The 70,964-nt window shown below is 38.5% G+C and overlaps 6 protein-coding genes across 10 annotated transcripts; all 6 read left to right on the forward strand.

The window, feature by feature from the left end:
* Window positions 1-6,512: 6,512 nt before the first annotated feature.
* On the forward strand, window positions 6,513-13,626 carry LOC120320113 (lebercilin-like protein). 4 transcript variants are annotated; one of them, XM_039369597.1, is made up of 4 exons: window positions 6,929-6,971; window positions 10,939-11,093; window positions 11,300-11,422; window positions 12,299-13,626. In XM_039369597.1, exons 1-4 carry the CDS (start codon window positions 6,965-6,967, stop codon window positions 12,347-12,349), a joined length of 336 nt encoding a protein of 111 aa, XP_039225531.1. In that variant the 5' UTR covers window positions 6,929-6,964; the 3' UTR covers window positions 12,350-13,626. The 4 variants fall into 4 exon arrangements, with proteins under 4 accessions (XP_039225504.1, XP_039225531.1, XP_039225523.1 ...); XM_039369589.1 differs by lacking the exon at window positions 6,929-6,971 and adding an exon at window positions 9,675-10,012; XM_039369570.1 differs by lacking the exon at window positions 10,939-11,093 and having other exon boundaries at window positions 6,513-6,971.
* An 870-nt stretch (window positions 13,627-14,496) lies between these two features.
* Window positions 14,497-23,982, forward strand: LOC120320025 (lebercilin-like protein). Its single transcript, XM_039369451.1, has 9 exons — window positions 14,497-14,925; window positions 17,000-17,154; window positions 17,369-17,491; window positions 18,361-18,845; window positions 19,720-19,857; window positions 20,704-20,797; window positions 21,103-21,199; window positions 22,589-22,676; window positions 22,976-23,982. The coding sequence occupies exons 1-7, from the start codon at window positions 14,861-14,863 to the stop codon at window positions 21,141-21,143; spliced, it is 1,101 nt and encodes a 366-aa protein (XP_039225385.1). The 5' UTR covers window positions 14,497-14,860; the 3' UTR covers window positions 21,144-21,199; window positions 22,589-22,676; window positions 22,976-23,982.
* An 11,244-nt stretch (window positions 23,983-35,226) lies between these two features.
* Window positions 35,227-37,459, forward strand: LOC120319313 (lebercilin-like protein). The gene is made up of 3 exons (XM_039368064.1): window positions 35,227-35,278; window positions 35,934-36,334; window positions 37,235-37,459. The coding sequence occupies exons 1-3, from the start codon at window positions 35,227-35,229 to the stop codon at window positions 37,457-37,459; spliced, it is 678 nt and encodes a 225-aa protein (XP_039223998.1).
* Window positions 37,460-40,794: 3,335 nt separating this feature from the next.
* Window positions 40,795-42,702, forward strand: LOC120320072. Its single transcript, XM_039369507.1, has 2 exons — window positions 40,795-41,127; window positions 41,416-42,702. Exons 1-2 carry the CDS (start codon window positions 40,983-40,985, stop codon window positions 41,892-41,894), a joined length of 624 nt encoding a protein of 207 aa, XP_039225441.1. The 5' UTR covers window positions 40,795-40,982; the 3' UTR covers window positions 41,895-42,702.
* Window positions 42,703-51,268: 8,566 nt separating this feature from the next.
* On the forward strand, window positions 51,269-63,718 carry LOC120319991 (lebercilin-like protein). 2 transcript variants are annotated; one of them, XM_039369412.1, is made up of 9 exons: window positions 51,269-51,390; window positions 55,367-55,506; window positions 55,713-55,835; window positions 57,061-57,545; window positions 59,176-59,313; window positions 59,946-60,039; window positions 60,830-60,927; window positions 62,265-62,352; window positions 62,652-63,718. In XM_039369412.1, the coding sequence occupies exons 2-9, from the start codon at window positions 55,410-55,412 to the stop codon at window positions 63,245-63,247; spliced, it is 1,719 nt and encodes a 572-aa protein (XP_039225346.1). In that variant the 5' UTR covers window positions 51,269-51,390; window positions 55,367-55,409; the 3' UTR covers window positions 63,248-63,718. The 2 variants fall into 2 exon arrangements, with proteins under 2 accessions (XP_039225346.1, XP_039225353.1); XM_039369419.1 differs by lacking the exon at window positions 51,269-51,390 and adding an exon at window positions 53,185-53,693.
* Window positions 51,280-53,045, forward strand: LOC120320153 (lebercilin-like protein). The gene is given in 3 exon segments (XM_039369671.1): window positions 51,280-51,390; window positions 52,245-52,436; window positions 52,439-53,045. Coding segments are annotated over 2 exon segments (354 nt in total). The 5' UTR covers window positions 51,280-51,390; window positions 52,245-52,291; the 3' UTR covers window positions 52,648-53,045.
* Window positions 63,719-70,964: the final 7,246 nt, after the last annotated feature.

Here is a 70,964-nt window from a genome sequence, read left to right on the forward strand (position 1 = left end):
GTCGTGACCCCATTTGGGATTGAACGACCATGGCAGTCCGCCATTTTTTTCCCCTTTTCCTTAGCTGTGCTACTCCCTTTCATTCTATTGGCTTTTGAAAGCCAATAGAATAGACTTTCTTGAATAGAGTCTAATTCTATTGGCTTTCAAAAGCCAATAGGAATTGTCCAGGCTGTCTCTGCCCTGCTGAGCCCATCAAAAGTCCCATTCTGCAAATGGTGCTGCAAGATGTCTGCAGCGAAGGCGAGCTGTCTGGAAGTTTCCACCCCTCCCTGCTGAGCAACTACTAAAAATGTAAGTAAAATAGGGCCAGGGGTAGGAGGTGGGAGGCCGGTGGGCGCAGGGAGGGTTGCTCGCGAACGTGGGGCCCGGCGGGTGCCTTACCTCCCTTGGACTGGGCCAGCTGGTGGCCCAGCCGGTGGTCGGTCTGCTCTGTCTCTGCCGCTTGCCAGCTACGCCTCAGCCGGCACAGGGGGCGACACCATGCATGCACGGTGCTCCTGGGCAGGGAAAGTCCTCGACTTACGACTGGTTGGGTAGTCCTCGACTTACGACCTGTTTAATTCTCAATTTACCACCGGTTGAGTAGTCCTCGACTTACGACCGGTTGGAGGTCGCGGCATTAAAAAGGTTGAGAACCACTGGTTTAGATAGATACTTTATTAGACAGAGTAAAATGAAACGAAGGATGAGGACTATAGATAAGTCTGCAATTGATGTGGAAGGGAGATGTAATGACACTTTATCACTTACACAGATAAAAGGTAACATGCATTTATAGATATATGCTTTTTTCTGTGACCTTTCAGGAATTGAAAGCCAACGCAGATGTGGAAGCATTATACATTATCGGTAAAAAAATTGAGCCTCAAACAGGAGTTCATCTCCCTGAAATATCACCAGCGCACATTTCAAACAGGACATTCATGGGTAAAAAACATAGTTCACTATAAATATTGAACTGTAAAGATAATAGAACATAACTTTTCCTTAAGGATTCAAACAGAGTGGCATAATGCTTTGTTTTAAACTGCTCTGTGTTACTGTGAATAATGTCTATTCTTCAGAAGAAATCCAGAATTTGGCATTTTTCCTGGAGAAATTATTTAAACTGAAAGCGCCAATTTAAATAATTTGTGATACTTGATAAAATATTGTGCTTTTGTTACTGTTGTTTGTCTAACTGATAATGCATATGCCTAAATAGTTATTGTTGAAATAACGTTTTTTGCAGGATTACAAAGTGAAGAGAATGGCTCAAGGGTAGAAAAAAACATCCAGGATGAAAACAGAGAAAGGCAGAAGACCAGGAGAGAAAGGCAAGGGTTGGACTTATTCAAAGAAGAGTTTAATGAATTAAAGGCTGGACCATCATTTTTTTCTGTAAATCATGTTATGCCCCAAGTAAACAATCATGTTATGCCCCAAGGAAACAAAGAAGATAAGGAAGCAAAAGAAGAAAATTTGCATCAGGGATATCCCTCAACTGATCCCTTAGTCAGCCCAAGGATCCCATTCAGTGCAAGGCAACATGGTGAATTAACCCACTTTTTAGGAGATTATGAGCCCTCATTTACCAAATTTCAAAATGAGAGACCAAAAAACAACCCTTCACCTCCTGTTGAAGAAAACAGGCCGAAGATACCACCAGAAAAGAAAAAGCTTCTGTTGGAAAAACTATTTGGTCCAAACCGCATATTAAATAACAAATGATGGCTGTGATTCCAGTCAAGCGGATAGATATTAGATAATAATCAGAGAATATTAGAACTACGACATATTAGAGTGTACATAGCAGATAGTATTAGAACTAGGATATATTAGATAGTAGATATTAGATAGTATTGAACTAAGTGATATTAGCTAGTAGATATTAGTATTAGAACTAGGATGGATAGTGGATATTAGTATTAGAATATATTAGATAGTAGATATTAGATAGTGTTAGAACTAACCAACATTAGGTATTACATACTAGTGTTAGAATGAAGCTATATTAGATAGTAGATAATATTAGAATTAAGTGATATTAGCTAGTAGATATTAGTATTAGAACTAGGATATATTACATAGTGGATATTAGTATTAGAATATATTATAGATAGTAGTTATTAGATAATATGAAGACTAGGAGATATTAAAAGTTTCTATAGTTACTATTGCAATAAGCATCACAAAAAACTTTTGTTAATTTTTTGCACATTTTTATAAAACATATATTAAAGGAATTTTGAAAAAGATGTTTTATGACTTATGCTTATCAATCAAATCTTATCAAATAAGAATTTCTTGAACCATCTTTTTTCCTACTTGAAATGAATAAAGGAGAATATTTCTTTGCAGCTTATAGTCAGTGATGCTGTTTCACCACACGAGGGAGCCAAAGACTGTAATCTAATTATATTTACTAGACCAATTGGATTTAATGTTATAAACTTTTACTTTTTGGTTATGTTTTGGGGCAATGGCTTCACGTAAGAGAACTGAAAGAAATGAAATAAGATTATCAGGAGAAGCTGAATTTTCAAGTGCTTTTTTGGATTAATGTACAGCAAAAACAAATGAAGTAATTCAGGCAATGGGAACAAAGCTTGAACTGCATTCTAACCAATGAGCCATGGTGACAGCGGTTAGAATCCAGTATCACAGGCTAACTCTGCCCACAGCCAGGAGTTCAATCCTAACGGGGCTCAAGGTTGACTCAGCCTTCCATCCTTCCGAAGTCGGTAAAAGGAGGACCCAGATTGTTGGGGGAAACATGCTAACTCTGTAAACCATCTAGAGGGGGCTGTAAAAAACGATGAAGCAATATATAGGTCTAAGTGCTATTGCTAGACCTTACACACTTTTAAAAGAACTCGATGAGGAAATACAACTCTTAGCTGGAGATATTAAACAGAGAAAGGATAGAGTGTAAGAAATTAAAGTTTAGAAAATAAATATTGGGAGCATCTTCAGCCCAGAGTTTTGTGCCTTCACCTAGAAAATAAAGAAATAGATAAACTGGGTGGTACAGAGCCATCCAGATAGGCAGCAAAATTTAACCTCGCTGATTTACACACTGAATCACAATCACTATGGCATTGATTTTACATTCCCTATGATTTATTTATGAAAATTTCTATGGCTGCTGAACTTACTCTAAGCTGCCTGGAAGTTGCCTATTGAGTCAAAGGATTGTCAACTTCTATGTAACAACTGTCCTATTGAAAGAAAACTAAGAGGAAAAGGAAGCAGGTGAATAAGGTAGTGGTTTCCTTGGCAATGAAATCAGTTATGTGTGAATGCAACATGTTTGCTAAGACGTGCCACTGGGAGTAATTATGTAGCCAGGATATTAAGATAGGACTGCTTGGAGAATTTCAAAGTGGGTGTGGAGGGGCTAGAGAGAGAGTGATTTGGGGACACATCTTTAGTAAAAGTCTCTGAACACGGAGCAGCATCACTTTCCTTTCTTAAAGAGCAATCACTCAAGTAGCTTCCAAAGACTTCTGTGCACAAAAAAGCAGAGGTTTAGTGGCCCTGTAGCAGCTTGGCAAGCAGAGAGAATCCCCAGGGCATCTCCACTTCTCCAAGTTCAGCTGGTCCCTCCTCCTTTCCCCCACCTCAGTTAATTGGCTCTCGGGTATTTCCAGAACTGAAGAACCAAGAGATGATTGGTTTGTGAGAGTATTTGTTGAGAGGGACTTCACCTGCTTGTCACTTTAGATTGACGGGTTGGGAGCCCTTAAAAGGCCAAGTGCTAGCAAAGCATCATTCATTGCAAGTTGGTGGAGTGGGTGTGGTGGGAGAAAGAGGCATCCAAGAGCAGGAGGAGCAAGAAGGGAATCTGTTTCTTGAAAGATTGGTAATGGTCTTGACAGTTTTTTCTTAATTCAGTTAGGGCATTCAAGGAAAATTCTACATTGCCTTACAAAATGAAAAAAGGAAAATATGATTTGAAAGCTGACTTGCTTCAGCAGGGACCATTTTCTATAGACACCATCCTCGAGTCAGCAAGATTCGTTTGATATTGCAATTAACAGAAAACATCCTCAAGCAGGAACACCAATTTTGCATGTACAAAATTAAGAAACAATAACCACTTCTTTAAAGTTCCATTTTACAAGGAAATCCATTTATGTTCAGTAATTATCCAGTAATTAGAAACATAGATGTGCTGCATTTTGTTTCCCACTTCAGTTCTTTGGGAGTTTGTTATTTACTGGAATAGATAATAATTTCAAACCTCTAGGTTCAATTTCCTGATGCAATCTAGCTTGTGAAGCTGGTAGCTGTATGACTTTTTACCAATGCCTTCTTCCTTCAGCTCAGCTCTAGGAAAACAGATACAGCAGGATCTTTTGGATAATGCCAGCTTTTTACAAACCTTGTATCAGTCCTGAAAGACAAAGAGAAGCGGCACAACTATGTAATAGGGCAGTTTTTAGGGAAAAGTTTTCTTATCAATCAATAAAATCAAAATCTCTCTATATATTACAAAAATGTAGATACAGATTATTTTGTATAATTTTTTTTCACACGGTGGGCCAATTCCCATTTCAAAAATGTGAGCATTATAACCGAGATGGAGGATTTTTATCTTTTTGTAAACATTTTGCTAAACTTTAAGTTGCCTTCTTCAGATTTCTAATGCAATATTTGTACGATTGTAAATGTTCAATAATCTTTTTGATGGTTTATTTATAAGATGTTTATGATCTAGAAAAGCAGCTTTCGTTGATACTATTTCCTTTAGTCATCAATTAGCAGTTGCAAAGAAAAAGACAATTGAAGCTCAGTCAGTCACCGCAAATTTATAAATGGAAGTCAAGTTGCTGAAGCTAAAACTTAAAGTATTTAAAAAGTTTACATTAAAACTCTCTTACTGCAGAAGGCATCCGAGGTGCTATTAACTAAATGCTCATTTGAGGTAAGCCTATTTTGTTCTCTGGGACTTTCTTTCAGCCTGTAGCTATCTAAAGTATAGATTGCAGAAATGTATTAATTTATGTTAGGACATTTGAACATTACCATTTGTAGGAAAAGATATTACTTGAAAAGTGTGTCCCAACATGAAAATAATATGCTTTTTAAAGATGTTAAACAAGGCCTGTATTGATATATTTAATACTATAGACTTTGTTAATATCATAACAATTTTGTATCAAAATATTTTGGAAGGATCTTTAAGGTCAAATTTAACGAAAGGTTTATGAATTGTAAAAATAAAAAACATGGTCAAAAACTTCAGAGTTCCAGAAAAAAGGGATATTTATCCTTTAGAATCTTAAGAAAAGGAATTATTTGGCCAAATTATACATAAGCAAATAATTTAAAATACAGATAAATAAAATGAGATACTGGGGGGAGTTATGCAGTGAAATGTATGATCTCTGCAGAACTGACATCAATACAATAAACTATATTATCAACATAAATTTAATAATGCATTTTGTAGGAAAAAGAATGAGAACTCAGCATAACAAATATTTATGCACATCGGATGAGTAAAGATAAGCCAGAGAAAGGTGATTCATGTTCTTCTCCAGAATGTAGCAGAAAGTTTGTTTCATACTTTATTGTTAAATAACAAATATGATAATTATATTATTTGTCAAAAAATATTTCAAATCACTGCTCTATTTTCTTTTTTTAAACGGCAATACTAATTTTGTGAGCTCATTATTTAATAGTTATCAGTGCTGATTCTCATCATTTTCACTAGATATGAGAGATAAGGGGAGAAGAGTTTTATGGATATTTACTAACAAATCCCACTAAATTCAAAAGTCCTTTGTTACAGGATAAAATGCCTTATATTTTGATGACTTCTAGAGCCTTTTAATTTGGTATACCCCAAAGTCTGGCTGTGGAAATGAAACTATTACTTCATGCCATGCTGTCATTATACAAATGAGTTAAATTGTGTATTTTGAAGCAAAAAGTGTTAATATCAGGCAAATTTATATATTTATTTCTTAAATTTATATACTATAGCTGCCCATCCCACTAGAGGTACATATAGTTCAAGATCACATTATTGCTGTTTCTTCCTCCAAATTTAAAGCCACAATTATTTTTTTCTCAATCCCACCTCCCCTGTATGCTTTCAACATATAGGTTGAATTAATAAGAAGAGTGCATATAACCATTTTTCACCCCTTTGTCTATCTCTGCATTTTGAATGAAATACAGAAGTGGTTTACCATTGCCTTGTCCCAGGTGGTATAAAAGAATCCCCATGCCATTGCCACTGAAGGGATTATCTAACATTGTCCTATGATGCTGCTGCTATCCAATATACACAGTCCTCAAATTATGATTCAATGGAGCTCAGAATTTCCATCATAGGTTATGATGGTCATAAATCAAGGGACCCATGTTACCAACCTGATTTTACAACCTTTTTTGAAATGTTTCTGAAGTGAAGGCCCAGTTATAAAGCAAATGATGCGATCATTAAACACTGTATTTGTTAAGCAAGCCAATGCTTTCTTACGGCCATTTTGTTGGCAGAAACCTGCCCCAAAGTCCGGTTTCTTGGAAAATACACTGTAATTGGCCTTAAAGAGAGTTATGTGACAGTGTGGGGGGAAACAGCATCAGAACTCTGAAATTGGGCTGTAAGTAATTTGGGAGGAGCATCAGATCTCTGAATGCAAAGCAACTGTTTGTTAAGTGAGCAATATGTCAGCCTAGGCCGAAGCCACCAGAACTAACAGTGAATGCATGTAAGCAGGGTAGAGAAAAGCCAGGAAAAAGAACCAAGGCATGAAGGAAAGAACAAAAGTTTGGCCTAAGCACATAGCAAGCCCCTCCCCACATTTGGCAACCAAGGAGTTGGGCCTGCATGGGAAGCCTCTCCCATCAACACTGAGGGATCAAAAGAGGTCCTGAGGCCTGCCCAGACTTTGGGGTCATTTTTGGATCAGGATTTGGCAGCTTCTGTCCCTCTGGCTAATGTCAAGCAGCCTAGTTGTGGATGTGGGGTAAGTACGGATGAGTGTGTTTTTGTGTGCATGTGTGTAAGACCAAATAGATCTACTTCATAATCAGTCAAAGTCTGCTGTTATTTTTAATTCACTGGGTCTCTGTGTATTTTAAAGAGCCATTTGTGCCTCAGAGTTCAGTTGAAACTGGTTTGAGTGTGCCAATTTTCCAGGGATATGAGGGTGTGAGTGACAATAACCTGAGCGTGAGAGCACACTTGTGTAACAAATACCTGTAGTTTCTGGCTTGCTTCCTCTGAGCAGCTGAGATGATGTGACCTTGCTGGAAGTAGAGACTCTGGGTGTTTTTCACTCATCCCCCCCAGGAACAGCCTTTCCACTACCACATGCCTTCTTCCTAGAGTAGACAGAGGGTGATTAGCCCCAAATCACCCAGTTTGTTTCTGTGTATGGTTTGCTGAAGATATAATGGCTACTTCAGCCAACATGCCAAGACAAAGCCAGCTATAAAAAAAGTCAAAGCAATTCTCCAAACAAAACTATTTCTCATCCACTTGCATGCCCAGTGAGGAAGTTCAGGGAAGGTTTTGGTGTAGCTGTCATCTTTTTCAGGAGGTGGGAAGATGGCAGTTCTGAGTCTATTAACTGTTGGAAATCCCTTAAAATATGGTTTTGTCAGCAGGCTTGGTGATCCTACAGAAATAGGGAACTGCAAATGGCACTGTTATGTGTAGGATTTTGAATTAACTCTCCAAAGGCTTTGATTATATTTAAGGTTTTTAAATTGTTTTTACTGTGTAGTGGGTTTTGGAAGGCATTAACCAGATCGGGTGAATACAACAAGATTTATTGCAACAGAAAACAGAACTGACTTAACCAGCAGAATGACGGCTATTTATACTTGCTGCCTCTAGGCGGCGACCAATCAATTCAAACGGTGTTTTCCCATTCAAACTTGAACTTAACTTTTCCCTCCAAAACAGTTAGAGGTACGTTTAAACTAAAATACATTAACTCCTGATATCAATACATAACAGTTTTAATTCATTATAATGGTTTTGTCTGAATATTGTGTTTTGCCTAGTCACATGCATGAGATGGACAGCTTTATAAATGTACTAAATAAATAAATAAAAGATTCCTGCAGCACTCTTTCTCTCTCTTTTCTGGCTTGTCTTAGATCCATACAGGCTTCTCCGTATTGTGCTAGGATTCGTTGCTGTTTTTCTTCCTTTATATCTATGTGTTTTCTTTTAAACAAGGTCTTGGGGACTCTGTTTATGAAGGTAGTCAGAGTGATATCTATATACTATTAAAGCTCTCCAGTTTGTCTCTGTGAAAGTTTTAATTGGGAAAACAGTGCATTATAGGGCAATCATTTTTGTACCAAGATACCTGAAATGGGTTTACTTACGGTCCAAAATCCAGAATCCATGTCTTCTGTGGAATTGAAATTGTGCAAATTTTATAAAGTATTTTATAATATAAAATTATCTTAAGATATTTTAGAACATAATGCAACATGTCACAGAATATTTCCTTTGGTCAACTGCCGATCTTTGACCATGCTGTACAGTTCAACATGCCTATTTTCAAGGCTGAGACATCTCTGAATATCAGCCTGAATTTTTAACAACTTTTCTAGTGTAGACAGTACAATAGAAGCTCTGCTACTGTTGAAGGCATTGAGGAATCCGGTAAGGTGACATCTCTGAAACAATGACCCAATGGCTCTTGGGTTCCCTGGTCTTAATTGAAATGCTGACTAGGACAAGGGAGTTCTAGGTTCAAGTCCAACTTCAGTAGCAATACCTTATGTAACTTTGCTTTAATGGCTATCAATCAAATAACATTGAGTTTTTATTGTAATGCAATGTTGGAGGGGATATTTAAACCTTAGAGAAAACGTGAGATATAAATCTACCAAATAAATAAAATAAAGCCCTTATTTATTTATGTTGTCCTAAATTGGATTATCATTTTAATCTATGTTAATACAATATTGGGAGAGTTAAGAGAGAGATTTTATTAGATGGAATAAAACGAAACAAAGGATGATGACTATAAATAAGCCTGCAATTGATGTGGAAGGGAGGATATTAATGGAGATTTAATGACACTTTATCACTTACTCAGGTAAAAGTTAACATGCATTTATATATATATTTGCTTTTTTTCTGTGATCTTTTAGGAATTGAGAGACAACATAGATGCAGAATAATTACCGTATATTCCGGCGTATAGGGTGACCCGGCGTATAAGATGACCCCCAAGTTCGACGCCGGGTCGCAAGACGATCACGCCAAGTCGGAAGATGATCGCTGCCGAGTCGCATATAAGACGACTTTCTAGGCATGCGACTCGGCGTCGATCATCTTATACGCCGGAAATAACGTTATTTCCAGCGCATAAGATGATCGACGCCGAGTCACATGCCTAGAAAGTCGTCTTATACGCCGGAAATAACGTTATTTCCGGCGTATAAGACGACTTTTTAGGCATGCGACTTGGCATCGATTGTCTTATACGCCGGAAATAACGTTATTTCCGGCGCATAAGATGATCGACGCCGAGTCGCATGCCTAGAAAGTCGTCTTATACGCCAGAAACTACCTTATTTCCGGCGTATAAGACGACTCGGCGTATAAGACGACCCCCGAGTTCGGAGGCTGTTTCATCGCTCTCAAAAGTCGTCTTATACGCCAGAATATACGGTATGTAAAATGGATAAAAAGACTGAACGTGAAACACGAGTTCATCTGCCTGAAAAATCAGCAGTGCACATCATTTCAAATAGGACATTCATGGGAGTAAAAACATAAAATGACTATAAATGTTGAACCATAAAAATCACAAAGCATACCTTTTGCTTAAGAATTCAAATATAGTGGCATAATGCTTTTATCATAAGTGCTCTGTGTTACTGTAAGTAATGTCTATTCTTCAGAAGACATTGACATCTTTCTTGGGCTCTCCTGATAGGAGGACATTCCAGTCAATCTTCTTTAAGCATGTGTCTACCTGTCCTCACCTGAAACTTGAGTCAGCCAGAGGCTGAGGCACCCCAAGTATGGGCTTAGGTAATCTACTAGTAGAGTGTTTTTGTGGTTGCGCACGAGGAGTGCTTGTTTCGGGTTGTGGATAAGCAAAGATAGCAACAGTTAAGGGGAAGCAAAAACACATGGAAGATAAAGGCCTGGTAGAAGAGCTCCTCCTAGGGACATGGAAAATGGAGCAGCCACTTTCCCCCTCCAAGTTGAATTGTGCTGTCAACTTCTGTTATGTCCAGCTTCCAGTCAGCAAAGCAGGCATTTGTACCCCTGAAGCATTATCCGTGGACATTATTGTGTTACTCGCTGAAACCGTGCGATTCTCATAATACATTTTCCTATGTCACTCGTATTTAATTAAATGACTAAAGAACTGAAATCAGAAATAGCCCAAAATGTTAATGTTTATAAATATTGTACAACAAAGGAATATTTAGAAACTAATTTTTATGCATTTCATTTCTCCTTTCTATTTTGTCTGTTTGTGTGTGTTATCTGCATGTACAAGTTTTTAAAATGTGTAGAAAAAAGGATAATCTTGAATGTTGGGGAGTTTCTGAATGAGCAAGGAATAACTTGCTACTTTTTTGACCTTGATTTATCAAGAACACCTTTTCTCTCTATTATGTTTTCCAAAAGTAGCTGGCTGAAAGCTTGAGCAAGGGATTGGGATAGAAGACCTCTAAGGTCCCTTTTTTCTATTATTTGAATATCAGTCCAGGCATTCTGTGAAATGTAATACTATTATTTTAGTCTTTTTTGCTCCGTGAAAGAACTCAGGGCTCTGGAGGCATAATAAACACATCAATTCTTTAAGAAGTGAATAATATAATGCAAGGGACCAAAATTGTGCTGATCTTTTTTGGTACAGAATCAGAGCAAATAACTTTTAAACGGGTTAGATGAAGCCTTAAAAAAATCTTGACATCATACATTGTTTCCTTGTCTGACTTCAGTGCCATTTTGTTTGGGAAATATAAAGTATAATTCACAGTCTTCCCTGCCATTGGGGGAACGATGGCTTCTGATGATGCATCCCTTCATCATACCCTCAAAGAGGAGAAGACATGTGGATAATGTAGAAAAAGTGGAAGCTCAAGCGATTCTCCAGGTAGGCATAGTAAGAAGACCAAAATCAGTAAAGGCAGTAACTGTAGCAAAAGTTCCAGCCAGTCTGGAAGTGCTCAATTTCACTGTTCCAATGACTTTAGTGATAATGCTTCAAGAACGGCTGTCATGGCAGCAACAACAGCATTTGTTCAGAAGAGAACAACTCTGGAACTTCTCTAAACTTCTATTACCACAATTTTCCCTCAGATATGTCTGAAACCTCCACAAGCAAAGAGGGTGGCAGCTTCATTATTTCATTGTTCCAGCAGCCAGAAACTACAGAACAGAATTTACCAGAGAAGAAAAAGGGAAACCATCTCCATGCAAAAGGTAAGAAGGCCACCGGTCACACAGAACACACCTTTCCTGAAAAGGAAGCAGTTGTGCTATAACACTACTTTTGCGAGCTAGCCTGACACTTCTAGATTGTAGAAAGTATACTATATTTTTGAGAGTCACACAAATCTAGTTAAATAGTTTAAATAGTTAAACTGCATATGGTTGATTAATATATTAATGTTTTGCTTTGAACACTCTTGGTCAGTAATTCTACACTTTAAGTAATGGGGGTTGTGTTGATGGGTTCAATTCACCAGTTTTTGGTGACGGGAATAGTTCACCATTGTCATGGTCATACAGGTGTCAGTGTCACATGGTTTCAATAATTACACTAAGGGACAGGGAATGGGGTCCAAAAAAAGAAAAGGAGTGTGCAAATTTGAGTGGTCACTCTTACATTATTTTGAGTCCATTACTTTCAGTGTTTTGTCAGCATTTATATATGGTGTGAATGTTTGTGTGTGTGTGTGTGTGTGTGTGTGTGTGTGTGTGTGTGTGTGTGTATCAATCCATATGTCTAGGCAGTTTTGTACAGTGCTTAGGGTGCTGGCCTAACAATCCTGCTTTAGGCACGAATGACTAAGGAGTTCTAGGAGCTGAGGTCCATGCAACCTAAAGTTGTCTAAATACTGTTTTAGCATAGTACGTGAGTATAGCAGTTATAAAAGCTAATATTATGAGAGTTCAGATATAATTTTTCACAATAGATCGATCAATCAATAGTTGCATCAGAGATTGACTCAATAAAAATAAGAGAATCCATGAGGTAAATATCTGTTTGAGGATTTGGGTCTGAAGCTTAGGTAAAGTTATGAGATTCTTACTTTGCTCAATCTTATATGCCATCATGATATTTCTTTAATGTAGGAGGTAAAACATTGCCTAAAAAGAAACCTCAGCAGAAGACCACATTTATGACTGACCATAACATGGCTTGCCATCTATTGTCAGCAAGAGATCATGACATTAAAGAACTAAAAAATGAAGTTGCTGTTCTGCGGAATAAATTGGAGACATTTACTGTGGAATATAAAATCTTGAAGCATCTTCAGTCTCAACATTTAAGAGCAATCAGTAAATATGAAAATGCACAGATTAACCTGCCTGATCTTTTGGTCACGCAGTCTAATAAAGTGCTGACTCTGAGATCACTTCTCAGGACATCTCAGGAAGAAGCTGAGAGAGGTTCAGGCAGAACTCTTACAAAGAAGGGACGCCTTGCGGGTGTTGCAGAAATTTTCTGAAGACAATTAACATCATATACCCAAAAATTGGAAGCCAGTGATAAGAGAATCCAGGTAACGTGCAAGTTACATTGCTTAGAACAACGTAGCTGGGCTCTGGGAGAGCCCTATAAAGAAATGCTTTAAGCTGACTTGATTCAGTATGCAGTAGGGACCGTTCCCTACAGGCACCATCCTCAAGTCTCCAAGATTCCTTTGATATTGAAATTAACAGAAAACCTGCTCAAGGAGGAACATCAATTTTGCACATGCACTATTTGTATTCAGATTCTTAAATTGTTATCCAGCAATTAGAGACATAGATGTGCTGCATTTGGTTTCCCACTTCAATTCTTTGGGAGTTTCTTATTTGCTGGAAGAGATAATAATTTCAAATGTCATTGGTAGAATTGTGGCTCGTTGCACAGTCAGCCAGATGTCCAGACTGGATTTGAAAGTTTCATCCACCTATCCAGTCCTTCTCAAGGACATGGCAGAGGCGTTATTACTATGCTTCAGCACACAGTCAGTCAGACGTTAGACTGGATGTGGCTTTTTATCACCTACTAAGACCTTCTGAAGGGCCTGGGGTAGGCAAGTATGTGTGTTTGGTAGTGTTAAAGGTATTGTCACAGGATGGAACCTGTGCCAAGCAAAGCTGCCTTTGGCAACTGACTGAGGGTGATTTTGTCAGTGCCGATGGTATTTAAGTGGTGTCCTAGTTGTTTTGGGATGGCATCCAAGCCACCTATTAATTTTGCTCTCTTTTGCTACAATAATTCTAATTCTGTTTACTGGTCTTTCAATTTCGTTATTTTCTCCAATTCTTTCTCTGCTTTTCTGCTGTCTACAAGAATTGTCATATCCTCTTTCTGGACATCATCATTCTTATTCATTTGCCACCCAACTTATGGTTCAAGGTGACAGCTAGCTAAAGGAGCAACTTTGTCTTCATTTTTTCCTAGCAGCATATTACAGGTAATGGTCACCAACAGCATTCATATAAAAACCCTTTAGTTTTCTTAGTTGTGTTTTTCTTAAAAACTGGATGGAAAAGGGAACTTTTCCTATGGCTTACTTAAAATGCCCTGTTTGGAAAAATCTTACTGCAATTTAAAATTACACTATATCAGTGTCCTCTGACTTTTTGTTTGAAGTCTGTAATTAAATGCAGGTTTAAAAGCTTAAACACTAACTGGTATCTTCCGAAGAGAAAGTTACTTTTGGGATTGGAGAAAACTCCTGAGAAAACCATGGTCAGCCAAGAGAACAAATCAGTCAATCATCAAATAAACCAGCTCAGAGTTTTCACTCAAGGCACCAATGACCAGACTCAAATTATCCCACTTGGGACACATTATGGAAAGACCAAGCCCTCTGGAGAAGGTTCTAATGCAAGGAAACGTGGAAGGGAAAAGAACAGGGTGACCCACGGCAAAGTGGATGGACTCGGTTACTGGAGTGAAGAGTGCATCATTGAAGAGCTGAAGGACCAGATTACAGGCAGATAATGATGAGGTTGCTAAAAATCGACCAAAACTCCTTTCTTCTTCCAATTTTTCACCTTGCCAAATGAACACTTCTGAAAAAAAACTCAATTTTATGATCTTAGATTGTCCCAATAAACTTGTTCCCCTAACATGCATTTTACAATTCTTTCTATCATATATAAATTTATACCCTCCATCAATTTACCCAGACCAAATTTCATTGTACTCGGTGGAGCCTACACTAAAGTTGGCATGCATATCTTTACATACTTTTTTGGGCTTGGTTGATAGGATAGATATTTACCAAGGAAAATTATAATATTTATAAAATGCTCTTAAAAAGTGGGTTTAATTCTGTTTGCTTTTTGATTAAATCAGGAAAAAGGAGTTGTTTCATAGGCCAGGATTGAGGAGTATTACGCCCAGCAGAAAAACATAATTTATTGAATGACTGCAGTGAGGAGCGGGAAGGAAACTGGAGATGACAGAGTTATAAAAACGTCTCCTTAACGTCTGCCATCTTACCTTTTCCTTCCATTCAACTTTGCCTTACAAGTCCCATGATGCTCAGAGAAGAATTTCTCTAGTTGCCATGGTAGCAAAGATCTAAACATCAACTTCTCTGCCAACGAAGCCCAAGAACCGGGTAACGTGAATAAACGGACCACGGGTAGAAGTCTCTGCCTGGCATCGTAGGAGGGCAGTGTAAACCCTGGATGCTTAGTGGGCACTTTGATTTCTGTTCTCTGGGCAATCGAGGAGTGCTTGTTTCGGGTTGTGGGTAAGCAAAGATAGCAACAGTTAAAGGGAAGCAAAAACACGTGGAAGATAAAGGACTGGTAGAAGAGCTCCTGCTAGGGACATGAAAAATGGAGCAGCTACGTTTCCCCTCCAAGTTGAATTGTGCTCTCAACTTCTCTTATGTCCAGATTCCAGTCAGCAAAGTAGGCATTTGTACCACTGAGGCATTATCCGGACACATAATTGTGTGGCTTGCTGAAACTGTGCGATTCTCATAATATATTCTTCTGTGTCACCCATATTTAATTAAATGACTAAAGAACTGAAGTCAGAAATAGCCCAAAATGTTAATGTTTATAAATGTTGTACAACAAAGGAATATTTAGAAACTATTTTTATGCATTTCATTTCTCCTTTCTATTTTATCTGTTTGTATGTGTTATCTGCATGTTTAAATAACGTACCATGAAGATTTTGGTACTTAGCCCTTAGACTCAGATTTTTTTCCATTTTATGTACCTTTTTTACACTTAATTTCTCATCCATGATAACTGAGCATTCACAATCTCTGCCTCAATTAGATTTTTTCTTTTCTCATTTCATTTGTTTGTTCACACTTTTGTTATTTCTTTCAAAGGAAGTGAAACTATTTTTTTGCTTCTTTAGTTTTTAATTTGGTTTTAAATATATATTTAAATATATGTTGGGCTCAGAACCATCTTTCCAACTGCTTTGTCATTTGTCTTTCTAAAAATTTCCTTGATCATATTTTCTTATTTACAGATGAATTTATTTCAGCAATGGGGACTAATCTTTTTTTCTTTTTCATTCTCTTCCTGCAAAAATCCTCAGACTATTTTTTTATTTTTAAAACTGCTATATTTATCCCCATTTTTGTTCCTACGTTTATTATCCAAGGTTATTTTTCAATACTAATTCTCTTTTCTGCCCCTCTCTTTTCCTTAAGCCAGTTGCATATATGATACATAAGTAACATACAACTTTTCTCTCCTTAATTTCTTCTAAAAATCAATTGGCTTACTCCAAGGTAAGTGGATAACAAGACAGGGAAACTAATCTCTGCAAATGATCTTGAGCTATAGGTAGCTTCCCAGACGCTTTTTTCCACTTCTTCAACAACATCTCCTCCCAAGTGAATGAAGTAAGAAAACCAGAGTCTTCATTTTTCATTTTTGTGGTGGGGGCCTGGGGACAAAATGAGTGTTATAAGCCGTGTAGGTCTTAAGAAACTATCCTTCAAACTAAAATTCCTCTTAGAAATAAGCCCTGCTCATTTCTGGAGTGCTTCTCTTGTTTGTCTGTTTATTCAGAATAGCTGTATGCAAAGGCTGTTTTTGCTCCCCGATCAAAAGAACTCAAACCCATCTGAAATAAGAGGTTTCAGGTAGGTAGGGATAACCAAAAGGCATTGTGCACCTATTTTCATTTTTCCACACCACATTTTAAAACGTACTTATTTTTAAAACGGTGCCGGTTCTGCCAAAGAGCTGCAAACTGGCTGAATCCCACCATTGAAAGAAGGTGAATCTTGAATATTGGGGAGTTTCTGAATGAGCAAGGAATAACTTGCTACTTTTTTGATCTTCATTTATCAGTCACACTTTTTCTCTCTATCATGTTTTCCAAAAGTAGCTGGATGAAAGCTTGAGCAAGGGATTGGGATAGAAGACCTCTACGGTCAATTCCAACTCCATTCATCCATTAATTTGAATGTCAGTCCACGCATTCTGTGAAACGTAATACTATCATTTTAGTCTTATTTGCTCCATGAAAGAACTCAGGGCTCTGAAGGCATAATAAACATTAATTGTTTAAGAAGTGAATAATATAATGCAAGGGACCAAAATTGTGCTGATCTTTTTTGGTTCAGAATCAGAGCAAACAAATTTTAAACGTATTAGATCAGGGGTGTCAAAATGCCAGCCTGTGGACCAGATGCGTCATGCTGAAACCACAACCACCCCATTGCTGGCAATGGGAAAAAGTTGCAATATGTTGCGACACATCACGTGACGTTGTGAGTTTGACACCTGTATTAGATGAAGCCTTAATTAAATGTTGACATCATACACTGTTTCCTTGTCTGACTACAGTGTCATTTCCTCTGGGAAATTTAAAGTATTATTCACAGCCTTCCCTGCCATTGGTGGAATGATGGTTTCTCCAGATACATCCCTTCGTTATACCATCCAAGAGGAGAAGACACGTGGAGAATGTAGAAAAAGTGGAAGCTCAAACGATTCTCCAGGTAGGCTTAGTAAGAGCAACAAACACAGTAAAGCAGTAAAGACAGTAACTGTAGCAAAAATTCCAGCCAGTCTGGAAGTGCTCAACTTCACTGCTCCAATGACTTTAGTGATAATGTTTCAAGAACAGCTGTTGTGGCAGCAGCAACAGCATTTGTTCAGAAGAGAACAACTGTGGAACTTCTCTAAACTTCTATTACCACGATTTTTCCTCAGATTCCTCTGAAACCCCCACAAGCGAAGAGGGTGGCAGCTTCACCATTCCGTTGCTCCAGCAGCCAGAAACTACAGAATGGAACTTACCAGAGAAGAAAAAAGAAAACCATCTCCATGCAAAAGGTAAGAAAGCCATTGGTCACACAGAACACGCCTGCATTCAGTGTGGTTGGCAGATTACAACCGAACTAATTGCAGCTTGGCCTTTCCTGAAAAAGAAGCTGTTGTGCAATAAATACACTATTGTGAGTAGACTGACACTTCTATACTTCGGAAAGTATACTATATTTTTGGAAGTCACACAAATGTTATTAAAAGTATTTAAACTGTATTGATTTGAACACTCTCGGTCAGTAATTCTTCCTTCCAGGTTATAGGGGTTGTGTTGATGGGTACAATTCACCAGTCATTGGTGACAGGAATAGTTCACCATTGTCATGGTCATACAGATGTCAGTGTCACATGATTTCAATAATTACACTAAGGGACGGGGAGTGGGGTCCAGAAAAAGAAAAGGAGTTTGCAAATTTGAGTGGTCACTCTTACATTTTTTTTGACTCCATTACTTTCAGTATTTTATCAGTATTTAGATATGGTGTGTATTTGTGTGTGTGTGTGTGTGTATCTATCAATCCATCTGTCTATGCAGTTTTGTATAGTGCTTAGGGTGCTGACCTAGCAATCCTGCTTTAGGCACGAATGACTAAGGAGTTCTAGGAACAGAAGCCCATGCAACGTAAAGTTGTCTAAATACTGTTTTAGCATAGTATGTGAGTATAGCAGTTATGAAAGCTAATATTATGAGAGTTCAGGTATAATTTTTACAATAGATTGATCAATAAATAGTTGCATCAGAGATTGACTCAATAAAAATAAGCAAATCCATGTGGTAAATATCTCTTTGAGGATTTGGCTCTGAAGCTTATGTAAAGGTAATGTGATTCTTACTTTGCTCAAATCTTATATGCCATCTTGATATTTCTTTAATGTAGGAGGTAAAACATTGCCTAAAAAGAAACATCAGCAGAAGACCACATTGACGACTGACCATAACGTGGCTTCCCGTCTATTGTTAGCAACAGACCACAACATTAAAGAACTGAAAAGTGAAGTGGCTGTTGTGCGGAATAAACTGGAGACATTTACTGTGGAAAATAAAATCTTGAAGCGTCTTCAGTCTCAACATTTAAAAGCAATTAGTAAACATAAAAATGCAGAGATTAACCTGCCTGATCTTTTGGCCACGCAGTCTAATGAAGTGCTGACTCTGAGATCGTTTCTCAGGACATCTCAGGAAAAAGAGCGCAGGGCTTCCAACAAGCTGAGAGAGGTTGAGGCAGAACTGTTAAAAACAACGGACACCTTGCGGGCATTGCAGAAACTTTCTGAAGAGAAGAAACTTGAAGACAGAGAAGACCTAAAGCGTAAATTAACATCATATACCCAAAAATTGGAAGCCAGTGACAAGAGAATCCAGGTAACGTGCAAGTTACATTGCTTAGAACAACGTAGCTGGGCTCTGGGAGAGCCCTATAAAGAAATGCTTTAAGCTGACTTGCTTCAGCCTCCAGTACGCACCATTCCCTACAGGCACCATCCTCAAGTCTCCAAGATTCCTTTGATATTGAAATTAACAGAAAACCTGCTCAAGGAGGAACATCAATTTTGCACATACAAAATTTAGAAACAAGAACAGCTTCCTCAAAGCTCTAGTTTCCAATGAAATCTATTTGTATTCAGATTCTTAAATTGTTATCCAGCAATTAGAGACATAGATGTGCTGCATTTGGTTTCCCGCTTCATTCTTTGCAAAATTATTATCAAACGTTATTGCTAGAATACTTTTTACCAAGCTTTACCAATAAAACATAATAGTGATAGGCTGTGAACAGTCTAGCTTTAATTTCCTGACACAGACTAGCTTGTCTAGCTGTATGACTTTTTACCAATGACTTCTTTCTTCCACCCAGCTCTAGGAAAATAGATACAATAGGATCTTTTGGTATAATGCCAGCTTTTCACAAAGCTTGTATCAGTTCTGAAAGACAAAGAGAAGCTGCACAACTATGTAATCAGGCAGTTTTTAGGGAAAAGTTTTCTTACCAATCAATAAAATCAAAATCTCTCTATATATTACAAAAATGTAGATATAGATTATTTTCCATATTTTTCTTTCACAAGGTGAACCGATTCCCATTTCAAAAATTGTGATATTATAACCGAGATAGAGATTTTCATCTTTTTGGAAACATTTGCTAAAATTTTAGTTGCTTCCTCTAATTTCCGATTCAGTATTGTATGATTGTAAATATTAGCTAATCATATTGATGGTTTATTTCTAATCTGCTCAGGATCTAGAAAAGCAGATGTCGTTGAATACTACTTCCTTTAATCATCAGTTAGCAGTTGCGAAGAAAATGACAACTGAAGCTCAGTCAAGCACTGCAAATTTACAACTAGAAATCGAGTCGCTGAAGCTGAAACTTAAGGTATTTAAAAGCTTAAATTAAAACTCTCTTACTACAGAAGGCATCCAAGGTGCTATTCACAAAATGATCATTTGAGGTAAGTCTATTTCTTTCTCTGGGACTTCCCTTCAGCCTGTAGCTATCTAAAGCAGTGGTTCTCAACCTTTCTAATGCCGCGACCCCATAATGCAGTTCCCCATGTTGTAGTGACCCCCAACCACTTATACATCACCGGGTGCCAGGGGCATGGCCAAACAAAAGGGGGAAAAATGGCGGACTGCATTATTTGGCAACCCCCGTGAAATGATCATTCGTCCCGACCCACAGGTTGAGAACCACTGATCTAAAGTATAGATTGCAGAAATGTATTAATTTATGTTAGGACATTTGCACTTTACCATTTGTAGGAAAAAATACTACTTGAAAAGTATATCCCAACATGAAAATAATATGCTTTTTAAAGATGGTAATCATGGCCTGTATTGATAGAAAATTGAGAAACAGTTTATTTTAAAATTGTAATTATAAGACATATTTAATACTATATACTTTGTTAATGTCATAACTATTTTGTATCAAAATATTTTGGAAGGATCTTTAAGGTCAAATTAAATTAATGGTTTATGAATTATAAAAATAGAAAAACCTGGTCAAAAACTTTACAGTTATATTAAAAAAGGATACTTATGCTTCAGAATATTAACAAAAGGAATTATTTGGCCAAATTATACAGCAGCAAATATTTAAAATACAGATCAATGTGAGATATTTGCGGGAGTTAGGCAGTAAAATGTATGATCTGTGAAGAACTGACATTTATACAATAAACTATATTATCAACATAAATTGAATAATGCATTTCTTTAGGAAAGAGAACGAGAACTAAGCATAACAAATATTTATGCACGCCGGATGGATAAAAGTCAGTCAGAGAAAGCTGATTCCTGTTTTTCTCCAAAAGGTAGCACAGAGTTTCTTTCATACTTTCTTGTGAAATAAAAATATGATAATTCTTTTGATTCATCAAAAATATTTCCAATCCTGGCTCTATTTTCTTTTTTAATATGGCAATACTGCATTTTGTGATCTCATTATTTAATAGTCACCAATACTGATTAAACAGGATCATTCTCATAATTCTCTCTAAATGTGAGAAATAAGGGCAAAGAGTTTTATGGATATTTACTAAGAAATCCAAATCCACTTTCCTAACACTGATGTCTCTCATGCATATGACATGTTTATCTATTTATTGGCTTTTCATAGTTGTTAAAGTCAGCAAAGCTATCCAGGTAAATATCGCCTAAAACCCAGGACTCTTGGGAAGGGTGAGCGTGAAGGAAGTCGAATGACCTTCCATGAGGTATGGAACAGCTGAACAAGCCTTTTATTGTTCTTAACTTCTGATCCTTTGTAAGTTTTGTTTCTGCTGATAATTTCCTTCTTGTAACATGCATCTTATAGTAAGATTTTTGGAGAGGTTCTTTTGCAGACAATTGATAACTATGTTATAAACATAACTTTGTTGCTGAAAAAAAGCTAAAAGATACAGCTTTAAAATTTCTTGAATTAGTAGGAAATCCTTGGAATAGTGAAGAAAATGTTTTGCTAAGAACTAGTTAAAACATGGGACAATCTATGGATTGTGAGACTGACAGTTTTAACACTATCCACTTTTGGAAACCCCTTAAAATACGGTTTTGTCAGCAGGCTTGGTGATCCTACCGAAATAGGGAGCAAGAATGGCTATGTAATATGTAGGATTGTAAATGAACTCTTAAAAGCCTTTGATTATATTTGTAGTTTTTACATTGTTTTTAATGGCTTATAATGACTTTGAGTGAATGTTGTGTGTTGCCCGGTCACATGCATGAGACAGGGAGCTTTATAAATATGTTAAAGAAAGAAATAAAAGATTCCTGAAGTCCTCTTTATCTCTCTTTCCTGGCTTGTCTTTGATCCGTATAGGGCAGGGGTGTCAAACTGCTGGCCCACAAGCCGGATGCGTCATGTTGAAATTGTGCGCACCCCATTGCTGGCAATAGGAAAAAAAAGTCACGATACGTCACAACACGTCACGTGACCTTGCGAGTTTGACACCCCTAGTATAGGGCTTATCGTGCTAGCAATTGTTGCTTTTTTCCTTTCTTTATAAGCTTTGACCGTGCCCATTTTCAAGGCAAATACACCTCTGAATATCTCCCTAAATTTTTAACAACTTTTCTAGTGAAGACAGTACATTAAAAACTTTGTTATTGTTGAAGGCATTGGGGAATGTGGTAAGGTGATACCTCTGAAAAAATGACCCAATGGGTCATCGGTTCTCTGATATTAATTAAAATGCTGAATAGGACAAGAGAGATGTACATAAAATCCACCTTGACTCACAATACCCTAGGCAACTGTTTTTCAGTGAATATCAATTAAATAATCTGGAGTTTCTATTCAAAAGAAATATTGGAGGAAATAAGGAAGTCTTGAAAAAAACGTGAGATCTAACAAATAATTTTTAAAAAATCACTTATTTATTTATGTTTTCCTAACTTGGATTATAATTTAAATCTATGTTAATACAACATTGGGAGAGCTTAGATAGATACCTTATTAGATGGAGTAAAATGAAACAAAGGACGATGACTATAGATAAATCTGCAGTTGATGTGTAAGGGAGGCTATTAATGAAGATTTAATTTATCACTTACACACGGAAAAGATAATATGGTCTTATATGTTTTTTTCTGTGACTTTTTAGGAATTGAAAGCCAACATTGAACCTGAAACAGGAGTTCATCTCCCTGAAATATTACCTGTGCACAACATTTCAAATGGGACATTCATGGGTAAAAATCATAACTGACTATTAAAAAAAATCACAAGACATACCTTTGCTTAAGGATTCAAACAGAGTCATATAATACTTTATTTTATTTTACAAGTGCTCTGTGTTGCTGTAAATAATGTCTATTCTTCAGAAGAAGTACAGAACTTGGCATGTTTCCTGGACAATTTATTTAAACTGAAGATGCCACTTTAAGTAATTTGTAAGAGTAGATAGAATAATGTGCTTTTGTTACTGTTGTTTGTCTAACAGATGATGCATATTCCTAAATAGTTACTGTTGAAATAACATTTTTTGCAGGATTACAAAGTGAAGAGATCGAATCAAGGATAGAAGAAAACATCCAGTATGAAAAGAGAGAAAGACAGAAGAGCAGGAGAGAAAGGCAAGGGTTGGACTTATTTGAAGAAGAATTTAATAAATTAAAGGCTGAACCATCATTTTTTCCTATAAATCACAATTTGGAAGTTGCAATGGAAAAAGAGGAAAACAAAGCAGATAAGGAGGCAAAAGAAGCTATTTGTAAGGAAGTAATAACAGCAATACCAAGGCATAGACCATCCACCTTGAAAAAACATTATGCATTTACAGAAGCCACTGAAAATTTGCATCAGGGATATCCCTCAACTGGTCCCTTAGTCAAACCAAGGATGCCATGCAGTGGAAGACCAAGAAACCGGCAACAGGGTGAATTAACCCACTTTTTGGAAGATCCTGTCACCAATTATGAGCCCTCATTTGCTAAATTTCCAAACGAAAGACCAAAGGACAAGACTTCAACTCCCGGTGAAGAAACCACACCGAAGATACCATCAGAAAAGAAAAGGCTTCTGTTGGAAAAACTGTTTGGTTCAAATAGCATATTTAGCAAATGATGGCTTGTATTATCTTATTCCTATCAAGCGGATAGATATTAGATAATAGAGATCAGAGAGTATTAGAACTAGGACATATTACATAGTAGATAGAGGATAGTATTAGAACTAGGATATATTAGATAACAGATATTAGATAGTATTAGAATTAAGCGATATTAAATAGTAGATATTAGTATTAGAACTAGGCTATATTATAATAGTGGATATTAGTATTCGAACTAGGATATATTACTTAGTGGATATTAGTACTAGAATTAGGATATATTAGATAGTAGATTTTACATAGAATTAGAACTAAGCAATATTAGGTATTAGATATTAGTGTTAGAATTAGAATATATTAGATAATAGATATTAGATAATATAAAAACTAGGAGATATTAGAAGTTTCTGTAGTTACTGTTTTAATAAGCATCACAAAAGAACTGTATTTTGTGAACATTTTGCACATTTTTAATAAAACATATATAAAAGGAATTTTGAAAAAGATGTTTCATGACATGCTCATCAAATTGTACTTCTAAACAAGATTTCCTTGAAGCCTCTTTCTTTCCTATTTGAAATGAATAAAGGAGAATATTTCTTTGCTGTTTATAATTAATAGTGGCATTTCACCACACGAGGGAGCCAGCATCTGTAATCTAATTATATTTACTATACCATGTGGAATTAATGTTATAAACTTAATTTTTAAATTTAAGTTATGTTTTGGGGCAATGGCTAAACGTAAGAGAAATGAAAGAACTGAAAGAAGATTATCAGGAGAAGCCAAATCTTCAAGTGCTTTGTGGGATGAACATCCAGCAAAAACACATGAAGTAATTCAGGCAATGGGAACAAAGCTTGAATTGCATTCTCACCACTGAGCCATGATGGCACAGCGGGTAGAATCCAGTAACACAGGCTAACTGTCCACAGCCTGGAGTTCAGTCCTAACAGGGCTCAAGGTTGACTCAGCCTTCTGAAGTCGCTAAAAGGAGGACCCAGATTGTTGGGGGCAACATGCTGACTCCGTAAACCACTTAGAGAGGGCTGTAAAGAACTATGAAGTGGTATATAAGTCTAAGTGCAAGCAGTGAAATAAGTTATGTATGACTGCAACCATTTTGCTGAGTCATGTCACTGGGACTGATTGTACAGCTGGGATATTAAGATAGGAAAGCTTGGGGAATTTCAAAGTGGCCGGAGAGGGGGTGGAGAGAGAGAGAGGGAGAGAGAGTGATTGGGGGGCACATCTTTAGTCAAGGGCTTTGAACTTGGAGCAGCATCACTCCTTTCTTAAAGAGCAATCAAGTAGCTTCCGAAGACTTCTATGGAGAAGCACTGCATATGCTTACCACAAACATTGCCACAAAACCATTAATCACTATTTTGACACGAGAGACAGACTTGCCGGAACAAGCGGGGCTGCTGCGTCTAGTGGGCACAAAAACGCAGAGGGTCAGTGACAGTGCAGCAGATTGGCAAGCAGAGAGAATCCCCAGGGCATCTCCACTTCTCCTAAGCTCAGCTGGTCTCTCCTCCTTTCCCCCACCTCAGTTCCTTGGCTCTCGGCTATTTCCAGAACTGAAGAACCAAGAGATGATTGATTTGTGAGAGACTTCAACTCTTCATCACTTTAGATTGACGTGTTAGCAGTCTTTCAAAGGCCAGGGACTTGCAAAACACCAATCATTGCAGGTTGCTGGAGTGGGTGTGGGGGCAGAAAGAGGAGGCACAAGAGGAAGAAGAGGAGAATCTATTTCCTTAAGGATTGGTAAGACAAAAAATGGTCTTAACAGTTTTTTTTTAAAATCAGGGCATTCAAGGATCTTCCTTACTCTTCAGGTGAGAAGAAAATTCTCCAAGATGTAAAATCCTGAAAGATATGTTCTACACTGCCTTAAAAAATAAAAGGACAATATGGTTTTCAAGGGCTTCAATCTAGTTCCATATTCTCCTTGGTTTCTAAATGTCTAGTAAAAAAAAAATAGATACTTCAAATTCTACAGAAGATTCATACTTTTCAGAGTCGATGGTACAAGTAATCAATCTCTCTGAGAGCAAAGAAAGGATGGCTGCTCTTTCGTTGCTTGACATATTTGAAGTAGTAGAAGAAAAGGAATATGGAGGATTAAATCGCAGACTTTACAGGAATTCTTGGAGAAATAACAATCATTAAAGTCAGGACAGCAACATTTGCCCATACAACATTTGCCCATACTGTAATTTTGTCAGCTCAAGTCAAACCCTGTTTGATGGCACCTAATTAATTAATTGAGAGTACAGAGTCACCCTTTTTCTGCTTTGGGCAAGAAGCTAGCTGAGTGACCTTGAGCCAGTCATTCCTCTCAGTCCAAAGAAGGAGACAATGGCAAAACATTTCTTAAAATCCTTGCCAAGAAAACTACAGGGATTCTCCAGGAGATCTCCGAGAATTGGAAATAATTGAATGAAATAAAAATAAAATGACTTTTATGGACATAATTGGATGAAATAAAAGTAAAATGACTTTGATGACTCTCCTGATGAGAGTACATTCCAGTAAATCTTCTTTCAGCATATGTCTACTTCTCCTCACCTGAACCTTGGGGCTAAGGCACCCCAAGTATGAGCTTAGGTAATCTGCTACTAGTGCTTTTGTGGTTGCTTGATCATATCTTCAGTCACCCCTTGCAAACAAAGTGGGTTGCATTGATGGAAATGGAGGAAGCCCCAGCAATGATGTATTTAGAGTTACAAATTCTGTGACTGCTATTGGCTTTGTCAATATGGTCCTGCCTGACCCCTTTTCTGGTCTCTAACTACTGCTCTTCATATTCATTCTTGTTTTGCCAGTGTGGGAAACTAAATTGTGATGTAATTCACCTTTTTAAAAAATGATGTTCAGAAAGAAGTACAAAAGAATTCTAAAAAGTGTCAGTATGTCAGTTGGTAAAAGTCTTGAACAAGGTGGTTGATGGTAGCTGGGACTTGGAATCCAAATGCTAAATCCATGTCTTAAAGATATTGATAGTCCTTGGTTAATAACAGCAATTAGAGCCAGAATTTCCATTGCTAAGCAACATGATTTTACAGCGCGACATTACATGATTACACTGCCTAGTAATAGCCGCTTAAATTGCTGTCATTAAGTGAAACCTGCACTGTCATTAAGCATGATATTACGTGGTTCCCATTTGCAACCTTCTGCTGCCTTCCCCAATGTCTTTGCTTGTCAGAGGTCAGCACTGAAGGTCACAAACGGCAATCACATGACCATAGCATGCTGAAACATCGAAGTGCAATCCAATCACTAAGCACCTAGATTGTGATTATGTGATTACAAAGGTGCTCTCCCAGCTGCAACTATGAGGACAGGTCATCAATTCCCATTCATTCAGCACCATGTATGTACTGCTCCCATAGTTCTTATCAAACTGAGATGAAATCTGGATAAATTGGAGTCTTAGATGCAGGGGGGGGTGAAGGGATAAGAAAACAGAAAAAAGAAAAGGAGTCATCTTGTTTTTCTTGACCTCAACAGCCAATAAAATTGCTTTCTAGTAATCATTGGTTACATTTTACTTTTGATGAAATTAAAACATTCCTCCAGTTACAACTATATTATTGTGGCGCGTTGCATAGTCAACCAGATGTCCAGACTGGATTTGGAAGTTTCATTCACCTATCCAGTCCTTCTCAAGGACATGGCAGAGGCGTTATTACTATGCTTCAGCACACAGTCAGCCAGACGTTAGACTGGATGTGGCATTTTATCACCTACCAAGTCCTTCCGAAGGGCCTGAAGTAGACAAGAATATGTGTTACGTAGTGTTAAAGGTATTGTCACAGGATGGAACCTGTGCCAAGCAAAGCTGCCTTTGGCAACTGACTGAGGGTGATTTTGTCAGTGCTAATGGTATTTAAGTGGTGCCTAGTTGTTTTGGGATGGCATCCAAGCCACCTATTAATTTTGATCTGTTTTGCTACAATAATTCTAATTCTGTTTACTGGTCTTTGAATTTTGTTATTTTCTCCAATTCTTTTTCTGCTTTTCTGCTGTCTACAAGAATTGTCATATCCTCTTTCCAGACATCATCCTTCTTATTCTTATTCATTTGCCAGCCAACTTACGGTTCAAGATGACAACTAGCTAAAGGAGCAACTTTGTCTTCATTTTTTCCTAGCAGCATATTACAGGTAATGGTCACCCAACAGCATTCACATAAAAACCCTTTAGTTTTCTTAGTTGTGTTTTTCTTAAAAACTGGATGGAAAGGGGAAATTTTCCTATGGCTTACTTTAAATGCTCTGTTTGGAAAAATCTTACTGCAATTTAAAATTACATATATCAGTCTCCTCTGACTTTTTGTTTGAAGTCTGTAATTAAATGCAGGTTTAAAAACTTAAACACTAACTGGTATCTTCTGAAGAGAAAGTTACTTTTGGGATTGGAGAAAACTCCTGAGAAAACTGTGGTCAGCCAAGAGAACAAATCAGTCAATCATCAAATAAACCAGTTCAGAGTTTTCACTCAAGGCACCAATGACCAGACTCAAATTATCCCACTTCGGACACATTGTGCAAAGACCAAGCCCTCTGGAGAAGGTTCTAGTGCAAGGAAATGTGGAAGGGAAAAGAACAGGGTGACCCACAGCAAAGTGGATGGACTCTGTTACTGGAGTGAAGAGTGCATCGTTGGAGGGCCTAAAGGACCAGATTATGAGCAGATAATGATGAGGTTGCTAAAAATCGATCAAAACTCCTTTCTTCTTTCAATTTATCACTTTCCAAATGAACACTTCTGAAAAATGTGAAAAATTCAATTTTATGATCTTAGATTGTCCAATTAAAGTTGTTCCCCTAACGTGCATTTTACAATGCTTTTCATCCTGTATAAATTTATACCCTCCATCAATTTACCCAGACCAAATTTCGTTGTACTCGGTGGAGCCTACACTAAAGTTGGCGTGCATATCTTTACATACATTTTTGGGCTTGTTTGATAGGATAGATATTTACCATAGAGAATTATATTTATAAAATTCTTTAAAAATTTTTGGTTTAATTCTGTTTACTTTTTCATTAAATCAGGAAAATGGAACTGGTCCTCTTTCATAGGCCAGGATTGAGGATTGAGTAGAAAAACATAATTTACTGAATAACTGCAGTGAGGAGCGGGAAGGAAACTGGAGATGACAGAGTTATAAAAACGTCTCCTTAACGTCTGCCATCTTACCTTTTCCTTCCATTCAACTTTGCCTTACAAGTCCCATGATGCTCAGAGAAGAAGGTCTCTAGTTGCCATGGTAGCAAAGATCTAAACATCAACTTCTCTGCCAACGAAGCCCAAGAACTGGGTAACGTGAATAAACTGACCACGGGTAGAAGTCTCTGCCTGGCATCGTAGGAGGGAAGTGTAAACCCTGGATGCTTAGTGGGCACTTTAATTTCTGTTCTCTGGGCAATCGAGGAGTGCTTGTTTCGGGTTGTGGGTAAGCAAAGATAGCAACAGTTAAAGGGAAGCGAAAACACGTGGAAGATAAAGGACTGGTAGAAGAGCTCCTGCTAGGGACATGGAAAATGGAGCAGCTACGTTTCCCCTCCAGGTTGAATTGTGCTGTCAACTTCTCTTATGTCCATTGTTTGGCTCACTGAAACCGTGCAATTCTAACAACACATTTTCCTATGTCACCCATATTTAATTAGATGATTAAAGAACTGAAGTCAGAAATACCCCAAAATGATAGTGTTTATAAATATTTAGAAACTATTTTTAAAGCTTTTTATCTTCTTTATATTTTGTCTGTGTATGTTTGTTATCTGCATTTTTCAATAATGTACAGAGAATTTGGCACTTAGTCTAGAGTCTCAGATCTTTTCCCATATTGTTAAAATAATTTAATGTTCCTTTTTATAGTTTTATTTCTCATCCGTGATAACTGAGCGCTAACTGCACAATCTCTTCCTCAAATAGTTTTTTTTCTTTTTCTCCTTTCATTTCTTTTTTATCCCTTTTAAAAGAAGTGAAACTTCATTTTTCACTTCTTTATTTTTTAATTTTGTTTTAAACATATATTTAAATATATGTTGTGCTCAGAAACTAATTTTTGACCTTGATTTATCAGGAAAATATTTTCTCTCTATGATGTTTTCCAAAAGTAGCTGGGGGAAGGAAATAATATTTCAACTCTTGAGCAGGGGGTTGGACGGGAAGACCTTTAACGTCCTTTCCAACTCCGTTATTCTGTTATTCAAATGTCAATAAAGGTAGTTTGTGAAATGTATTTTATTTCTTTATTGTAGTCTTTATTTTAGTCTTTTTAGCTCCCTTAAATGACTCAGGGCACTGGTGGCATTGCATATTGCATTCTGTGAATGAGAATGTTAAGAAAATAACATATTAATTAATGAACACATCAGTTCTTTAAGAAGTGAATAATATAATACAAGGGACCAAAACTGTGTTGATCTTTTTAGGCATAGAATCAGAGCAAGCAACTTTTAAATGTATTAGATGAAGCCTTAAGTAAATGTTGACATCATACATTGTTTCTTTCATTATAGTGCAATTTCCTTTGGGAAATTTAAAGCATAATTGACAGTCTTTCCTGCCATTGGTGGAACGATGCCTTCTGATGACTCATCCCTTCATCATACCGTCCAAGGTAATAAGACATGTGGAGAATGTAGAAAAAGTGGAAGCTCAAATGATTCTCCAAGTAGGCTTAGTAAGACCAACAAACACAGTAAAGAGAGTAACTGTAGCAAAAGTTCCAGCCAGTCTGGAAGTGCTTAGCTTAACTTTTCCAATGACTTTTGTGATCATGCTTCAAGAAAGGCTGTTAAGAGCAGCAACAATAGCATTTGTCCAGAAGAGAAGGGGTGTTGTCTTACCTGAACACCTTTTCTCAGTACAGAGCTGGAGCATCCACCAATGGGTTTTCTCTGTCTGCCTGCTCTTGAGACCAAGTTAGACAAACTTGACATGCCCCCTGTTTCTAGGAGATCCAGTCTTGACGAGGGCGAAAGTGGCTGATGGTAGAACTAGGTGTTGGCTCTCAGACCCCTAACTCCAGCCTAACTGACGTAAGGGGTGGGTGTGGATTCTCAATCTCCATACTGAGAAAAGGTGATAGGTAAGACAAAACCCCTTCTCCAGTACAGGAGATGGAGAATCCACCAATGGGACATACCAAAGCCTCATTGTCCCAGTGGGTAGGAAACAGATAAGGCCAGCTCTACATTCCCAGAGACCACCTGCTGGAGGACCCTCCGACCAAAGGAGGCATCCGCTGAAGCGAAGCAGTCAATCCTATAATGGCGTACAAATGGAGAAGGCGAGGATGATGTGGCAGCCCTGCAAATGAATGGATGCCTGACTGGCCCATGCCACAAAGTTCGCAGTGCTGTGAGTGGAGTTGGCTGTGATATGACTTGGAGCTGGCAGGGAAGAAGACTGGTATGCCTCCGCGATACAGGCCCTGATCCACCTGCCCATGGTGGAAGGGGACACCTTCTGCCCCAGGGAAGCCAGGAGGAAAGAAATAAAGAGGGCCTCTGACCGGCAAAATGGTGCAGTGCATTTAATGTAATGCCTCAGAGCCCTGCGAATGTCCAGTGTGTGCTACTGCCGCTCCAAGTCATGAGCAGAATCAGGGAAAAATTAGGCAAAATGACTTTCTGTGGTCTATGGAAGTGAGTTGACCTTGGGCATGAAGGTGGGATCCAACCGAAGGACCATCTGGTCCTGGTGGAAGACACAAAGATCATTCCTGATCAAGAGAGCAGCCAGCTCGGAAATACATTTGGCTGACGTGATGGCGATCAGGAATGCGACCTTGTAAGATAAGGCCCGTAATGGTATAGTAGTAATGGGCTCAAAGGGTGGTTTTGTAAGTGCATGAAGCACGTGAGGCATCTCCCAAGAGGGATATCTGTGTACCACGGGAGGTCTAGTATTGCATGCACCCTTGATGAAGGCGCGTATCCTAGGCTGGTGAGCTAGGGGGACTGAATTTGCGCAAGTGAGCAATGTTGATAGAACCGCCACCTGCCTACAGATGGTCGCAGGGGCCAGGCCTCTGTCCAGACCTTCGTGAAGGTAGTCTACGATCTGAAGGATAGTCAATTGGTAAACATCCAGTTGCCACCTTCCGCATCAATGGCAAAAAATTTTCCAGGTGGAATCATAAATACGATTGGTCGCCAGCCTACGAGAGGCCTGAAACATAGTGATTGCCCATGGCGAGAACAACTCTTGAGTCATGATCTTGTTCTCAAGCGCCAGGTGACTAACTGTAACCATCGGGGGTCTGGGTGTTGGAGGACCCTCTGGTGTAAGGACACGCAATGCGGGGGAATCTTCCACGGGGGAGAACGGGAGATATTCATTAGGTTGGCAAACCAGGGCCTCCGTGGCCAGTACGGGGCCACGAGGATCACCTCCACTTGCTCTTGGAGCAGTTTGCGGATGGTCACCAGGATGAGCATGGGGGAAGGCATAAAGTAGGCCCTCCAGCCACGGAGTCCACTGGGCGTCCGTCCCCTCCATCCCTGGGAAGTAATAGCTATAGAGCTATAGTTATAGAGCAACTCAGAAAATCTGCCTCCCGGTTCTTCTCCCCCGAGATGTGATCAGCCCTTATGGATGCCAAGTTGGACTCTGCCCAGGATCCCAGCAACCGGGCCTCAGACATGAGGGACCTGGACCTGGTGCCCTCCTGCCGGTTCACGTGGGCCTTGAACGCCATGTTGTCCGTAAGGACCAATATGTGAAAGCCTCTGATCTGGTGGTGGAAGTGGCAAAGATCTAACTGAATGGCCCTGAGTTCCAACCAGTTGATGTTGTGTCTCATGTCTGTGTGGGATCAATGGCCCTGCGGAAACTGAGACTGTAGATGGGCTCCCCAACCGAACAGGCTGGCGTCTGTCATGATGGTGAGGTGGCCGGGCTCCTTGAAAGGTGACCCCTTGATAACCGCCTGTGAGAACCACCAGTGAAGAGACCTCAGGGTTTGGATCAGGAGTCTCACCTCCTGGCTAGATGCACTGTCGTTCAACTGCTGGAATGTTAGAAGGAACCATTGGAGCTCCCTCAAGTGGAATCTGGCCTAGGGAACTATGGCTATGCAGGAGACCATTTTCTCTAGTAGCTGAGAGAGCAAGACCAGTGGAACAGTGCGGTCCTTGTACACTCGACAAGCTAGGTCTCTGATGCTGTCCAACCGCTCCTGGGAGAGATAGACCATACAATTGTTGGTGTTTATGATGGCTCCCAGGTGCAGAAGTCTGGATGAGGGAACCGTCTGGCTTTTTCAGAGGTTCACCAAGAACCCGTGCTGTTGGAGGACCTGAATTGTTAGGTCCAGGTCTGACTGGGTCGCCCAGAAGGAGGATCAAGATGTCGTCCAGGTACCAATGGACATGTACGAGTGCCTTCCATAGATGGGCGGCAAGCACAGCCAGGATCTTGGTGAACATCCTGGGCGCCGAGGAGAGGCCGAATGGGAGGGCCCTGTATTGGAAGTGATGGCCCCTGTAACAGAACCTGAGGAACCACCGGTGATCCGGGAGGATAGGGATGTGAAGATATGCTTCCGTGAGGTCTATTGATTCCAGGAAGTCTCTCTGTCTGATGCCTCCCAGGATGGACTGGAGTGATTGCATCTTGAATTTTTTGTAAGCGATGTAATAATTCAGACCCTTGAGGTCTAGAATTGCCCTCCATCCCCTCGAGGTCTTGGGCACCATGAAGAGAATGGAGTAGAATCCCCTTCCCCTGCAATCTGACGGTACTGGTTCTATGGCCTGTATTTCCAAAAGATGGTGAATGGCCTCCTGCATAAGCCCCTGTTTGATTGGATCCCAAGATGTGGGGCAGGTGATGAAATGACCCGGGGGACTGGACAGGAACTCGAGGGACAGGCCATATTGAACGGTCTGTAATACCCAGCTGTCCGTGGTTGTAACCCCCCACCAATGGAAGAAGTGGGTCAGCCTGCCCCCTATGGGGAGGGTCACATGAGAGTCACTTGGACCTCCTGAAGGGATGTCCTGTCCCTTGAAATGGCCATTTGTTTTGATTCTGCTTTCTGGGCCGAAAGCCTGCCCTGTCATACGGATGGTCATATGGGCAGTCCTGTCTAGGCATGAAAGAACGGGAGGGTTGGGTGGTTGTGAGCCCAAAGTCGGCCAAATGACTGCCTACAGGGATAAGGAGTGGCACGCTTGTCAGACCGTTTGGTGAGATGAGCCATGACCTTCTGCTTGTCCTTGTTTTTCATAAGGTACGAGTTCAACGACTCCCCAAAGAAGTGGTTGCCTTGGTAGGGGGCGGTTGCAAGATGCCATTTGGCCTTGGCGTCAGCCTGCCAGTGCATAAGCCATAGCATCCTCTAAGCTATAACGTTGGAGGCGAAGGACCTGGAGGCAAAGTTGGCCGATTGAAGAGTTGGGTCAGACACACAGAGGTAGAAGCCTCCTGTCCAGGCAGTCGATAAGCCCATGCCGCGAGTGCCCGGTCTACAACTTTAGAGAGCAGGGCCTCAAGGCGGCCATCGGAGAAAATGTCTCCAAGTTCTGGGTCCCTGAGTCCAGCTGCCATTGGGGTGAAGGTGGCCTCAGGGACTGAGCGTGAGGATGCCGGTCCTCGAACTGTGGGTGGGTTGGCAGCTGTGTTCTGATCTGTCGCTGTGGTCGAGGCATCCACCAAGGACCACACGCCCTGAGACGAGGGTGACAGACCTAAAGGGAAGTCAAAATCTGGGCCCGCCAAATGATTTGTCTCCGGCCTGCCTTACCTCTGCGCTCTGGGGAACTCCTTCTCCAAAGCCTGCTGCCTGCAGCTGGCTTGCTTCTCCGCCAACTTGGAAGGCTTTTTCAGGGTGGCCTTAGCCTTGTTCTTGAGCTTACCTGCTGTCTCCTGTTTGGAGGTTTGGAGGATTTGTGCCGGCTGTAACTTGAGGACAGGGAGGTGGTGCTCATGAGATGAGGCCTTAGTTGGCCAGTCAAGGTGCACCAGAAAGTCCAAAGAAGGATGCAGAGGGCCTGAATTGAAGGCCTGGCAGGGGAACTACAAAAGGAGAGTTCACTCATGAGCTCAAAATTGCTGGCTGAGAATGGCCGAGCATCCTTCTACTCCAGTTAAGGGCTGCATTAAAACTGATTAGTCTAATTGCTGGCAGTCCTAAAAACCAATCCACAGAAGAGAGTGAAAAGTGCCCCTACAAGCAGACCACCATTGTGGGCTGAATGATCAGCAAAAAGGGCTTGGTCAAAATGACAGCCACTCCGAATGCTCCAGGGGATTCCCTGGAGCGATCCGAAGCTCCGTGTGAAGCCAGGAGCCCTTCCGCCGACCCCACTAGCTGGAAACTTAATTTTGGAAGGTCTGTGAGGGGAACCTGCTTTAACGAGCAAACGGCTCATCTTTGGTTGCCAGACGCTTCGGCGGCACCCAAAATGGCGGCTGCAACTTGCCAGCCATTGGGGAAGCTGCCTGAAGCCTCGTGGGGTCATTTACACTGAGGAGCTGGTCGGAGCAGCAGCACAAGGGATCCCATGAATGAGGATAGAAGGAAAGGAAGTCACCCAGAGCCCTGGGGAAAGAAAACAAAAACAAAAAAAATGGCTGCAGTCACCCCCCCCCCCAACCAAGCCTCAGATCATCCGATCTGAGGCAGCGCTGATCCCATCACTTCTGGAAGAGAGATGGAGTGTGAGGAGAAGATCAAAGAATCCACCAACCTGCTGAATTTGAAAGGTAAGAGGAGAATCCAACAATGGAAAAACTATCTGCTAGCTAGTTAAATAGAGACTGTTGAAATCAGAGACCCAAACCTGACACGTCTTCAAGAGCTTGAGACCAAGTCAAGATTGGGTCTCCTAGCAACAGGGGGCATGTCAAGTTTGGCTAACTTGGTCTCAAGAGCAGGCAGACAGAGAAAACCCATTGGTGGATTCTCCATCTCCTGTACTGGAGAACAGTTGTGCAACTTTTCCGAACTTCGATTACAAATTTGGATGATCACTCTTCCATTCTTTTTCAGTCCATTACTTTCAATATTTTATCAGTATTTAGATATGCTGTGTGTGTGTGTGTTTGTGTGTGTGTGTGTGTGTATCTATCAATCAGTCTGTACAGGGAGTTTTGAATAGTGGTTAGAGTGTTGGCTTAGCAATCCTACTTTAGGCATGACTGGTTGAGGAGTTCTATGAGAGTTCAGGTATGATTTTTCACAATGGGTCAATCCACAAATAATTGCATTAGAGATTGACTCAAGAAATTATATAAATGGAATTGAATCTATGTGATGAATTCACCTTTGAGTGTTTGGCTCTGAGCCGTATGTAAAAATATGTGATCCTTACTTTGCCAAATCTTATTTGCCATCTTGATATTTTTTTTAACGTTGGAGGTAAAACATTTCCTGAAAAGAAACCTCAGCAGAAGATCACATTCACGACTGACCACACTATCAATACTCAGGAAAAAAATAACATGGCTTGCCGTCTATTGTCATCAAGAGACCATAAAATTAAAGAATTGAAAAATGAAGTGGCTTTTCTGAGGAATAAATTGGAGACCTTTGCTACGGAAAATACAATCTTGAAGCGTCTTCTCAGGACATCTGAGGAAGAAGAGCGCAGGGCTTCTAAGAAGCTGAGAGAGGTTCAGGCGGAACTCTTAAAAACAACGGACGCCTTATTGACTTTCCAGAAACTTTCTGAAGACAAGAAACATGGAGAGAGAGGAGAACCTTGTCCTAAATTAACATCACTTCCCCCAAAATTGGAAGCCAGTGATAAGAGAATCCAGGTAATATGCAACGTACATTGCTTAGAACAACCTAGCTGGGCTCTGTGAGACCCCTATAAAGAAATGCATTAAGAAACAAGAACAGCTTCCCCAAAGCTCTATTTTACAAGGAAATCTATTTGTATTCAGATTTTTAAATATTTATCCAGCAATTAGAGACGTAGATGTGCTGCATTAGGTTTCCCACTTCAGTTCTTTCAGAGTTTCTTATTTGCTGGAAGAGATCATAATTTCAAACGTCATTGTTAGAATACTTTTTCCCAAGCTTTACCAATAATAGTGATAATAGTGATAGGCGGTGACCAGTCTAGCTTTAATTTCCTGACACAGACTAGCTTGTCCAGCTGTATGACTTTTTACCAATGACTTCTTTCTTCAGTCCATCTCTAGGAAAATAGATGCAATAGGATCTTTTGGTATAACGCTAGCTTTTTACAAACCTTGTATCAATCCTTGAAGAAAAGGAGTAGCTGCACAAATATGCAATGAGGAAGATTTTGGTAATAAATTTTCATATCCATTAACGAAATCAAAATCTCAAGGTATAAAAAGACATTATTGAAAAATAAGAATGTAGGAAAACAAGAAGATTATAAATAGACTACTTGTATTAAAATTGATATTAGCTAAGCTAATTACTGATAAATCTTAGTTTCACCACACAATCCTAGTTGGATGTTGAAAAAGACTACCGGGGTGTTTTGAGTGGATGTTGGGCAAAACTTCTTGCTCTTCACACTTCCTTTCATTTTTGTACATAGATTTTCTGATGAATCACATAGACAGGCAGTGATTCCCTTTCTTCCACATGGCAACTTGAAGAGTGCGGCCCAGGTTTTTTCAGTGGTATGCTGAGCATAGCACTTGAGGCCTTTGTATACAAACCACACCCATACACAGCCTCCTGAAGTGGCCCCTGATTCTTCCATCCTGGGCCCCTTCCACTGCCTCATCTTCTTTCTGCTCAGTGCCAACATCATTCCCAATGGCTACATGGGGGTGTCTGTTGTCTTCTTGGCCACCATTCCCAAGCAGTGTTGCCAAGTGCCTGCTAACACCATCCTGAGCATGGTGTGGCTCAATGCTAGCATCCCCCTGGATAAGCACGGTGGGCAGCTGGTGTAGTTCTAGTGCAGCAGCTACTCCCTCGAGGCCCTGCTCAACTTCTCTGCCAGGAACCTGGAACCCAGGCATGATGTCATTCTCACATTATCATGGAGGTAGGCAGGAGCTAGCTCACCTTTGGAGCCTTGGAGACATGGCAGGGGAGGCTTGCATCACCTGGTCTCAGCGCAAGCTATGGGACAGTTGGCAGTGGAGGAGGAGGTGGCAGATGCTGCTGGGCAGGTGATCTGCAGAGGGAAGAGGGGTGGCCAAGACCGAAGAAAATTCCTCCAGAGGTGCATGCGGCACTCGAACAGCAATAGCAGAGCCTTTCACCATCATTCCTCCCTGGCTCTGAAACGGCAGAGGGGGACCGAGAAAGGTTACCGAGCCTCCCCCACACATACTCCATAGCATGGCAGTCTGGCTCAGAAGGGGATTGAAACCGAAAGGCAGGTGGGCAGAATAGGCAGGTTGCCAAGAAAGGAGTGGCCTGACTGCAGGGACCCTGAGATGCACGGCTGCAGGCCATGTGGGCAGCTCCACTGCCTCTTCTCATCTCGTGGCAGCGGCACCAATGAAATCTGGATGGAGTGTCTTGACTAGGGCTTAATTTCGGGGTAGGGCTTATATTAGGGGCATGCATGAAAATCAGGCTAGGGCTCTTTTTCGGAATAGATCTTATTTTTTTGGGAAAACACAGTATATACTTTGTTAAAGTCAGAACTATTTTGTATCAATATATTTGGGAAGGACCTTTAAGGTCAAATTGAATTAATGGTTTATGAATTGTAAAAATTTAAAAAAAACTGGTAAAAAACGTCACAGTTCCAGGAAAAAAGGTTATGTATCTTTCAGAATCTTTAGAAAACGAAGAATTTGGCCAAATTATGCATTAGCAAAGAATTAAAATACGGATAAATGAGATACTGGGGGGAGTTATGCAGTGAAATGTATCATCTCTGAAGATCTGACATTAATACAATAAACTATATTATCAACATAAATTTAATAATGCATTTGTTTAAGAAAGAGAACAAGAACTAAGCATAACATATTTATGCAGATGCAGAAACGTCAGCCAGAGAAAGGTGATTCCTCTTCTTTTCCAAAAGGTAGCACAGATTTTCTTTCAGATTTTATTGTGAAATAAAAATATGATAACTCGTTTGACTCATCAAAAAATATTTCAAATCCTGGTTTAGTTTGCAGCAAAGTAGAAGTCACAGGCAAATTTATTTATATATATATGTGTCAAATTTATATAGCATACCTGCCCATCACACTAGAACTACCTATACTACAACATAGTATAGCTAGTATAGCTATTTGCATTAGTATCTAATAAAAGTGATATGAAAGCATAAGAATTAAATCACTTCAAACATGTCAGTAAAATATCACTTGCCTTTCACTGATGTCAGTCATGAATGTGTCATGTTTATTTATTTATTTTTGACTTTTCATACTTGTTAAAGTCAGCCAAGCAATACGAGGAAAGATCAGCCTAAAACCCAGGACTCTTGGGAAGCGTGCACCTGAAGGAAGTCGAATGACCTTCCACGAGGTATGGAATAGCTGAACAAGCCTTTTATCGTTCTTAACTTCTGATTGTTTGTAAGATTTGGTTCTGCTGATTTGCCATCTTCTTGTAACATGCATCTTCTACTCTCTCTCTCTCTCTCTTTTTTTTTTTTTTGCAGAAAATCTATTACTATGTTATAAACATAACGTTGTTGCCAGAAAGGAAGCTCAGGGATGCAACTTGAAAATTTCTTATTGTATTAATAGGAAATTCTTGGGATAGTTAAGAAAATGTTTTAAGATATGGGATAATGTGTGGATTATGATAATATTTTATACTGATCCATGGTTTGATTCTGGTTTGCTGAAGAAATAATGTCTACTTCATCCTCTCTCTTTCCTGGCTATTCTTATTGTGCTAGGAATGGCTGCTTCTTTCGTCCCTTAATAACTTTGTCCTTCTTTTGAGCAGGGTCTTGGGGACTCTGTTGATACAGATAGTCAGAGTGATATCTATATACTATTAAAACTCTCTGGTTTGTCTCTGTGTAAGTGTTAAATGGGCAAAATAGTGTGTCGTAGGGCAATCATTTTTAAACCAAGATACCTGAAATGGGCTTATTTACACTGCAAAATCTGGAACCCATGGCTTCTGTGGAATTGAAGTTAGGCAAAATTTATCAACCATTTTATGACATAAAATTATCATAAGACATATTAGGACATACTACAAAATGTCACAAAATATTTCCTTTGGTCAAATGCTGATCTTTGACCATGCTATATAGTTCAACATTTCAATATCTCCATGAATTTTTAACAACTTTTCTACTGTAGACAGTACATTAGAAGCTCTGTTATGTTCAAGGCATTGAAGAAAATGGTAAGGTGATATCTCTGAAAAAATGACCCAATGGCTTGTGGATTCTCTGGCATTAACTGTATAGGACAAGGAAGTTCTTGTTTCAAGTCCACCTTCATTCACAATACCTTCGGCAACTTTGGTATTTAGTGACTATCAATTCAATCAAATTAATAACCTGGATTGGAGGAAATATGGAAGTCTTGAAGAAAAAGTGAGATATACATCTAAGAAATAAATAAAATAAAACTTTTATTTATTTATGTTTCCCTAACTTGGATTACCATTTTAATCTATGTTAATGTAATAGGAGAGTTTAGGGAGAGTTTAGATCAGCGGTTCTCAACCTGTGGGTCGCGACCCCATTTGGGATTGAACGACCATTTCATGGGGGTCACCCAAAAACGCAGTCTGCCATTTTTTCCCCCTTTCCTTAGCTGTGCTACTCCCTTTCATTCTATTGGCTTTTGAAAGCCAATAGAATAGACTTTCTTGAATAGAGTCTAATTCTATTGGCTTTCAAAAGCCAATAGGAATTGTCCAGGCTGTCTCTGCCCTGCTGAGCCCATCAAAAGTCCCATTCTGCAAATGGTGCTGCAAGATGTCTGCAGCGAAGGCGAGCTGTCTGGAAGTTTCTACCCCTCCCTGCTGAGCAACTACTAAAAATGTAAGTAAAATAGGGCCAGGGGTAGGAGGTGGGAGGCCGGTGGGCGCAGGGAGGGTTGCTCGCGAACGTGGGGCCCGGCGGGTGCCTTACCTCCCTTGGACTGGGCCAGCTGGTGGCCCAGCCGGTGGTCGGTCTGCTCTGTCTCTGCCGCTTGCCAGCTACGCCTCAGCCGGCACAGGGGGCGGCACCATGCATGCACGGTGCTCCTGGGCAGGGAAAGTCCTCGACTTACGACTGGTTGGGTAGTCCTCGACTTACGACCTGTTTAATTCTCAATTTACCACCGGTTGAGTAGTCCTCGACTTACGACCGGTTGGAGGTCGCGGCATTAAAAAGGTTGAGAACCACTGGTTTAGATAGATACTTTATTAGACAGAGTAAAATGAAACGAAGGATGAGGACTATAGATAAGTCTGCAATTGATGTGGAAGGGAGATGTAATGACACTTTATCACTTACACAGATAAAAGGTAACATGCATTTATAGATATATGCTTTTTTCTGTGACCTTTCAGGAGTTAAAAGCCAACGCAGATGTGGAAGCATTATACATTATCGGTAAAAAAATTGAGCCTCAAACAGGAGTTCATCTCCCTGAAATATCACCAGCGCACATTTCAAACAGGACATTCATGGGTAAAAACCATAGTTCACTATAAATATTGAACTGTAACTTTTTCTTAAGGATTCAAACAGAGTGGCATAATGCTTTGTTTTAAACTGCTCTATGTTACTGTGAATAATGTCTATTCTTCAGAAGAAATCCAGAATTTGGCATTTTTCCTGGAGAAATTATTTAAACTGAAAGCGCCAATTTAAATAATTTGTGATACTTGATAAAATATTGTGCTTTTGTTACTGTTGTTTGTCTAACTGATAATGCATATTCCTAAATAGTTATTGTTGAAATAACGTTTTTTGCAGGGTTACAAAGTGAAGAGAATGGCTCAAGGGTAGAAAAAAACATCCAGGATGAAAACAGAGAAAGGCAGAAGACCAGGAGAGAAAGGCAAGGGTTGGACTTATTCAAAGAAGAGTTTAATGAATTAAAGGCTGGACCATCATTTTTTTCTGTAAATCATGTTATGCCCCAAGTAAACAATCATGTTATGCCCCAAGGAAACAAAGAAGATAAGGAAGCAAAAGAAGAAAATTTGCATCAGGGATATCCCTCAACTGATCCCTTAGTCAGCCCAAGGATCCCATTCAGTGCAAGGCAACATGGTGAATTAACCCACTTTTTAGGAGATTATGAGCCCTCATTTACCAAATTTCAAAATGAGAGACCAAAAAACAACCCTTCACCTCCTGTTGAAGAAAACAGGCCGAAGATACCACCAGAAAAGAAAAAGCTTCTGTTGGAAAAACTATTTGGTCCAAACCGCATATTAAATAACAAATGATGGCTGTGATTCCAGTCAAGCGGATAGATATTAGATAATAATCAGAGAATATTAGAACTACGACATATTAGAGTGTACATAGCAGATAGTATTAGAACTAGGATATTTTAGATAGTAGATATTAGATAGTATTGGAACTAAGTGATATTAGCTAGTAGATATTAGTATTAGAACTAGGATGGATAGTGGATATTAGTATTAGAATATATTAGATAGTAGATATTAGATAGTGTTAGAACTAACCAACATTAGGTATTACATACTAGTGTTAGAATGAAGCTATATTAGATAGTAGATAATATTAGAATTAAGTGATATTAGCTAGTAGATATTAGTATTAGAACTAGGATATATTACATAGTGCATATTAGTATTAGAATATATTATAGATAGTAGTTATTAGATAATATGAAGACTAGGAGATATTAAAAGTTTCTATAGTTACTATTGCAATAAGCATCACAAAAAACTTTTGTTAATTTTTTGCACATTTTTATAAAACATATATTAAAGGAATTTTGAAAAAGATGTTTTATGACTTATGCTTATCAATCAAATCTTATCAAATAAGAATTTCTTGAACCATCTTTTTTCCTACTTGAAATGAATAAAGGAGAATATTTCTTTGCAGCTTATAGTCAGTGATGCTGTTTCACCACACGAGGGAGCCAAAGACTGTATTCTAATTATATTTACTAGACCAATTGGATTTAATGTTATAAACTTTGAATTTTTAGTAATGTTTTGGGGCAATGGCTTCACGTAAGAGAACTGAAAGAAATGAAATAAGATTATCAGGAGAAGCTGAATCTTCAAGTGCTTTTTTGGATTAATGTACAGCAAAAACAAATGAAGTAATTCAGGCAATGGGAACAAAGCTTGAACTGCATTCTAACCAATGAGCCATGGTGACAGCGGTTAGAATCCAGTATCACAGGCTAACTCTGCCCACAGCCAGGAGTTCAATCCTAACTGACTCAGCCTTCCATCCTTCCAGTCGGTAAAAGGAGGACCCAGATTGTTGGGGGAAACATGCTAACTCTGTAAACCATCTAGAGGGGGCTGTAAAAAACGATGAAGCAATATATAGGTCTAAGTGCTATTGGACCTTACACACTTTTAAAAGAACTCGATGAGGAAATACAACTCTTAGCTGGAGATATTAAACAGAGAAAGGATAGAGTGTAAGAAATGAAAGTTTAGAAAATAAATATTGGGAGCATCTTCAGCCCCATGCCTTCACCTAGAAAATAAAGAAATAGATAAAGTACAGAGGATAATTTAACCTCGCTGATTTACACACTGAATCACAATCACTATGGCATTGATTCCCAGATTGTTGGGGGAAACATGCTAACTCTGTAAACCATCTAGAGGGGGCTGTAAAAAACGATGAAGCAATATATAGGTCTAAGTGCTATTGCTAGACCTTACACACTTTTAAAAGAACTCGATGAGGAAATACAACTCTTAGCTGGAGATATTAAACAGAGAAAGGATAGAGTGTAAGAAATGAAAGTTTAGAAAATAAATATTGGGAGCATCTTCAGCCCAGACTTTTATGCCTTCACCTAGAAAATAAAGAAATAGATAAACTGGGTGGTACAGAGCCATCCAGATAGGCAGCAAAATTTAACCTCGCTGATTTACACACTGAATCACAATCACTATGGCATTGATTTTACATTCCCTATGATTTATTTATGAAAATTTCTGTGGCTGCTGAACTTACTCTAAGCTGCCTGGAAGTTGCCTATTGAGTCAAAGGATTGTCAACTTCTATGTAACAACTGTCCTATTGAAAGAAAACTAAGAGGAAAAGGAAGCAGGTGAATAAGGTAGTGGTTTCCTTGGCAATGAAATCAGTTATGTGTGAATGCAACATGTTTGCTAAGACGTGCCACTGGGAGTAATTATGTAGCCAGGATATTAAGATAGGACTGCTTGGAGAATTTCAAAGTGGGTGTGGAGGGGCTAGAGAGAGAGTGATTTGGGGACACATCTTTAGTAAAAGTCTCTGAACACGGAGCAGCATCACTTTCCTTTCTTAAAGAGCAATCACTCAAGTAGCTTCCAAAGACTTCTGCGCACAAAAAAGCAGAGGTTTAGTGGCCCTGTAGCAGCTTGGCAAGCAGAGAGAATCCCCAGGGCATCTCCACTTCTCCAAGTTCAGCTGTCCCTCCTCCTTTCCCCCACCTCAGTTAATTGGCTCTTGGGTATTTCCAGAACTGAAGAACCAAGAGATGATTGGTTTGTGAGAGTATTTGTTGAGAGGGACTTCACCTGCTTGTCACTTTAGATTGACGGGTTGGGAGCCCTTAAAAGGCCAAGTGCTAGCAAAGCATCATTCATTGCAAGTTGGTGGAGTGGGTGTGGTGGGAGAAAGAGGCATCCAAGAGCAGGAGGAGCAAGAAGGGAATCTGTTTCTTGAAAGATTGGTAATGGTCTTGACAGTTTTTTCTTAATTCAGTTAGGGCATTCAAGGAAAATTCTACATTGCCTTACAAAATGAAAAAAGGAAAATATGATTTGAAAGCTGACTTGCTTCAGCAGGGACCATTTTCTACAGACACCATCCTCGAGTCAGCAAGATTCGTTTGATATTGCAATTAACAGAAAACATCCTCAAGCAGGAACACCAATTTTGCATGTACAAAATTAAGAAACAATAACCACTTCTTTAAAGTTCCATTTTACAAGGAAATCCATTTATGTTCAGTAATTATCCAGTAATTAGAAACATAGAAGTGCTGCATTTTGTTTCCCACTTCAGTTCTTTGGGAGTTTGTTATTTACTGGAATAGATAATAATTTCAAACCTCTAGGTTTAATTTCCTGATGCAATCTAGCTTGTGAAGCTGGTAGCTGTATGACTTTTTACCAATGCCTTCTTCCTTCAGCTCAGCTCTAGGAAAACAGATACAGCAGGATCTTTTGCATAATGCCAGCTTTTTACAAACCTTGTATCAGTCCTGAAAGACAAAGAGAAGCGGCACAACTATGTAATCAGGCAGTTTTTAGGGAAAAGTTTTCTTATCAATCAATAAAATCAAAATCTCTCTCTATATTACAAAAATAGATACAGATTATTTTCTATAATTTTTTTTTCACACGGTGGGCCGATTCCCATTTCAAAAATGTGAGCATTATAACCGAGATGGAGGATTTTTATCTTTTTGTAAACATTTTGCTAAACTTTCAGTTGCCTTCTTCAGATTTCTAATGCAATATTTGTACGATTATAAATGTTCAATAATCTTTTTGATGGTTTATTTATAAGATGTTTATGATCTAGAAAAGCAGCTTTCGTTGATACTATTTCCTTTAGTCATCAATTAGCACTTGCAAAGAAAAAGACAATTGAAGCTCAGTCAATCACCGCAAATTTATAAATGGAAGTCAAGTTGCTGAAGCTAAAACTTAAAGTATTTAAAAAGTTTACATTAAAACTCTCTTACTGCAGAAGGCATCCGAGGTGCTATTAACTAAATGCTCATTTGAGGTAAGCCTATTTTGTTCTCTGGGACTTTCTTTCAGCCTGTAGCTATCTAAAGTATAGATTGCAGAAATGTATTAATTTATGTTAGGACATTTGAACATTACCATTTGTAGGAAAAGATACTACTTGAAAAGTGTGTCCCAACATGAAAATAATATGCTTTTTAAAGATGTTAAACAAGGCCTGTATTGATATATTTAATACTATAGACTTTGTTAATATCATAACAATTTTGTATCAAAATATTTTGGAAGGATCTTTAAGGTCAAATTTAACGAAAGGTTTATGAATTGTAAAAATAAAAAACATGGTCAAAAACTTCAGAGTTCCAGAAAAAAGGGATATTTATCCTTTAGAATCTTAAGAAAAGGAATTATTTGGCCAAATTATACATAAGCAAATAATTTAAAATACAGATAAATAAAATGAGATACTGGGGGGAATTATGCAGTGAAATGTATGATCTCTGCAGAACTGACATCAATACAATAAACTATATTATCAACATAAATTTAATAATGCATTTTTTAGGAAAAAGAATGAGAACTGAGCATAACAAATATTTATGCACATCGGATCAGCCAGAGAAAGGTGATTCATGTTCTTCTCCAAAATGTAGCAGAAAGTTTGTTTCATACTTTATTGTTAAATAAGAAATATGATAATTATGTTATTCGTCAAAAAATATTTCAAATCACTGCTCTATTTGCTTTTTTTAAAATGGCAATACTAATTTTGTGAGCTCATTATTTAATAGTTATCAGTGCTGATTCTCATCATTTTCTCTAGATATGAGAGATAAGGGGAGAAGAGTTGTATGGATATTTACTAACAAATCCCACTAAATTCAAAAGTCCTTTGTTACAGGATAAACTGCCTTATATTTTGATGACTTCTAGAGCCTTTTAATTTGGTATACCCCAAAGTCTGGCTGTGGAAATGAAACTGCTTTATTACTGCATGCCATGCTGCCATTATACAAATGAGTTAAATTATGTATTTTGAAGGAAAAAGTGTTAATATCAGGCAAATTTATATATTTATATATTTATTTAAATTTATATACTATAGCTGCCCACCCCACTAGAGGTACATATAGTTCAAGATCACATTATTGCTGTTTCCTCTTCCAAATTTAAAGCCACAATTATTTTTTTCTCAATCCCACCTCCCCTGTATGCTTTCAACATATAGGTTGAATTAATAAAAAGAGTGCATATAACCATTTTTCACCCCTTTGTCTACCTCTGCATTTTGAATGAAATACAGAAGTGGTTTACCATTGCCTTGTCCCAGGCGGTATAAAAGAATCCCCATGCCATTGCCATTGAAGGGATTATCTAACATTGTCCTATGATGCTGCTGCTATCCAATATACACAGTCCTCAAATTATGATTCAATGGAGCTCAGAATTTCCATCATAGGTTATGATGGTCATAAATCAAGGGACCCATGTTACCAACCTGATTTTACAACCTTTTTTGCAGTGTTTCTGAAGTGAAGGCCCAGTTATAAAGCAAATGATGCGATCATTAAACACTGTATTTGTTAAGCAAGCCAATGCTTTCTTACGGCCAGTTTGTTGGCAGAAACCTGCCCGAAAGTCCGGTTTCTTGGAAAATACACTGTAATTGGCCTTAAAGAGAGTTATGTGACAGTGTGGGAGGGAAACAGCATCAGAACTCTGGAATTGGGATGTAAGTAAATTGGGAGGAGCATCAGATCTCTGAATGCAAAGCAACAGTTTGTTAAGTGAGCAATATGTCAGCCTAGGCCGAAGCCACCAGAACTAACAGTGGTGAACGCATGTAAGCAGGGTAGAGAAAAGCCAGGAAAAAGAACCAAGGCATGAAGGAAAGAACAAAAGTTTGGCCTGAGCACATAGCAACCCCTCCCCACATTTGGCAACCAAGGAGTTGGGCCTGCATGGGAAGCCTCTTCCATCAACAATGAGGGATCAAAAGAGGTCCTGAGGCCTGCCCAGACTTTGGGGTCATTTTTGGATCAGGACTTGGCAGCTTCTGTCCCTCTGGCTAATGTCAAGCAGCCTAGTTGTGGATGTGGGGTAAGTAACGATGAGTGTGTATTTTTGTGTGCATGTGTGTAAGACCAAATAGATCTACTTCATAATCAGTCAAAGTCTGCTGTTATTTTTAATTCACTGGGTCTCTGTGTATTTTAAAGAGCTATTAGTGTCTCAGAGTTCAGTTGAAAGTGGTTTGAGTGTGCCAATTTTCCAGGGATATGAGGGTGTGAGTGACGATAACCTGAGCGTGAGAGCACACTTGGGTAACATATACCTGTAGTTTCCAGCTTGCTTTCTCTGAGCAGCTGAGATGATGTGACCTTGCTGGAAGTAGAGACTCTGGGTGTTTTTCACTCATCCCCCTCAGGAACAGCCTTTCCACTACCACATGCCTTCTTCCTAGAGTAGACAGAGGGTGATTAGCCCCAAATCACCCAGTTTGTTTCTGTGTATGGTTTGCTGAAGGTATAATGGCTACTTCAGCCAACATGCCAAGACAAAGCCAGCCATAAAAAAAGTCAAAGCAATTCTCCAAAAAAAGCTATTTCTCATCCACTTGCATGCCCAGTAAGGAAGTTCAGGGAAGGTTTTGGTGTAGCTGCCATCTTTTCAGGAGGTAGGAGGATGGCAGTTCTGAGTCTATTAACTGTTGGAAATCCCTTAAAATGTCAGCAGGCTTGGTGATCCTATAGAAATAGGGAACTGCAAATGGCTGTTGTATGTAAGATTTTGAATTAACTCTCCAAAGGCTTTGATTATATTTAAGGTTTTTAAATTGTTTTTACTGTGTAGTGGGTTTTGGAAGGCATTAACCAGATCGGGTTAATACAACAAGATTTATTGCAACAGAAAACAGAACTGACTTAACCATTATACTTGCTGCCTCTAGGCGGCGACCAATCAATTCAAACGGTGTTTTCCCATTCAAACTTGAACTTAACTTTTCCCTCCAAAACAGTTAGAGGTACGTTTAAACTAAAATACATTAACTCCTGATATCAATACATAACAGTTTTAATTCATTATAATGGTTTTGTCTGAATATTGTGTTTTGCCCAGTCACATGCATGAGATGGACAGCTTTATAAATGTACTAAATAAATAAATAAAAGATTCCTGCAGTACTCTTTCTCTCTCTTTTCTGGCTTGTCTTAGATCCATACAGGCTTCTCCGTATTGTGCTAGGATTCGTTGCTGTTTTTCTTCCTTTATATCTATGTGTTTTCTTTTAAACAAGGTCTTGGGGACTCTGTTTATGAAGGTAGTCAAACTGATATCTATATACTATTAAAGCTCTCCAGTTTGTCTCTGTGAAAGTTTTAATTGGAAAACAGTGCATTATAGGACAATCATTTTTGTACCAAGATACCTGAAATGGGTTTACTTACGGTCCAAAATCCAGAATCCATGTCTTCTGTGGAATTGAAATTGTGCAAATTTTATAAAGTATTTTATAACATAAAATTATCTTAAGATATTTTAGAACATAGTGCAACATGTCACAGAATATTTCCTTTGGTCAACTGCCGATCTTTGACCATGCTGTACAGTTCAACATGCCTATTTTCAAGGCTGAGACATCTCTGAATATCAGCCTGACTTTTTAACAACTTTTCTAGTGTAGATAGTACAATAGAAGCTCTGCTACTGTTGAAGGCATTGAGGAATCCGGTAAGGTGACATCTCTGAAACAATGACCCAATGGCTCTTGGGTTCCCTGGTCTTAATTGAAATGCTGACTAGGACAAGGGAGTTCTAGGTTCAAGTCCAACTTCAGTAGCAATACCTTATGTAACTTTGCTTTAATGGCTATCAATCAAATAACATTGAGTTTTTATTGTAATGCAATGTTGGAGGGGATATTTAAATCTTAGAGAAAACGTGAGATATAAATCTACCAAATAAATAAAATAAAGCCCTTATTTATTTATGTTGTCCTAAATTGGATTATCATTTTAATCTATGTTAATACAATATTGGGAGAGTTAAGAGAGAGATTTTATTAGATGGAATAAAACGAAACAAAGGATGATGACTATAAATAAGCCTGCAATTGATGTGGAAGACAGGATATTAATGGAGATTTAATGACACTTTATCACTTACTCAGGTAAAAGTTAACATGCACTTATATATATATTTGCTTTTTTCTGTGATCTTTTAGGAATTGAGAGACAACATAGATGCAGAATAATTATGTAAAATGGATAAAAAGACTGAACGTGAAACACGAGTTCATCTGCCTGAAAAATCAGCAGTGCACATCATTTCAAATAGGACATTCATGGGAGTAAAAACATAAAATGACTATAAATGTTGAACCATAAAAATCACAAAGCATACCTTTTGCTTAAGAATTCAAATATAGTGGCATAATGCTTTTATCATAAGTGCTCTCTGTTACTGTAAGTAATGTCTATTCTTCAGAAGACATTGACATCTTTCTTGGGCTCTCCTGATAGGAGGACATTCCAGTCAATCTTCTTTAAGCATGTGTCTACCTGTCCTCACCTGAAACTTGAGTCAGCCAGAGGCTGAGGCACCCCAAGTATGGGCTTAGGTAATCTACTAGTAGAGTGTTTTTGTGGTTGCGCACGAGGAGTGCTTGTTTCGGGTTGTGGGTAAGCAAAGATAGCAACAGTTAAGGGGAAGCAAAAACACATGGAAGATAAAGGCCTGGTAGAAGAGCTCCTCCTAGGGACACGGAAAATGGAGCAGCTACTTTCCCCCTCCAAGTTGAATTGTGCTGTCAACTTCTGTTATGTCCAGCTTCCAGTCAGCAAAGTAGGCATTTGTACCACTGAAGCATTATCCGTGGACATTATTGTGTTACTCGCTGAAACCGTGCGATTCTCATAATACATTTTCCTATGTCACTCGTATTTAATTAAATGACTAAAGAACTGAAATCAGAAATAGCCCAAAATGTTAATGTTTATAAATATTGTACAACAAAGGAATATTTAGAAACTAATTTTTATGCATTTCATTTCTCCTTTCTATTTTGTCTGTTTGTGTGTGTTATCTGCATGTACAAGTTTTTAAAATGTGTAGAAAAAAGGATAATCTTGAATGTTGGGGAGTTTCTGAATGAGCAAGGAATAACTTGCTACTTTTTTGACCTTGATTTATCAAGAACACCTTTTCTCTCTATTATGTTTTCCAAAAGTAGCTGGCTGAAAGCTTGAGCAAGGGATTGGGATAGAAGACCTCTAAGGTCCCTTTTTTCTATTATTTGAATATCAGTCCAGGCATTCTGTGAAATGTAATACTATTATTTTAGTCTTTTTTGCTCCGTGAAAGAACTCAGGGCTCTGGAGGCATAATAAACACATCAATTCTTTAAGAAGTGAATAATATAATGCAAGGGACCAAAATTGTGCTGATCTTTTTTGGTACAGAATCAGAGCAAATAACTTTTAAACGGGTTAGATGAAGCCTTAAAAAAATCTTGACATCATACATTGTTTCCTTGTCTGACTTCAGTGCCATTTTGTTTGGGAAATATAAAGTATAATTCACAGTCTTCCCTGCCATTGGGGGAACGATGGCTTCTGATGATACATCCCTTCATCATAGCGTCAAAGAGGAGAAGACATGTGGATGATATAGAAAAAGTGGAAGCTCAAGCGATTCTCCAGGTAGGCTTAGTAAGAGGACCAAAATCACTAAAGGCAGTAACTGTAGCAAAAGTTCCAGCCAGTCTGGAAGTGCTCAACTTCACTGTTCCAAAGACTTTAGTGATAATGCTTCAAGAACGGCTGTCATGGCAGCAACAACAGCATTTGCTCAGAAGAGAACAACTCTGGAACTTCTCTAAACTTCTATTACCATGATTTTCCCTCAGATTCCTCTGAAACCTCCACAAGCAAAGAGGGTGGCAGCTTCATTATTTCATTGTTCCAGCAGTCAGAAACTTCAGAGTGGAACTTACCAGAGAAGAAAAAGGGAAACCATCTCAATGCAAAAGGTAAGAAGGCCACTGGTCACACAGAACACACCCTTCCTGAAAAGGAAGCAGTTGTGCTATAACACTACTTTTGCGAGCTAGCCTGACACTTCTAGACTGTAGAAAGTATACTATATTTTTGAAAGTCACACAAATTTAGTTAAATAGTTTAAATAGTTAAACTGCATATGGTTGATTAATATGTTAATGTTTTGCTTTGAACACTCTTGGTCAGTAATTCTACCCTCTAGGTAATGGGGGTTGTGTTGATGGGTTCAATTCACCAGTTTTTGGTGACGGGAATAGTTCACCATTGTCATGGTCATACAGATGTCAGTGTCACATGGCTTCAATAATTACACTAAGGGACAGGGAATGGGGTCCAGAAAAAGAAAAGGAGTGGGTGAATTTGAGTGGTCACTCTTACATTATTTTGACTCCATTACTTTCAGTGTTTTGTCAGCATTTAGATAATGTGTGTGTGTGTGTGTGTGTGTGTGTGTGTGTGTGTATCAATCCATCTGTCTAGGCAGTTTTCTACAGTGCTTAGGGTGTTGGCCTAGCAATCCTGCTTTAGGCACGAATGGCTAAGGAGTTCTAGGAGCTGAGGTCCATGCAACCTAAAGTTGTCTAAATACTGTTTTAGCATAGTACGTGAGTATAGCAGTTATAAAAGCTAATATTATGAGAGTTCAGATATAATTTTTCAAAATAGATCGATCAATAAATAGTTGCATCAGAGATTGACTCAATAAAAATAAACGAATCCATGCGGTAAATATCTGTTTGTGGATTTGGCTCTGAAGCTTAGGTAAAGTTATGAGATTCTTACTTTGCTCAATCTTATATGCCATCATGATATTTCTTTAATGTAGGAAGTAAAACATTGCCTAAAAAGAAACCTCAGCAGAAGACCACATTTATGACTGACCATAACATGGCTTGCCATCTATTGTCAGCAAGAGACCATAACATTAAAGAACTGAAAAATGAAGTGGCTGTTCTGCGGAATAAATTGGAGACATTTACTGTGGAAAATAAAATCTTAAAGCATCTTCAGTCTCAACATTTAAAGCAATCAGTAAATATGAAAATGCACAGATTAACCTGCCTGATCTTTTGGCCACGCAGTCTAATAAAGTGCTGACTCTGAGATCGCTACTCAGGGCATCTCAGGAAAAAGAGCGCAGGAATTCCAACAAGCTGAGAGAGGTTCAGGCAGAACTCTTAAAAACTACGGATGCCTTGCGGGCATTGCAAAAATTTTCTGAATACTAACTGGTATCTTCCGAAGAGAAAGTTACTTTTGGGATTGGAGAAAACTCCTGAGAAAACCATGGTCAGCCAAGAGAACAAATCAGTCAATCATCAAATAAACCAGCTCAGAGTTTTCACTCAAGGCACCAATGACCAGACTCAAATTATCCCACTTGGGACACATTATGCAAAGACCAAGCCCTCTGGAGAAGGTTCTAGTGCAAGGAAATGTGGAAGGGAAAAGAACAGGGTGACCCACAGCAAAGTGGATGGACTCGGTTACGGGAATGAAAAGTGCATCGTTGAAGAGCCTAAAGGACCAGATTACGAGCAGATAATGATGAGGTTGCTAAAAATCGATCAAAACTCCTTTCTTCTTCCAATTTATCATCTTGCCAAATGAACACTTCTGAAAAATGCGAAAAACTCAATTTTGTGATCTTAGATTGTCCCAATAAACTTGTTCCCCTAACATGAATTTTACAATTCTTTCTATCATATATAAATTTATACCCTCCATCAATTTACCCAGACCAAATCTCATTGTACTTGCTGGAGCCTACACTAAAGTTCATAGGATAGATATTTACCAAGGAAAATTATAATATTTATAAAATGCTCTTAAAAAGTGGGTTTAATTCTGTTTGCTTTTTGATTAAATCAGGAAAAAGGAGCTGTTTCATAGGCCAGGACTGAGGAGTATTACATCCAGTAGAAAAACATAATTTATTGAATGACTGCAGTGAGGAGCGGGAAGGAAACTGGAGATGACAGAGTTATAAAAACGTCGCCTTAACGTCTGCCACCTTATCTTTTCCTTCCATTCAACTTTGCCTTACAAGTCCCATGATGCTCAGAGAAGAAGTTCTCTAGTTGCCATGGTAGCAAAGATCTAAACATCAACTTCTCTGCCAACGAAGCCCAAGAACCGGGTAACGTGAATAAACAGACCACGGGTAGAAGTCTCTGCCTGGCATCGTAGGACGGAAGTGTAAACCCTGGATGCTTAGCGGGCACTTTGATTTCTGTTCTCTGGGCAATCGAGGAGTGCTTGTTTCGGGTTGTGGGTAAGCAAAGATAGCAACAGTTAAAGGGAAGCGAAAACACGTGGAAGATAAAGGGCTAGTAGAAGAGCTCCTACTAGGGACATGGAAAATGGAGCAGCTATATTTCCCCTCCAAGTTGAATTGTGCTGTCAACTTCCATTATGTCCAGATTCCAGTCAGCAAAGTAGGCATTTGTACCAATGAGGCATTATCCGTGGACATAATTGTGTGGCTCGCTGAAATCGTGCAATTCTCATAATATATATTTCTGTGAACCCATATTTAATTAAATGACTAAAGAACTGAAGTCAGAAATAGCCCAAAATGTTAATGTTTATAAATATTGTACAACAAAGGAATATTTAGAAACTATTTTTATGCATTTCATTTCTCCTTTCTATTTTATCTGTTTGTGTGTGTTATCTGCATTTTTAAATAACGTACCGTGAAGATTTTGGTACTTAGCGCATAGACTCAGATTTTTTTTCCATTTTATGTACATTTTTTACACTTAATTTCTCATCCATGATAACTGAGCATTCACAATCTCTGCCTCAATTAGATTTTTTCTTTTCTCCTTTCATTTGTTTGTTCACACCTTTTTTATTTCTTTCAAAGGAAGTGAAACTTCTTTTTTGCTTCTTTACTTTTTAATTTGGTTTTAAATATATATTTAAATATATGTTGGGCTCAGAACCTTCTTTCCAACTGCTTTGTCATTTGTCTTTCTAAAAATTTCCTTGATCATATTTTCTTATTTACAGATGAATTTATTTCAGCAATGGGGACTAATCTTTTATTCTTTTTCATTCCCTATCCTTCAAAGTAAAATTCCTCTTAGAAATAAGCCCTGCTCATTTCTGGAGTGCTTCTCTTGTTTGTCTGTTTATTCAGAATAGCCGTATGCAAGGGCTGTTTTTGCTCCCAGATCAAAAGAACACAAACACTTCCAAAATAAGAGGTTTCAAGTAGGTAGGGATAACCAAAAGGCATTGTGCACCTATTTTCATTTTGCCACACCACATTTTAAAATGTACGTGTTTTTAAAACGGTACCGGTTCTGCTGAAGAGCTGCGAACTGGCTGAATCCCACCACTGAAATAAGGCGAATCTTGAATGTTGGGGAGTTTCTGAATGAGCAAGGAATAACTTGCTACTTTTTTGATCTTCATTTATCAGGAACACTTTTTCTCTCTATCACGTTTTCCAAAAGTAGCTGGGTGAAAGCTTGAGCAAGGGATTGAGATAGAAGAATTCTATGGTCACTTCCAACTCCATTCATCTGTTAATTTGAATGTCAGTCCAGGCATTCTGTGAAATGTAATACTATCATTTTAGTCTTATTTGCTCCATGAAAGAACTCAGGGCTCTGGAGGCATAATAAACACATCAATTCTTTAAGAAGTGAATAATATAATGCAAGGGACCAAAACCATGCTGATCTTTTTTGGTTCAGAATCAGAGCAAACAAATTTTAAACGTATTAGATCAGGGGTGTCAAAATGCCGGCCCACGGACCAGATGCGTCATGCCGAAACCACACCCACCCCATTGCTGGCAATGGGAAAAAGTCGCAATATGTTGCAACACATCACGTGACATTGCGAGTTTGACACCTGTATTAGATGAGGTCTTAATTAAATGTTGACATCATACATTGTTTCCTTGTCTGACTGCAGTGCCATTTCCTTTAGGAAATTTTATGTATAATTCACATTCTTCCCTGCCATTGGTGGAATGATGGTTTCTCCTGATACATCCCTTTGTTATACCGTCCAAGAGGAGAAGACATGTGAAGAATGTAGAAAAAGTGGAAGCTCAAACAATTCTCCAGGTAGGCTTAATAAGAGGACCAAAATCAGTAAAGACAACAACTGTAGCAAAAGTTCCAGCCAGTCTGGAAATGCTCAACTTCACTGTTCCAATAACTTTAGTGATAATACTTCAAGAACGGCTGTCATGGCAGCAGCAACAGCATTTGTTCAGAAGAGAACAACTGTGGAACTTCTCTAAACTTCTATTACCACAATTTCCCCTCAGATTCCTCTGAAACCTCCACAAGCAAAGAGGGTGGCAGCTTCATTATTCCATTGTTCCAGCAGCCAGAAACTACAGAACGGAACTTACCAGAGAAGAAAAAGGGAAACCATCTCCATGCAAAAGGTAAGAAGGCCATGGGTCACACAGAACACACCTGTATTCAGTGTGGTTGGCAGATTACAACCGAACTAATGGCAGCTAGGCCTTTCCTGAAAAGGAAGCAGTTATACACTTTTGTGAGTTAGCCTGACACTTCTATACTGCAGAAAGTATACTATATTTTTGGAATGTTGTTAAAAGTATTTAAACTATATTGCTTTGAACGCTCTCGGTCAGTAATTCTTCCCTCTAGGTCCGTGGTGGCAATCCTATGTCACGCGTGCCACAGGTGGCACGCAGAGCGCTCTCTGTGGGCACGTGCGCCGTCATCCCAGTTCTAGGCCTTCGGCTGGGTTTTATAAAAGCTTTTCGCTTTAGGCCTCCACCGCTGTATTAAAAAAAAAAAAAGGTTCAATCAATCAATTTCAACTTCTTGTGGGAAAAAAAAAATCTCGCAAAGTTGGAATTGATTGAACTTTTTAGTCCCACCCAGTCTGCCATTACTACCGCAGCCACGCCTACCCAATGGGCACACACATCCAATGGGCCATGCCTGCCCAGCACCCGATGATACATAAGTGGGTTTTGGATTCTAGTTTGGGCACTCGGTGTCTAAAAGGTTCGCCATCACTGCTCTAGATAATGGGGGTTGTATTGGTGAGTGCAGTTCACCAGTTATTGGTGACAGGAATAATTCACCATTGTCATGGTCATACAGATGTCAGTGTCACATGATTTCAATAATTACACTAAGGGACGGGGAGTGGGGTCCAGAAAAAGAAAAGGAGTTTGCAAATGTGAGTGGTCACTCTTACATTCTTTTTGAGTCCATTACTTTCAGTATTTTATCAGTATTTAGATATGGTGTGTATCTGTGTGTGTATCTATCAATCCATCTGTCTACGCAGTTTTGTATAGTGCTTAGGGTGCTGGCCTAGCAATCCTGCTTTAGGCACGAATGACTAAAGAGTTCTAGGAATAGAAGTCCATGCAACGTAAAGTTGTCTAAATACTGTTTTAGCATAGTATGTGAGTATAGCAGTTATGAAAGCTAATATTATGAGAGTTCAGGTATAATTTTCACAATAGATTGATCAATAAATAGCTGCATCAGAGATTGACTCAATAAAAATAAGCAGATCCATGCAGTGAATACCTATTTGAGCATTTGGCTCTGAAGCTTAGGTAAAGTGATGTGATTCTTACTTTGCTCAATCTTATATGCCATCTTGATATTTCCTTAATGTAGGAGGTAAAACATTGCCTAAAAAGAAACGTCAGCAGAAGACCACATTGACGACTGACCATAATGTGGCTTCCCATCTATTGTTAGCAACAGACCACAACATTAAAGAACTGAAAAATGAAGTGGCTGTTGTGCGGAATAAACTGGAGACATTTACTGTGGAAAATAAAACCTTGAAGCGTCTTCAGTCACAACATTTAAAAGCAATTAGTAAACATAAAAATGCAGAGATTAACCTGCCTGATCTTTTGGCCACGCAATCTAATGAAGTGCTGACTCTGAGATCGCTTCTCAGGACATCTCAGGAAAAAGAGCGCAGGGCTTCCAACAAGCTGAGAGAGGTTGAGGCAGAACTCTTAAAAACAAGGGACGCCTTGCGGGCGTTGCAGAAACTTTCTGAAGAGAAGAAACTTGAAGACAGAGAAGACCTAAAGCGTAAATTAACATCAGTTACCCAAAAATTGGAAGCCAATGATAAGAGAATCCAGGTAACGTGCAACTTACATTGCTTAGAACAATGTAGCTGGGCTCTGAGAGAGCCCTATAAAGAAATGCTTTAAGCTGACTTGCTTCAGCATGCAGTAGGGACCGTTCCCTACAGGCACCATCCTCAAGTCTCCAAGATTCCTTTGATATTGAAATTAACAGAAAACCTGCTCAAGGGGGAACATCATTTTTGCTCATACAAAATTTAGAAACAAGAACAGCTTCCTCAAAGCTCTAGTTTCCAATGAAGTCTATTTGTATTCAGATTCTTACATTGTTATCCAGCAATTAGAGACATAGATGTGCTGCATTTGGTTTCCCACTTCATTCTTTGCAAAATTATTATCAAACGTCATTGGTAGAATACTTTTTCCCAAGCTTTACCAATAAAACATAATAGTAATAGGCTGTGAACAGTCTAGGTTTAATTTCCTGACCTAACTAGCTTGTCCACCTCTATGACTTTTTACCAATGACTTCTTTCTTCCGCCCAGCTCTAGGAAAATAGATACAATAGGATCTTTTGGTATAATGCCATCTTTTCACAAAGCTTGTACCAGTCCTGAAAGACAAAAGAAGCTGCACAACTATGCAATGAGGAAGTTTTTAGTAATAAATTTTCATATCAATCAATAAAATCATAATCTCTACCTATAAAACAGACATTATTGGAAACTCAGAATGTAGGGAACAGATTATAATTAATTAGTGAAATTGTGCATTAAAATTGATATGTTCAAGCTAGTTAAGCTAATTATGTTCAAGCTAGTTAAGCTAATGAATCTTATTTTCACCACACGATGCTAGATGGGTGTTGAAAAACACTACCGGGGTGTTCTGAGTGGTGGTTGTGCAAAACGTCTTGCACTTCATACTTCCTTTCATTTTTGCGTATTAGCCTCAGTTTTATAGAAAACTGAGATTTTGGTAAGAATGACTCTTGCTTTAACTAGTCAGTTGAAATACCCCATCTCTGATGACATGGGCCTAGCCAGCACATTGAAAGCTATATAGTGGCTAAACCTACCTTACTTAGCATCATACCAAGGCAAAAAATAAAGCACATTAAGGCTTGATTAGAATTAAAATGAACAAAATTTTACTCATTTCTCCTCCTCCTCCTCCTCCTCCACACTCTTTATTTCAGAATTATGTTCATCATCTGAAAACTACACTATAACTTTTCATGTTGGGATATTAATAAACAATACTCTCTTGCTTTAATTTTACGATGAATAACACTAATGTTCTTTTATTCATATTTCTTAACTATAATGATTTTCATTTAAGGATTGGGGACGTGTATTTTTCCACCAATAAATAGAAATTAAAAGTATATATTGTAACTTGTAACTAGATCTCTATCTATATCTTTTCTCCTTAATCTGCATAACAGATTGCGAGCATCATATGACATTATTTTTGATTACACAGATTATTTTCCATATTTTTCTTTCACAAGGTGAACCGATTCCCATTTCAAAAATTGTGATATTATAACTGAGATAGAGATTTTCATCTTTTTGGAAACATTTGCTAAAATTTCAGTTGCTTCCTCTAATTTCCGATTCAGTATTGTAGGATTGTAAATATTAACTAATCATATTGATGGTTTATTTCTAATCTGCTCAGGATCTAGAAAAGCAGATGTCGTTGAATACTACTTCCTTTAATCATCAGTTAGCAGTTGCGAAGAAAATGACAACTGAAGCTCAGTCAAGCACTGCAAATTTACAAGTACAAATCAAGTCGCTGAAGCTGAAACTTAAGGTATTTAAAAGCTTAAATTAAAACTCTCTTACTACAGAAGGCATCCAAATGCTCATTTGAGGTAAGTTTATTTCTTTCTCTGGGACTTTCCTTCAGCCTGTAGCTATCTAAAGTATAGATTGCAGAAATGTATTAATTTATGTTAGGACATTTGCACTTTACCATTTGTAGGGAAAAATACTACTTGAAAAGTGTATCCCAACATGAAAATAATATGTTTTTTAAAGATGGTAATCATGGCCTGTATTGACAGAAAATTGAGAAACAGTTTATTTTAAAATTTTAATTATTAAGACATATTTAATACTATATACTTTGTTAATGTCATAACTAATTTGTATCAAAATATTTTGGAAGAATCTTTAAGGTCAAATTAAATTAATGGTTTATGAATTATAAAAATAGAAAAACCTGGTCAAAAACTTTATAGTTATAGAAAAAAAGGATACTTATCCTTCAGAATATTAACAAAAGGAATTATTTGGCCAAATTATACAGAAGCAAATATTTAAAATACAGATCAATGTGAGATATTTGCGGGAGTTAGGCAGTAAAATGTATGATCTGTGAAGAACTGACATTTATACAATAAACTATATTATCAACATAAATTTAACAATGCATTTCTTTAGGAAAGAGAACGAGAACTAAGCATAACAAATATTTATGCACGCCGGATGGGTAAAAATCAGTCAGAGAAAGCAGATTCCTGTTTTTCTCCAAAAGGTAGCACAGAGTTTCTTTCATACTTTCTTGCGAAATAAAAATATGATAATTCTTTTGACTCATCAAAAATATTTTCAATCCTGGCTCTATTTTCTTTTTTAATATGGCAATACTGCATTTTGTGATCTCATTATTTAATAGTCACCAATACTGATTAAAGAGGATCGTTCTCATAATTCTCTCTAGATGTGAGAAATAAGGGCAAAGAGTTTTATGGATATTTACTAAGAAATCCAACTAAACTCAAAAGTCCTCAGTTACAGAATTTTAGTATATGTATGTGCATCTCTGTGTATTTTAAAGAGCCTTTTGTGTTAAGTTGAACTTGGTTTGAGTGTTGCAATTTTCCAGGGATGTGAAGGTGTAAGTGAGGGACCATAACTGGAGCACACTTGTGCAACAACTACCTGTAGGTTTCCGCTTGCTTTCCCTGAGCAGCTGAGATGATCTTCCTGCGTTAGGTGACCTTGCTGGAAGTAGAGACTCTGGGTGTTTTTCACTCATTCCCCCCCTCCCCCAGGAACAGCCTTTCCACTACCACATGCCTTCTTCCTAGAGGAGACAGAGGGTGACTTGCCCCAAATCCCCCAGTTTGATTCTCTGCCAAAGTCTGATGCCTTATTCACCAAATCAGACTGGCTATTTGCATTAGTAACGACTAAAATGCAATAAAAGCGATATAACGGCATAAGAATTAAATCGCTTAAAACATGTTGGTAAAATATCACTTTCCTAACACTGATGTCTCTCATGCATATGACATATTTATCTATTTATTGGCTTTTCATAGTTGTTAAAGTCAGCAAAGCTATCCAGGTAAATATCAGCCTAAAACCCAGGACACTTGGGAAGGGTGAGCCTGAAGGAAGTCAAATGACCTTCCACGAGGTATGGAACAGCTGAACAAGCCTTTTATTATTCTTAACTTCTGATCCTTTGTAAGTTTTGTTTCTGCTGATAATTTTCCTCTTGTAACATGCATCTTATAGTAAGATTTTTGGAGAGGTTCTTTTGCAGACAATTGATAACTATGTTATAAACATAACTTTGTTGCTGAAAAAGAAGCTAAAAGATGCAGCTTTAAAATTTCTTGAATTAGTAGGAAATCCTTGGGATAGTTAAGAAAATGTTTTACTAAGAACTAGTTAAAACATGGGACAATCTATGGATTGTGAGACTGACAGTTTTAACTCTATCCACTTTTGGAAAGCCCTTAAAATACGGTTTTGTCAGCAGGCTTGGTGACCCTACCGAAATAGGGAACAAGAATGGCTATGTAATATGTAGGATGGTAAATGAACTCTTAAAAGCCTTTGATTATATTTGTAGTTTTTACATTGTTTTTAACGGCTTATAATGACTTTGACTGAATTTTGTGTGTTGCCCGGTCACATGCATGAGACAGGGAGCTTTATAAATATGTTAAAGAAATAAATAAAAGATTCCTGCAGTCCTCTTTCTCTCTCTTTCCTGACTTGTCTTTGATCCATATAGGGCAGGGGTGTCAAACTGCTGGCCCACCAGCCGGATGCGTCATGCCGAAATTGCGCACACCCCATTGCGAGTTTGACACCCCTGGTGTAGGGCTTATCGTGCTAGCAATCGTTGCTTTTTTCCTTTCTTTATAAGCTTTGACCGTGCCCATTTTCAAAGCAAATACACCTCTGAATATCTCCCTGAATTTTTAACAACTTTTCTACTCAAGACAGTACATTAAAAACTTTGCTGTTGTTGAAGGCATTAGGGAATGTGGTAAGGTGATACCTCTGAAAAAAATGACCCAATGGGTCATCGGTTCTCTGGTATTAATTAAAATGCTGAATAGGACAAGGGAGATGTACACAAAATCCACCTTGACTCACAATACCTTAGGCAACTGTTTTTCAGTGAATATCATTTAAATAATCTGGAGTTTCTATTCAAAAGAAATATTGGAGGAAATAAGGAAGTCTTGAAAAAAACGTGAGATCTAACAAATAATTTTAAAAAGTCACTTATTTATTTATGTTTTCCTAACTTGGATTATAATTTAAATCTATGTTAATACCACATTGGGAGAGCTTAGATAGATACCTTATTAGATGGAGTAAAATGAAACAAAGGACGATGACTATAGATAAATCTGCAGTTGATGTGTAAGGGAGGCTATTAATGAAGATTTAATTTATCACTTACACACGGAAAAGATAATATGGTCTTATATGTTTTTTTCTGTGACTTTTTAGGAATTGAAAGCCAACATTGAACCTGAAACAGGAGTTCATCTCCCTGAAAAATTACCTGTGCACAACATTTCAAATGGGACATTCATGGGTAAAAAGCATAACTGATTATTAAAAAAAATCACAAGACATACCTTTGCTTAAGGATTCAAACAGAGTCGTATAATACTTTATTTTATTTTACAAGTGCTCTGTGTTGCTGTGAATAATGTCTATTCTTCATAAGAAATACAGAACTTGGCATGTTTCCTGGACAATTTATTTAAACTGAAGGTGCCACTTTAAATAATTTGTAAGAGTAGATAGAATAATGTGCTTTTGTTACTGTTGTTTGTCTAACAGATAATGCATATTCCTAAATAGTTACTGCCGAAATAACATTTTTTGCAGGATTACAAAGTGAAGAGATCGGATCAAGGGTAGAAGGAAACATCCAGTATGAAAAGAGAGAAAGACAGAAGAGCAGGAGAGAAAGGCAAGGGTTGGACTTACTTGAAGAAGAGTTTAATAAAGTAAAAGCTGAACCATCATTTTTTCCTACAACTCAAGTTATGCCCAAAGTAAACAATTTTGAATATGTTGCCATGGAAAAAGAGGAAAACAAAGCAGATAAGGAGGCAAAAGAAGCTATTTGTGAGGAAGTAATAACAGCAATACCAAAGCATAGACCATCTACCTTGAAAAAACACTATGTATTTACAGAAGCCACTGAAAATTTGCATCAGGGATATCCCTCAACTGGTCCCTTAGTCAAACCAAGGATGCCATGCAGTGGAAGACCAAGAAATCGGCAACAGGGTGAATTAACCCACTTTTTGGAAGATCCTGTCACCAATTATGAGCCCTCATTTGCTAAATTTCCAAACAAAAGACCAAAGGACAAGACTTCAACTCCCGGTGAAGAAACCACACCGAAGATACCGCCAGAAAAGAAAAGGCTTTTGTTGGAAAAACTGTTTGGTTCAAATAGCATATTTAGCAAATGATGGCTTGCATTATGTTATTCCTATCAAGCGCATAGATATTAGATAATAGAGATCAGAAAGTATTAGAACTAGGACATATTACATAGTAGATAGAGGATAGTATTAGAACTAGGATATATTAGATAAAAGATATTAGATAGTATTAGAACTAAGTGATATTAGATAGTAGATATTAGTATTAGAACTAGGATATATTATAATAGTGGATATTAGTATTAGAACTAGGATATATTACGTAGGGGATATTAGTACTAGAATTAGGATATATTAGATAGTAGATATTAGTTAGAATTAGAACTAAGCAATATTAGGTATTAGATATTAGTTTTAGAATTAAAATATATTAGATAATAGATATTAGATAATATAAAAACTAGGAGATATTAGAAGTTTCTGTAGTTACTATTGTAATAAGCATCACAAAAGAACTGTATTTTGTGAACGTTTTGCACATTTTTAATAAAACATATATAAAAGGAATTTTGAAAAAGATGTTTTATGACTTATGCTCATCAAATTGTACTTCTAAACAAGATTTCCTTGAAGCCTCTTTCCTATTTGAAATGAATAAAGGAGAATATTTCTTTGCTGTTTATAATCAATTGTGGCATTTCACCACACGAGGGAGCCAGCATCGGTAATCTAATTATATTTACTATACCATTTGGAATTAATGTTATAAACTTAATTTTTAAATTTAAGTTATGTTTTAGGGCAATGGCTAAACGTAAGAGAAATGACTGAAAGAAGATTATCAGGAGAAGCCAAATCTTCAAGTGCTTTTTGGGATGAACATCCAGCAAAAACACATGAAGTAATTCAGGCAATGGGAACAAAGCTTGAACTGCATTCTCACCACTGAGCCATGGTGGCACAGCGGGTAGAATCCAGTAACACAGGCTAACTGTCCACAGCCTGGAGTTCAATCCTAACAGGGCTCAAGGTTGACTAGCCTTCTGAAGTCGCTAAAAGGAGGACCAGATTGTTGGGGGCAACATGCTGACTCCGTAAACCACTTAGAGAGGGCTGTAAAGAACTATGAAGTGGTATATAAGTCTAAGTGCAAGCTGTGAAATAAGTTATGTATGACTGCAACCATTTTGCTGAGTCATGTCACTGGGACTGATTGTACAGCTGGGATATTAAGTTAGGAAAGCTTGGGGAATTTCAAAGTGGCCAGAGAGGGGGTGGAGGGAGAGAGAGAGAGAGAGAGAGGGTATGATTGGGGGGCACATCTTTAGTCAAGGGCTCCGAGCATGGAGCAGCATCACTCTCCTTTCTTAAAGAGCAATCAATCAAGTAGCTTCCGGAGACTTCCATGGAGAAAGATAAATCTCATGCATATGCTCTCAACCATAGACCCAGAAGACATTGCCACAAACCCATTAATCACTATTTTGACAACAGCACCAGAGACAGACTTGCCGGAACAAGCGGGGCTGCTGCGTCTAGTGGGCACAAAAACGCAGAGGGTCAGTGACAGTGCAGCAGATTGGCAAGCAGAGAGAATCCCCAGGGCATCTCCACTTCTCCTAAGTTCAGCTGGTCTCTCCTCCTTTCCCCCACCTCAGTTCATTGGCTCTCGGCTATTTCCAGAACTGAAGAACCAAGAGATGATTGATTTGTGAGAGACTTCAACTCTTTGTCACTTTAGATTGACGTGTTAGCAGTCTTTCAAAGGCCAGGGCCTTGCAAAACACCAATCATTGCAGGTTGCTGGAGTGGGTGTGGGGGCAGAAAGAGGAGGCATAAGACGAGGAAAAGGAGAATCTATTTCCTTAAGGATTGGTAAGACAAAAACTGGTCTTGACAGTTTTTTCTTAAATCAGGGCATTCAAGGATCTTCCTTACTCTTCAGGTGAGAAGAAAATTCTCCAAGATGTAAAATCCTGAAAGATATGTTCTACACTGCCTTAAAAAATAAAAGGACAATGTGGTTTTCAAGGTCTTCAATCCAGTTCCATATTGGTTTCTAAATGTCTAGTAAAAAAAAATAGATGCTTCAAATTCTACAGAAGAGTCATACTTTTCAGAGTCGATGGTACAAGTAATCAATCTCTCTGAGAGCAAAGAAAGGATGGCTGCTCTTTCGTTGCTTGACATATTTGAAGTAGTAGAAGAAAAGGAATATGGAGGATTAAATCGCAGACTTTACAGGAATTCTTGGAGAAATAACATTAGTCATTAAAGTCAGGACAGCAACATTTGCCCATACAACATTTGCCCATACTGTAATTTTGTCAGCTCAAGTCGAACCCCGTTTGATGGCATCTAATTAACTAATTGAGAGTCAGTTTGGTATACCAGTTCAGGCATCCATAAGGAAACCACAGACTGTACATTCTTTTTCTGCTTTGGGCAAGAAGCTAGCTGAGTGACCTTGAGCCAGTCATTCCTCTCAGTCCAAAGAAGGAGACAATGGCAAAACATTTCTGAAAATCCTTGCCAAGAAAACTACAGGGATTCTCCAGGAGATCTCTGAGAATTGGACATGATTGGATGAAATAAAAGTAAAAGTTATGACTCTCCTGATGGGAGGACATTCCAGTAAATCTTCTTTAAGCATGTGTCTACCTGTCCTCAACCTGAACCTTGGAGCTAAAGCACCCCAAGTATGAGCTTAGGTAATCTGCTACTAGTGCTTTTGTGGTTGCTTGATCACATCTTCAGTCACCCCTTGCAAACAAAATGGGTTGCTTTGATGGAAATGGAGGAAGCCCCGGCAATGATGTATTTAGAATTACCAATTCTGTGACTGCTATTGGCTTTGTCAATATGGTCCTGCCTGGCCTCTTTTCTGGTCCCTAACTACTGCTCTTCATGTTCATTCTTGTTTTGCCAGTGTGGGAAACTAAATTGTGGTGTAATTCTCCTTTTTTAAAAATGATGTTCAGAAAGAATTACAAAAGAATTCTAAAAAGTGTCAGTATGTCAGTTGGTAAAAGTCTTGAACAAAGTGGTTGATGGTAGCTGGGACTTGGAATCCAAATGCTAAATCCATGTCTTAAAGATATTGGTAGTCCTTGGTTAATAACAGCAATTAGAGCCAGAATTTCCATTGCTAAGCAACATGATTTTACAGCGCGACATTACATGATTACGGTGCCTAGTAATAGTCGCTTAAATTGCTGTCATTAAGTGAAACCTGCACTGTCATTAAGCATGATATTACATGGTTCCCATTTGCAACCTTCTGCTGGCTTCCCCAATGTCTTTGCTTGTCAGAGGTCAGCACTGAAGGTCACAAACGGCAATCACATGACCACAGCATGCTGAAACTTCAAGGTGCAATCCAATCACCAAGCACCTGGATTGTGATTGTGTGATCACAAAGGTGCTCTCACAGCGGCAACTATGAGGACAGGTCATCAATTCCCATTCATTCAGCACCATGTACATCAGGCTGCTCCCATAGTTCTTTTTTTTGTTATTATTATTAAAAAATTTTAAGTTTTACAAAAAAAAATTTCCCTCCCCCAGACCCTCCCACCCCTCCCCTACCCTCCCCCGATCTTCCCAGAGCTGAATACAGGCTTGATTAAAAAAATTTAAAAAAAAAAATCTTAAAACACATATAAACCATAAACAAATCTACATTAATTAAACAAATTATAAAATAATTAACAACAATAGATATAAAAAAATACAAGAAGAAAGAAAAGAAAAAACAGAAAAAGAAAAAAGAAAAAAGATTAAAAAAAATTTCTATGAAATATCTTAAACTTTAATTATAATTTATTCAAAAACTAAATAATATTTTTTTATATCCAACTTATATTGTATAAAATCTATCCATCTTTTCCATACTAGGAGGTACTTCTCCTGCGATTGATCTTTCAAGAAAGCTGAAATCTTTGCCATTTCCGCCAAATAAGAAACTTTTAAAAACCATTCTTGCAAAGTAGGCAAAGATTCGTTCTTCCAACATTGCCCTACTAACAACCTGGCCGCTGTAATTAAGTTTGACATCAATATAGTCTCTTTACTGTCACAATCAGAAACAATACCTAACAAAAACAATTGTGGGGTAAATTTTATCCTTCTTCTAAAAATTCTTTGAATATTCTGCCATATCTTAATCCAAAAAGCTTTTATATTTTTACATGACCACCAGATATGGTAATAAGTAGCATCCAAACATCCACATCTCCAACATTTAGGCTGCAAGTCAGGATACATACGAGACATTTTTTGTGGATCAAGGTGCCATCTATAAAACACCATAGTTCTTATCAAACTGAGATGAAATCTGGATAATTTGGAGTCATAGATGCAAGGGGGGGTGAAGGGAGAAGAAAACAGAAAAAAGAAAAGGAGTCATCTTGTTTTTCTTGACCTCAACAGCCAATAAAATTGCTTTCTAGTAATCATTGGTTACATTTTAATTTTTGATGAAATTAAACCATTCCTCCAGTTACAACTATATTATTGTGGCGCGTTGCACAGTCAACCAGATGTCCAGACTGGATTTGGAAGTTTCATCCACCTATCCAGTCCTTCTCAAGGACACGGCAGAGGTGTTATTACTATGGTTCAGCACACAGTCAGCCAGACGTTAGACTGGATGTGGTATTTTATCACCTACCAAGTCCTTCCGAAGGGCCTGGGGTAGGCAAGTAAGTGTGTTTCGTAGGGTTAAAGGTATTGGCCTTCGGCAACTGACTGAGGGTGATTTTGTCAGTGCCAATGGTATTTAAGTGGTGCCCTAGTTGTTTTGGGATGGCATCCAAGCCACCTATTAATTTTGCTCTGTTTTGCTACAATAATTCTAATTCTGTTTACTGGTCTTTGAATTTTGTTATTTTCTCCAATTCTTTCTCTGCTTTTCTGTTGTCTACAAGAATTGTCATATCCTCTTTCTGGACATCATCATTCTTATTCTTATTCATTTGCCACCCAACTTATGGTTCAAGGTGACAACTACCTAAAGGAGCAACTATGTCTTCATTTTTTCCTAGCAGCATATTACAGTTAATGGTCACCCAACAGCATTCACATAAAAACCCTTTAATTTTCTTAGTTGTGTTTTTCTTAAAAACTGGATGGAAAGGGGAAATTTTCCTATGGCTTACTTAAAATGCCCTGTTTGGAAAAATCTTACTGCAATTTAAAATTATACTATATCAGTCTCCTCTGACTTTTTGTTTGAAGTCTGTAATTAAATGCAGGTTTAAAAGCTTAAACACTAACTGGTATCTTCCGAAGAGAAAGTTACTTTTGGGATTGGAGAAAACTCCTGAGAAAACCGTGGTCAGCCAAGAGAACAAATCAGTCAATCATCAAATAAACCAGCTCAGAGTTTTCACTCAAGGCACCAATGACCAGACTCAAATTATCCCCCTTGGGACACATTATGCAAAGACCAAGCCCTCTGGAGAAGGTTCTAGTGCAAGGAAATGTGGAAGGGGAAAGAACAGGGTGACCCGCAGCAAAATGGATGGACTGGGTTACTGGAGTGAAGAGTGCATCGTTGGAGGGCCTCAAGGACCTGATTACAAGCAGATAATGATGAGGTTGCTAAAAATCGATCAAAACTACTTTCTTCTTCCAATTTATCATCTTGCCAAATGAACACTTCTGAAAAAAGCGAAAAAATCAATTTTATGATCTTAGATTGTCCAATTAAAGTTGTTTCCCTAACGTGCATTTTACAATGCTTTCCAACCTGTATAAATTTATACCCTCCATCAATTTACCCAGACCAAATTTCATTGTACTCGGTGGAGCCTGCACTAAAGTTGGCATGCATATCTTTACATACTTTTTTGGGCTTGCTTGATAGGATAGATAATTACCATGGAAAATTATAATATTTATAAAATGTTTTAAAAATTTTGGCTTTAATTATGTTTGCTTTTTCATTAAATCAAGAAAATGGAACTGGTCCTCTTTCATAGGTCAGGATTGAGGAGTAATACGCCCAGTAGAAAAACATAATTTATTGAATGACTGCAGTGAGGAGCAGGAAGGAAACTGGAGATGACATTTATGAAAACGCCTCCTTAACGTCTGCCATCTTACCTTTTCCTTCCATTCAACTTTGCCTTACAAGTCCCATGATGCTCAGAGAAGAAGTTCTCTAGTTGCCATGGTAGCAAAGATTTAAACATCAACTTCTTTGCCAACAAAGCCCAAGAACTGGGTAACGTGAATAAAAAGACCACGGGTAGAAGTCTCTGCCTGGCATCACAGGAAGGAAGTGTAAACCCTGGATGCTTAGCAGACCCTTCGATTTCCATTGTCTGGGCAATCGAGGAGTGCTTGTTTCGAGTTGTGGGTAAGCAAAGATAGCAACAGTTAAGGGGAAACAAAAACACGTGGAAGATAAAGGCCTGGTAGAAGTGCTCCTGCTAGGGACATGGAAAATATTATCAGGAAAATATTTTCTCTCTATGTTTTCCAAAAGTAGCTGGGGGAAAGAAATAATGTTTCAACTCTCCTTGAGCAGGGGATTGGACAGGAAGACCTTTAATGTCCTTTCCAACTCCGTTATTCTGTTATTCAAATGTCAATCAAGGTATTTTGTGAAATGTATTTTATTTCTTTATTGTAGTCTTTATTTTAGTCTTTTTAGCTCCCTTAAATGACTCAGGGCACTGGTGGCATTGCATATTGCATTCTGTAAATGAGAATGTTAAGAAAATAACATATTAATTAATGGACACATCAGTTCTTTAAGAAGTGAATAATATAATGCAAGGGACCAAAACTGTGTTGATCTTTTTTGGCACAGAATCAGAGCAAGCAACTTTTAAATGTATTAGATGAAGCCTTAAGTAAATGTTGACATCATACATTGTTTCTTTGATTATAGTGCAATTTCCTTTGGGAAATTTAAAGCATAATTGACAGTCTTGCCTGCCATTGGTGGAATGATGCCTTCTGATGACTCATCCCTTCATCATACCGTCCAAGGTAATAAGACATGTGGAGAATGTAGAAAAAGTGGAAGCTGAAATGATTCTCCAGGTAGGCTTAGTAAGAGCAACAAACACAGTAAAGAGAGTAAGTGTAGCAAAAGTTCCAGCCAGTCTGGAAGTGCTTAGCTTAACTGTTCCAATGACTTTCGTGATCATACTTCAAGAAAGGCTGTTAAGGCAGCAACAACAGCATTAGTCCAGAACAGAAGGGGCGTTGTCTTACCTGAAAGCCTTTTCTCAGTACAGAGCTGGAGAATCCACCAATGGGTTTTCTCTGTCTGCCTGTTCTTGAGACCAAGTTAGCCAAACTTGACATGCCCTCTGTTTCTAGCAGATCCACTCTTGACAAGGGCAAATGTGGCTGATGGTAGAACTAGGTGTTGGCTCTCAGACCCCTAACTCCAGCCTAACTGACCTAAGGGGTGGGTGTGGATTCTCCATCTCCGTACTGAAAAAAGGGGTTCAGGTAAGACAACACCCCTTCTGCAGTACAGGAGATGGAGAATCCACCAATGGGACATACCAAAGCCTCATTGTCCCAGTGGGTAGGAAACAGATAAGGCCAGCTCTACGTTCCCGGAGACCACCTGCTGGAGGACCCTTCGACCAAAGGAGGCATCAGCTGAAGCGAAGTGGTCAATCCTATAATGGCGTACAAATGGAGAAGGTGAGGATCATGTCGCAGCCCTGCAAATGAATGGACGCCTGAGTGGCCCATGCCACAGAGGTCGCAGTGCTGTGAGTGGAGTGGGCTGTGATATGATTTGGAGCTGGCAGAGAAGAAGACTGGTACGCCT

This window comes from Crotalus tigris, unplaced genomic scaffold (genome assembly GCF_016545835.1).
Source record: "Crotalus tigris isolate CLP2741 ecotype Arizona unplaced genomic scaffold, ASM1654583v1 scf7180000017601.7605149639:7615979, whole genome shotgun sequence".
Classification (NCBI taxonomy): Eukaryota; Metazoa; Chordata; class Lepidosauria; order Squamata; family Viperidae; genus Crotalus; species Crotalus tigris.

Coding starts and splice junctions, on each gene's coding strand:
- LOC120319313 (XM_039368064.1), top strand. CDS start 35,227: ATGGAGTGTGAGGAGAAGATCAAAGAATCCACCAACCTGCTGAATTTG. Junction 35,279..35,933: donor CAACCTGCTGAATTTGAAAG/GTAAGAGGAGAA, acceptor TTAACGTTGGAG/GTAAAACATTTCCTGAAAAG. Junction 36,335..37,234: donor CCAGTGATAAGAGAATCCAG/GTAATATGCAAC, acceptor ACCCATACACAG/CCTCCTGAAGTGGCCCCTGA.
- LOC120320072 (XM_039369507.1), top strand. CDS start 40,983: ATGCTTTTTTCTGTGACCTTTCAGGAGTTAAAAGCCAACGCAGATGTG. Junction 41,128..41,415: donor TTCAAACAGGACATTCATGG/GTAAAAACCATA, acceptor CGTTTTTTGCAG/GGTTACAAAGTGAAGAGAAT.
- LOC120320113 (XM_039369570.1), top strand. Junction 11,423..12,298: donor AAACCATCTCCATGCAAAAG/GTAAGAAGGCCA, acceptor TCTTTAATGTAG/GAGGTAAAACATTGCCTAAA.
- LOC120319991 (XM_039369412.1), top strand. CDS start 55,410: ATGATGGTTTCTCCTGATACATCCCTTTGTTATACCGTCCAAGAGGAG. Junction 57,546..59,175: donor CCAATGATAAGAGAATCCAG/GTAACGTGCAAC, acceptor TAATCTGCTCAG/GATCTAGAAAAGCAGATGTC. Junction 59,314..59,945: donor CGCTGAAGCTGAAACTTAAG/GTATTTAAAAGC, acceptor GCATTTCTTTAG/GAAAGAGAACGAGAACTAAG.
- LOC120320025 (XM_039369451.1), top strand. CDS start 14,861: ATGCTTAGTGGGCACTTTGATTTCTGTTCTCTGGGCAATCGAGGAGTG. Junction 14,926..16,999: donor GTGCTTGTTTCGGGTTGTGG/GTAAGCAAAGAT, acceptor GTCTGACTACAG/TGTCATTTCCTCTGGGAAAT. Junction 17,492..18,360: donor AAACCATCTCCATGCAAAAG/GTAAGAAAGCCA, acceptor TCTTTAATGTAG/GAGGTAAAACATTGCCTAAA.